Source organism: Euleptes europaea, chromosome 1 (assembly GCF_029931775.1).
Source record: "Euleptes europaea isolate rEulEur1 chromosome 1, rEulEur1.hap1, whole genome shotgun sequence".
NCBI classification, from domain to species: Eukaryota; Metazoa; Chordata; class Lepidosauria; order Squamata; family Sphaerodactylidae; genus Euleptes; species Euleptes europaea.
In genome coordinates this window covers 162,372,189-162,442,688 of record NC_079312.1, presented here as the reverse complement: position 1 = coordinate 162,442,688, position 70,500 = coordinate 162,372,189, and the positions used below count along the sequence as shown (strand labels likewise).

Genomic DNA, 70,500 nt, shown 5'->3' with positions numbered 1-70,500 from the left:
TGGTATGTAGAGTTGCTTACCCAAAAAGCAATAATGTTTGTGAAAATTTCCGATTATGGAGTTTCCCAACAGCATCCACCAATCATGCCTTGCTTTCCTTATAAAAACAGTCTTGTTTCAGCAATGCTGAGATCTTGCATATTCAGAACAACAGATACATGTTAAAGTGGTGCGCAAGGTTCTACGATGTGTAGATGGTAGATAATGTGCAGTGACACATGAGCTAGATTGGTCTTAGGGTTGCCAACCGGCCTGGCGAACAATGCCATCCCCTTTTAATTGAGGCTTAATGTGTGGAAACGGGCGGTTGAAGCTTTTCATGGCATGAAGGTAAATCGCATCACTTAGTAAATAATAGCCTGTTGAGCCACTATTAAAAGGGCAGGACATTTTTTTGCCAGGCCTGTTGGCAAGCCTGAGTGGTCAAGTGTTTAGGGCAGGGATCAACAACGTGGTGCCCATGGACCCCATGGTACCCACTGACACCTTTCCTGGCGCCTGCCAATTTTTTTAAAAAAGTGGACAGGACAAGGCGGGGCTTTTATCCAACAAGGCTTCTGATTGGTTGTTGGAGATTTGATTGGCTGTGCAAATTTTTAAATACATAGTTTTGGCATCAGCTGCCAATCGCAGCACAAGGATTTTCACTGCCTATCTGAAAATAAGCTGTGGCAGTCATTGTGTGCCTGGTTCCACCTCCTGTGGCAGCCATGTTGTAGCTTTTGCCTACCCCACTGTGTCAGAATTCCAAAGGTGCCCACAGGCTCAAAAAAAAGCTGGAGACCCCTGATTTAGGAGACAGAGCTATAAAACAGGAAGACGCATGTTCAGATCTCACCTCTGCCTTATATTCACTAAATGGCCTTAGGCAAGCTGCTTCCTTAACCTCAGCTCCACATTTGCAATATAGGGCTCTTACTGGCCTACCTTACAAGGTTGTTGTAAAGGTAATGTGCATAAGAGTACTTTGAGCATTTAGAAGTATTATAGAAATGCTAAATTATTATAATGCTTGGCACCATTCTTGGGGAAAATCCTAGGCAGATAGTTATTGAAGACTAAAATTTGATGCTGACACCTGAATTTCCAGACAGTTTGAGTAGAATCTGATGCCTGAGGCAAAATACTGCATTCCTTGGAGTACCAGGTTGGTTGGGGTTTCTCTGCTTTTATAGAAAGTAAATTTCTGTGCTCTTGTGGACTTGGCGTTGCAGGAGTCACGAGACAAAGAAAGCCAGGCGCACCTCTGCCCCATTAAAATCACTGGGATTTAAGTACAATGTTAAAAATTAAAGTCCCATTCCATTTCCATTTATTGTTATGGCCATTGACCAGCATATTAAATTTCCATTTACTTCAGTGGAAAAAAGGAGTGCCTAACTTTGAGACTGTACAAGTTGAAGCCGTAACCCTCTTATGTCACTGTATGGTCTCATGTATTTTTGTTTTACTTATTTATTGTAAGCTTGAATATTTTTTGTTTATTGCTTTGACGTTTTTTAGGAAAAGCAGTATTTAATTAGCAATAACATGTTTTGCATAACCATAGGTTTAAGTATTCAGATGAAAGGGTACGCAACCATGGTTTGAAGTGGATTTGTAGGCCATGGTTAAGCGCTACATCTGCAATGAGCAAACAATGATTGGCTGTTTCTTTGCTTCTCTGCTTGCAAGGTGACAAGTAGGTCTTCTCCCTGAACATGATCTTTGGGGGCAGGCCTGGGCAAGCTAACATAACATTTCACTGTGCATTTGGGATCCTTACCTGGTTTGGCTAACTGTGGTTAAGCATTGTCTGCACTGGGTCACTGTTTGCAAAGGCTGTTGTGATTGGAGGTTGGAATTTATGCCCCTTAGGTATTTTTCCCCTTGGCCTTCAGGCACATTCCTAACCTGATCATGTACGCCCTTGTCTAACTTTGAAGAAATTTCCAACTCTGTAAGAACTCAATAACTGCTTCCTAACAAAGCATTATAAAATGTCCGTGCTAATGTATAACACATTGGTATGTTTACTGTAGGGTATGGAATGGATCTGGGGGCATTAAAGTGTAGAGGGGGCATTAAAGTGTAGAGCATACATCTCTTTTGCTATTTATTTACTGCAGTCATGTATTGTCTTTCTGCCGTGGTATATGAGGTGGCTTGCAATTGAAAATGCTCAAAGAAATAAGGTGTAAAAAAAATAATACAGACAATAAGATCCTAATGGGCTGCTGGTTTGGGCTGCTTCTTATAGTTCCCAGAGCATTAAGCAGCCCAGGAGAAAATTGTTAACAAAAATCATAGCAGCTGTGATTTTTGTTAACCTTCATTAGTATAACACAAGTCTTTCTTTGCATAACCTTGGTACATCATGGCTCAGGAGAAAATTGTAGCTGGTCAAAAGAACATTTCATAAAGTCAGAGGCCCAGAATATCTAATAAAATGTGGTTGCTCATGGGTAATGCGTATGCGAGAATAGAGTTCAGCAGCTGAATCTCTGGTTTCTCTCTTCTCCAGGAGGAGATGTGACCATCACCGATCTTCCCGTGGCCTTGAAGCAGATAGAGGAGAATGTCCACCGAAATTTGCCTGTGGAGTGCCTGGCTCGAACGAAAGTGTGTGCGCTCTCATGGGGCCTGGACCATTTGGAGTTTCCCAGTAACTTTGACTTCATTTTGGGTGCGGATATTGTCTACCTCAAGGACACTTACCCTTCGCTGATCAGGACTCTGCAGCACCTGTGTGGTCCTCGGTCTACTATCTACCTGTCTTCCAAAATGCGTCAGGAGCATAGCACGGTGTTGTTCTTTGAGACGCTGCTCCCCATGCACTTCACCTCAAAGCTGGCCTTTAGGGATGAGAATGAGAATATTAACATTTACAAAGTGACCCAGAAGAGTAACATCTGACAACAAGTATGTCACTTGGGGAACAATGATAACAGCCCTTTTATTTAGGGCTGTTAATCCACAAAGCTGTAGGTGGCTGAATTCTTAGCCCATGCCCTTTCTCTTTCATGTGGTGAAAACATTCCTAATAGCTTCATTTGAATATTGCAGAACTACAAATCTGCGGGTTCCTTAAGAGATTTCAGGTCCCAGAGAAGCTCACAGATCTGCATTTTCGCTGTGTTCCCTGGACACAATAGGTGATTTCCATTCCAGCCATCTTGATTCTCCCTTGGCCATGCTTTCAATTTTCGGGTCAAGGTGGAGTAATTCTGTGGTTATACAGTTCTGCCTACTAGGGAGTAATTTTCCTGTGTGGGATTTGGCTGGCAAGAATTGCTCATCTTTTTTCTCCTGTGGAAATGTCTTGTAAGAGGAAGGCAGAAAACTCCAGGGGCTGCTTCTACATGGAGATGATTCTCCATGTTGACACTGTTGCAGATACAAAGTCATTTGCAGTAGCAATGGAACAGCTGCACAGCAGTCCATTGCCACAATGTACTAGTTTCCAGCTTTCATTTTTTTAAAAGTCTGTAGCCCTTATTGTTGTGGAGTTATAAGATGAAAGTTACAGCCGATACCTTTCTCCTTATAACTCTGTAATGAAAAGGCTAGATTTTTTAAAACAAAAATTAAAGCTGGGCAGTGTTTCAATAGATTGTTACTGTGGTTTAACAACTTCTGATTTTTGTGGGAGTGGTGGCCACAGGGGATGAGTCCCACTTTAGGTTGCAATTCCCCCCAAAAGCAGACATTTGAATCCGAATGATGTGAAAAGGTGCTTTGATTTCCCCAAAAAAAGTTCATACAAAACCAGGTTTGGAAAGATTGCAAAGGTGGTGGGATGAGGTGGCCTTGTGTAGATGCTCCCCAAAAATGTGGTGCTGTAAGGAAGCCATGGTGGAACAAAGTATGCATGTGGAAACCATCCAGGCAGGTGGAGCAGATTCTTAACATCCTTGGGCGCGTTCACACATGCCAAATAATGCACTTTGAATCCACTTTCAGTACACTTTAATGATCGTTTGCAAGTGGATTTTGCCAGTTCACACAGTAAAATCCAGCTTCAAAGTACATTATTCGGCATGTGTGAAAGTGCCCACTTGTAAGGGGAGAGGTTGATTGCTATTTAATCTTCCAATGTTTGGAAGCGTACATCATGCTTATCCAGGAGAACAGACTTTAGCACTTGTTCCCAGTTCTATATTGTATACAGATGAAAAATCAAAGTTATCTTATACTGGTCCTTCTTTATTTAAAAAAAAAATTCAGTTAGACTGAAGCAGCTGAACTGAAGCAATGCCCAAGTGCATGAAGACACCAATGATGCCTTATTTGCCATTTTAGAGATACTTTTTAAATAAGGATTTTGTATTTTCATTAAAATGTTTCTGCAAGGAAAATGTCTTTTTTAAGGAGTACTTAAGACTAATTTGTACACGCCTATGAATTATGTTTCTTCATTTTCACAAATACTGCGCTGTCTTTAACTTCTAAAGAGCCAGGCTTCTGTTTAATGCGTACCATATCATCAGTGGTTGAAATTTCATTTGGGATGTTTTCCACATTTTAGTGTGACTGCTATTCTGGTTTCTCCTCTCGTTACTGTATTGCAACTCCAGATAATATCTAAGGATTTTTGAGAATTTAAAAATCACTGTCAGCTGACGAAAGGTCTCTGTATCGTACAGGATAAAATTAACTTTTTGTACAGAATGAAAACTAACACTTTTAATAAAGGGTCGTCTGATGCCATTTTGCTGCTGCTGAGGCTACACAGTAGTCAAAGAGTGTTTCCCCACCCCAAAGACCTTAGCACATAAGTAGCCCTGAAGGTTGGTGAGTGTCGTCTTGCATTCCTATGGAAAGGAATGCAGCTGCAGAAGCATGGCTTACTTAAGACAATCAAGTTAGTTCCTGGTTAAGCCTTTGTTTGAAGCCTTTTCAGCTTGTGGCTTAATCACTTCAACATCAGCTCTAACTGAGGCTGTTACCGCACTAGGTATTCCCAGCTATGTATCAAGAGTTTGGAAAAGTTTTAAAAAATACTGTTCGCACTTTTTTGGCCCCTTTAGCTGTGATGATGTCTACCAACCATTTTTTAGCCGTGGCATCCAAAACCCCTTTTAAAGCGATGTTTTTTATAGCATTTTCAAACTCTTAATACATTGCTGGGAATACCTAGTGCGGTAACAGCCAGAGTTATACTTGTCAAGAAAGGCTGAACGCTACCACTGAAATCCAATAGCTGTGCTGGAAGGGTAAAAGCAGATGTATAACCTTGCTTTCTTTCCATCACTCTGGTCATGCTGACCTTAAAGAACTGCAGGAGGTGAATGCACATGGATCAGGGCACTTGTGGAATGAGAATCACTTTTAACATTCTCATTCTCTAAAAAGCATTCTTAATCATTATAGCTCTTTGTCTACTTTAAAAAAGGTAAAGGCAGCACCAGGTTATTACTGACCCATGGGGTGATGTCAGATCATGATGTTTTCTAGGCAGATGACATTTATGGGGTGGTTTGCCATTGCCACCCCCAGTCTCCTACACTTGCCCCCCAGCAAGCTGGGTACTCATTTTACCAACCTTGGAAGGATGGAAGGCTGAGTCAACCTTGAGCCGGCTACCTGAAACCCATTTCTGTTGGGATCGAACTCAGGTCATGAGCAGAGCTTGGACTGCAGTATTGCAACTTACCACTCTGCACCACGGGGCTCCTCAACATCTACTTTAATGTACTGTAGATTGCTTTGCACCTGGCTCACTCAGTCATGAACAACTCTGCCTTAAGAAGGAACTGGTGTGTTGTCTACATAAGAGATGGTGAACTGTTAAACATAAGAAAAGCCCTGCTGGATCAGACCAAGGCCCATCAGGTCCAGCAGTCTGTTCACACAGTGGCCAACCAGCTGCCTCTAGGAAGCCCCCCAAAAAGATGACTGCAGCAGCACCCTGCCTGTGTTCCACAGCACCTAATATAATGAGCCTGTTCCCCTGATCCTGGAGAGAATAGGTATGCATCATGACTAGTATCCATTTTAACTAGTAGCCATAAATACCCTTTTCCTCCATGAACATGTCCACTCCCCTCTTAAAGCTTTCCAAGTTGGAAGCCATCACCACATCCTGGGGCAGGGAGTTCCACAATTTAACTATGTGTTGTGTGAAAAAATATTTCCTTTTATCTGTTTTGAATCTCTCACCCACCCACCCCCAGTTTCAGCAGATGAACTGTTGGCAGTGACAACTTGTAAATGACGTCTTGAAGCCTCCTGCAGTTTTCTTCTTTCCCCGTCTTCCACCACCACTGGGCCCCTCCAAATTCTAATCTAGGTATATGTTCAGGATGCGAACAGCAGAACTTCCATACTTTAACATTGCAGCTCCTGTAGATTTTATAAAAGAATATCTATGCAAAGTGTAAACAAGCATTTCTTTGTAATGCTGTAGTAGAAAAGAGCAAGAGTCCAGACTAACAGAAGTCTTTAAGGTGCTACTGGACTCTTGCTCCTTTCTACTGCAGACAGACTAACGCGGCTACACTGTGAATTATCTTGGTAATGCTGTGGCAGAGCATGTACTTCATAACGGAGATGTGGTGACTTTTGTTGTGATCCAAAATTGTCTATAGAGTCCAATGAAAGACAATTGAGAGGAGGTTGGATGAATTACAGCTGGTTTATTTGGCCAAAGAACAGAACTGGATGCCCAGACTCCCGGTAAAACACATGCAGGAGACTGGCACACACCCCCAGAGGCAAGCCGTTAGCTTTATAGACTTTAGGCAACTACGTATAACATTAAAGGTTACTTTACAAACATGTGAGAGTCCATTCTTCATTGCCTGAACATTAACCATACATATTTTAGCAGTCAGCGGTTCCCAAGCAATAGCGCATATATCCTGTCAGTTTCACTAGCCAGTTACAGACTTTCCTTCAGATAAGATTCATTTGCAAACAGGAAAGGAGGGAGGGAGAACTCCAGCCCGGGAGAAGGGCATCTGATCGGAGGTGCCTGCATGAGTGTGTGTGTGTATGCTTGCGTGCTTGGTGCTACTGTTGCAATGTGGAAAGGGGAGAGTGGGCTGTGTGTGCACTAGGATCTTCGTGCAAGAAAGGAAGGGGGCGAGGGGGAAGCGGCTTGCTTTGCGTGTTAGCTTTTGCGTGCATCTGAACGGTGCAGGTATGATTTCTCAGGCACAACACTTTTAAGGGTGGTGGTGGTGGTTTCTGCGGCAAAATATACTGTTTGGAGAATGGAAAATCCAGCAAGCTGGCCATTCCAGGTGAAACTGAAATTGCAGGTGTTTGCATCATTAGGAGTTTTGACTCTTGGAAACCTAAAACACTGGTCAGCACTGAGCAGTCTAAAAGGCTGCCCAGAAAAAAAGAAAAGAAAAAAGGAAGGCTGAAATACAAAGTGGGACTCCTGCAAGTTTTGAGAGCACTGTAGTTTTTTAGATCTATGGTCTGTGTGCATGTACATGGTTGATCCAGTAATGAAAAATCTGTGGAAAAGGTAGGCTTGAATTGATACACAATGCAGGCTTTAACAGAACTGTACATCATGTCCCGAGGCATTCTCCCTTCCCAAAACGCATTTTATAATATTTTGTTTGCATCTCCAGCCTGAAAAAGAGTTCTGGTCAACTAGACAGCTCGGTACAATGTCATCTTCTTGTTGGGCTGGTCCTAATAAAAGGTACGGTGTTGGTGGCTCTCTTTGAGTTTCCTACGTAACAGGAGGGAAGGGTAGCCGTGTTAGTCTGTCTGCAGTAGTAGAAAAGAGCAAGAGTCCAGTAGCACCTTAAAGACTAACAAAAATATTTTCTGGCGGGGTATGAGCTTTCGTGAGCCACAGCTCACTCCTTCAGATACAAATATTTTCTGGCAGGGTATGAGCTTTCGTGAGCCACAGCTCACTTCTTCAGATACATGTATCTGAAGAAGTGAGCTGTGGCTCACGAAAGCTCATACCCTGCCAGAAAATATTTTTGTTAGTCTTTAAGGTGCTACTGGACTCTTGCTCTTTTCTACTAGGAGGGAAGGGGTTAAGCTAGTCTCAATAAAACGCTGTACGTGGGTGGGTATCTATTTTGTTTCTCTTCGTTTACTTATAAAAATAATAGGACAGTGAAGGTTTTATTCGTACCTGCGTTCGGCCCACCGAGACCCACTGCACGTTCATTTCAGAAACAAAGATGATGCACTTTCACGCCTAACTATGGGCGAAAACGCACAGGAGGTTTTGCCTTGGATTTGCCGCTCTCTAAATGCACATTTCCCCCAGCCAAATTCTCAAAACTCAAAAACAAGCCCCCATGCAGAGTTTTGAGAATTCAGATGGGGAAACGTTGCATCTAGAGAGCGGCAAAACCTCCCATGCGTTTTCGCCCTATATGATTTTTAAAAAGCTTTAAAGCGGGCTTTGAACACTAATGCCAATGCAGTCCCGTATTTGAAAGGAAAAAAAGCTATGCAAATACAGTCCCTGGTGGGGCGCGGCAGAGCCTTATGACAACCCTGCAGTGTAGTCCGTTATTATAGAACACGTCGGAGATGGGACCGAGGCACAATGGGGAAGGTTGCGACAACTTTGCCATGTAGGCCATTGTTCTTAGCCTCTATTGGGGGGAGGGGGGATTGAGAGTGTGTGCGGCTAACCACAACGTTGCAGTGTGGTCCATCAGCAAGGCTCGGTGGCCCAGTGGTAGAGCATCTGCTAGGCAGACAGAAAGTCCCAGCATCTCCCGTTATGAAAGATCAGGGCAGTGGGTGATGTGAAAGACCCCTGCCCAAGAGCTGCTGCCACTCAAGCTAGACAAACACTGACTTTGATGGACTGTCATTCCACTCTGGGACCTTTCACTCCAGTCCGAGAACACTTCTACAATTCCCAGGGGCCCTCATTCCCCTCTGGGACCTGTCATCCGGTCCGAGAACATTTCTCCTACTCCCACTGCACATCATTCCTCTCTGGGAGCTGTCATTCCAGTCTCAAAACACTTCTGCTACTCCCGGGGCCGTCATTCCAGTCTCAGAGAAGTCTCTCTAGCCCCAGAGACCTTCATTTAAAATCCACCCCACGTTTTCATTGCAGCTTTATTTGTGCTGTAATGCATTTCGACGGACCCCATACAAGTCAATCGCCATTCCCAGCTCCCATTATATTCAATGGGCCTTCAAGTTTCTCCCATTGCTCCCGATGGGCAATCCTGTCCTTCCTTTTTAACACCCCACCACCACCACCACCCCTTTTTAGCTTCTAAGGAGAATTCAGGCTTGATTAGACTTGGAACCCACTAGTTTGTCTTTTTGGCAATCCGCGGTATCCGTTAAGACTCTCCTCCAACAGCACATTTCAAATGAATCAACTTTCTCTTAATACACTTTTTGTGTACATTCCACATTTTTCTTTGCTACTCTTTTTGTGCTGTAATGTATTTCAATGGAGCCAATGCAAGTCTATGGACAATCCAGGCTCCTATTATCTTAAATGGGCTGTGTAGCTTCTCCCATTGTGTCTAATGGGCGCTAGCCTGTCATCCGTTTTAGTACATCCCCACTTTTTGTTAATAAGAATTGGGACTGTTGTGTGTGTTAAGTGCTGTCAAGTCGCTTTCGACTCATGGCGACCCTATGAATGAAAGTCCTCCAAAATGTCCTATCTTTGACAGCCTTGCTCAGATCTTGCAAATTGAAGGCTGTGGCTTCCTTTATTGAGTCAATCCCATCTCTTGTTGGGTCTTCCTCTTGTCCTGCTGCCCTCAGCTTTTCCTAGCATGACTGTCTTTTCCAGTGACTCCTGTCGTCTCATGGCGTGACCAAAATACGACAGCCTCAGTTTAATCGTTTTAGCTTTTAGGGTCAGTTCAGGCTTGATTTGATCTATAACCCACTGATTTGTTTTTTTGGCAGTCCACAGTACCCATAACACTGTCCTCCAACACCACATTTCAAAGGAATCTACTTTCTTCTGATGTGGTAAACGGGGGTTCGAAGGGGGAGAGAGAGGCCTGAGATCGTTATTTCAAGAAAACAGTTTATTTGCAGCTGCTGACTCAGAGGCCCTAATGGGCAGAAATCTCTGAGTCCCGATCATACTGAGGAAGGGCTATTTATCCAAATTCAAGATATGACAATCCATCAGCATTCAGGGTAAAGCTGATAGCACTACAGACATAGAGGCGGCGCAGTACAGTTCAGTTCTACCCAGTTTCTCCTATCATTGTTTATAGTTCACTCTGACTCTCCATGACTCTTAACCCACTTCCTTAGCACACAGACATACACGCACAGAGATATCCCGCCCAGCAACAAGCTATTCCCTTGCTGTCCTAATACATTTCAATACATTTACAGAAAGGAAAAGAGATTATTACCAATTGCTAAATCAGTGGATCTTCCATAGTCAGGGGAAGTCTACCTTGCTGTCTCACTTCCTATCAGCTTTCTTCACTGTTTAGCTTTCACACCCATACATAGTAACAGGGAACACGATGGCATGAATTAACTTGATCTTGGTTGCCAGTGACACATCCTTACACTTTTCTAGCTCCTTCATAGCTGCCCTTCCCAGTCTCAGCCTCCTTCTGATTTCTCGGCTGCAGCCTCCCTTTTGGTGGATGGTGGAGCCCAGGGATACAAAGCCGTGAACCGTTCCAGCGTCCTCATCGCCAACCCCTCTTGATCCGAACGCAAAACCAAGCGTCCAATAGGAAACGAGGCGCGTGTATGACGCCAGGGCGTGCGCCTCGCCGCGTGCGCGGGCTCGGCCAAAGAGCGCCGGGCTCCCTGGGTGGGCTCGCCTAAGAGCTGCTGACGACGAAACCGAGCGCCTTGAAGATGCAGCGGCTGGCCGGGCTGGGCCGGGCCGGGCTTTTTCCTCCGGAGGGGAGTGTTCCAGTGGCGCAGGTGATGCAGTTTCTGCCCGCAGAGCCTTGGATGTGTGGCCCTTCTGGGGCTTCCCCGGAGGCCGCGTGGGATTCCCTCTGCCGGGGGTTCTTTCTTAGCCCCCTTGCGTCCCACACGTGCGATCCGCGCCCTTTGCTTCCTTATTTGTAACCCACAGTGGGTAGCCGGGTTGGTCTGTCTGCAGTAGTGGAAAAGAGCAAGAGTCCAGGAGCACCTTAAAGGCTAACAAGAATATTTTCTGGTAGGAGCTTTCGGGAGCCACAGCTCACTTCTTCAGATACCGAAGGTATCTGAAGAAGTGAGCTGTGGCTCACGAAAGCTCCTACCCTACCAGAAAATATTCTGGTTAGTCTTGAAGGTGCTCCTGGACTCTTGCACTTTTCGGGATCTGAAGAAGTGAGCTGTGACTCACGAAAGCCCCTACCCTACCAGAAAATATTCTTGTTAGTCTTTAAGGTGCAACTGGACTCTTGCCCTTTTCGGGATCTGAAGAAGTGAGCTGTGGCTCACGAAAGCTCCTACCCTGCCAGAAAATACTCTTGTTAGTCTTTAAGGTGCTACTGGACTCTTGCCCTTTTCGGGATCTGAAGAAGTGAGCTGTGGCTCACGAAAGCTCCTACCCTACCAGAAAATATTCTTGTTAGTCTTTAAGGTGCTCTTGGACTCTTGCCCTTTTCGGGATCTGAAGAAGTGAGCTGTGGCTCACGAAAGCTCCTACCCTACCAGAAAATATTCTTGTTAGTCTTTAAGGTGCTCCTGGACTCTTGCCCTTTTCGGGATCTGAAGAAGTGAGCTGTGGTTCACGAAAGCTCCTACCCTGCCAGAAAATATTTTTGTTGGTCTTTAAGGTGCTACTGGACTCTGGCCCTTTTCGGGATCTGAAGAAGTGAGCTGTGGCTCACGAAAGCTCCTACCCTACCAGAAAATATTCTTGTTAGTCTTTAAGGTGCTCCTGGACTCTTGCCCTTTTCGGGATCTGAAGAAGTGAGCTGTGGCTCACGAAAGCTCCTACCCTGCCAGAAAATATTCTTGTTAGTCTTTAAGGTGCTACTGGACTCTTGCCCTTTTTGGGATCTGAAGAAGTGAGCTGTGGCTCACGAAAGCTCCTACCCTGCCCGAAAATATTTTTGTTGGTCTTTAAGGTGCTACTGGACTCTGGCCCTTTTTGGGATCTGAAGAAGTGAGCTGTGGTTCACGAAAGCTCCTACCCTGCCCGAAAATATTTTTGTTGGTCTTTAAGGTGCTACTGGACTCTGGCCCTTTTCGGGATCTGAAGAAGTGAGCTGTGGCTCACGAAAGCTCCTACCCTACCAGAAAATATTCTTGTTAGTCTTTAAGGTGCTCCTGGACTCTTGCCCTTTTCGGGATCTGAAGAAGTGAGCTGTGGCTCACGAAAGCTCCTACCCTGCCAGAAAATATTCTTGTTAGTCTTTAAGGTGCTCCTGGACTCTTGCCCTTTTCGGGATCTGAAGAAGTGAGCTGTGGCTCACGAAAGCTCCTACCCTGCCAGAAAATATTCTTGTTAGTCTTTAAGGTGCTACTGGACTCTTGTCCTTTTTGGGATCTGAAGAAGTGAGCTGTGGTTCACGAAAGCTCCTACCCTGCCCGAAAATATTTTTGTTGGTCTTTAAGGTGCTACTGGACTCTGGCCCTTTTCGGGATCTGAAGAAGTGAGCTGTGGCTCACGAAAGCTCCTACCCTACCAGAAAATATTCTTGTTAGTCTTTAAGGTGCTCCTGGACTCTTGCCCTTTTCGGGATCTGAAGAAGTGAGCTGTGGTTCACGAAAGCTCCTACCCTGCCCGAAAATATTTTTGTTGGTCTTTAAGGTGCTACTGGACTCTGGCCCTTTTCGGGATCTGAAGAAGTGAGCTGTGGCTCACGAAAGCTCCTACCCTACCAGAAAATATTCTTGTTAGTCTTTAAGGTGCTCCTGGACTCTTGCCCTTTTCGGGATCTGAAGAAGTGAGCTGTGGTTCACGAAAGCTCCTACCCTGCCCGAAAATATTTTTGTTGGTCTTTAAGGTGCTACTGGACTCTGGCCCTTTTCGGGATCTGAAGAAGTGAGCTGTGGCTCACGAAAGCTCCTACCCTACCAGAAAATATTCTTGTTAGTCTTTAAGGTGCTCCTGGACTCTTGCCCTTTTCGGGATCTGAAGAAGTGAGCTGTGGCTCACGAAAGCTCCTACCCTGCCAGAAAATATTCTTGTTAGTCTTTAAGGTGCTACTGGACTCTTGCCCTTTTTGGGATCTGAAGAAGTGAGCTGTGGCTCACGAAAGCTCCTACCCTGCCCGAAAATATTTTTGTTGGTCTTTAAGGTGCTACTGGACTCTGGCCCTTTTTGGGATCTGAAGAAGTGAGCTGTGGTTCACGAAAGCTCCTACCCTGCCCGAAAATATTTTTGTTGGTCTTTAAGGTGCTACTGGACTCTGGCCCTTTTCGGGATCTGAAGAAGTGAGCTGTGGCTCACGAAAGCTCCTACCCTACCAGAAAATATTCTTGTTAGTCTTTAAGGTGCTCCTGGACTCTTGCCCTTTTCGGGATCTGAAGAAGTGAGCTGTGGCTCACGAAAGCTCCTACCCTGCCAGAAAATATTCTTGTTAGTCTTTAAGGTGCTCCTGGACTCTTGCCCTTTTCGGGATCTGAAGAAGTGAGCTGTGGCTCACGAAAGCTCCTACCCTGCCAGAAAATATTCTTGTTAGTCTTTAAGGTGCTACTGGACTCTTGCCCTTTTTGGGATCTGAAGAAGTGAGCTGTGGTTCACGAAAGCTCCTACCCTGCCCGAAAATATTTTTGTTGGTCTTTAAGGTGCTACTGGACTCTGGCCCTTTTCGGGATCTGAAGAAGTGAGCTGTGGCTCACGAAAGCTCCTACCCTACCAGAAAATATTCTTGTTAGTCTTTAAGGTGCTCCTGGACTCTTGCCCTTTTCGGGATCTGAAGAAGTGAGCTGTGGCTCACGAAAGCTCATACCCTGCCAGAAAATATTTTTGTTAGTCTTTAAGGTGCTACTGGACTCTTGCCCTTTTCTATTATTTGTAACCCTTTTGGGTTTTATGGCCCGTGCCTTTTAACAGTCAGATCGTGAGCAAGCAGAAGCCAAACAGGTGAAGCTTTCTGCGTGGGGTGAGGGGAAAGCGTTACCTGTTTGGCTTACGCCTGTCATTCAGCTATGAAGAACAATAAAAACAAACAAGTGGGCAACCCATTATAAAAGGAAGCCTTAAGTACAATACCTTGTAAATGTCTAAACCATCTCATTTATAACTTGCCCTTCCGTAGAGTAATTCAAGGTGAGGTTCGTAGTTTTCCTCCCTCCACCCCGTTACATTTTATTCGCACAACAAACCTGTTAGGTAGGCTAGGCTGAGAGTGAGTGAGCTTGTGAACTGTGTGGTTGAACAGGGTCTCCTACATGCAACCCACAAAACAGGGTTTGCAGTGCTCCATAGCTCCCTGGTGGCTCTTGGAAGTTTGTCAAGGTTTCCTTGGTTAAAAGGTCACTCATGGCCAATTATTATGCCGTCCTGGATAGCCCAGGTTATCTATAGCTTGCTGGTGTCGCTTGGAAATTTATTAAGGATTTCTCAGTTAAAGGGTCACACATGGCCAATTATTATGGACAAAGACTTAAAACCTTTCTCTGTCTTTGTAGTTTTTCCCTTGTATGTCCGTTCTGTTCTTATGCGTTTCCTTTTAAAATGTTATACTAGCCAGCTGGAGTTTTGTTTTAATCTTTTATTTTCTGTTAGAATTTTGTCTGACCCATTTATTTGCAAGTGCCATTTTTCATTTCTGTTTCTGTGGCCTGTGTTGGGGGTTCTGAAATCTCTGCTATTGAAAAGTCTTTAACATTGACAAACGCGTACCTACCTGTGTGTATGCGATTGAGCTTGTGGTACCTTCTACTCCTGTTCCTTGTAGCCTGGGGCCACAATATGAAGTAGGAATACTATGTCACTTCCTCTCTCAGATATCTGTCAGAAGATATTTAGATAAGAATTATCAGTCTGTATTTAGTCAAGCATGCAAGTATAATTGTATTTTAGTAGCAATTTTGGTATGTTGGAATAATTGTATGTATGGAAGCATCTTCTGTTTGGTTTATTATATCCAATTGTTAAAAAAAAAGAAAAGAATTATCAGTCTGATCCCTGTGCATGAGTTTGTAGGTGATTGTAAAGCAAAATCCAAAAAGAAATGCCATGTAATTGCTTTTATTGGGATTAACCAAAATAACACAAACCAGTGTGCAAGCTTTTGATTTCTCTCTTAGTTGAGTTGTCAGGCTGGATTTTGTTTTTAATTGGTGGGGGTGGGGGAGAAGAAAAAGTCACATGCCATGATTTTGAGGCCTTGTCTTGTAAGCATCCTGTGTGAAATGGCAGGCAGATATGTGGATTTGAAATTGTGCTGGTGTCACATGGGACAATGTAGTTGAGCTTAACTCCTAGGGCACTTTCACACATGTCGAATAATGCACTTTCCATCTACTTTTGGTGCACTTTGCAGCTGGATTTTGCTGTGTGAAACGGCAACACCCACTTGCAAACATCCATTAAAGTGGATTGAAAGTGCATTATTCAGCATGTGTGAAAGCACCTCTAGTCAGAGTGCCTAGGATCACTTCGTAAATCGGCGTCTTCTTGTGGATATGAGCAGCAGCAGCATCTCTTACAATTTTACACTTCATGTTTCTTGTTTTTTCCTTGTAGTTACTTGGCTGCCAGCTAGCTCGTTTTCTTCATACTGGCCTTGCAGTATTGGCAGCGAAAGAACTTCTGGTGAAGCTAAGGAAGAAAACCGGCTACTCATTTGTAAATTGCAAGAAAGCCTTGGAGAAGTTCGATGGAAACCTCAAAGAGGTGAGTGTCAGTGTTGATGCCTGGCAAGATGCAGGGATGCTGTTTGGGTGTTTGTTTTTAAAAAAACAACTTAGAATGCAAAGGGTAGTGGGGCTTCCAGCAGTTTTTAAAAATTAACTGTTCAGAATGCAGTCCTTTGCAGAGAATAATGAAGCTTGGTCCAGTCCTGGGGATAGTACCCTTTGCTGAATGGCTGGCCTGGTCCTTTGCATTGTCTCTGAGCCATGTGGTCTCACTTCTGGGGGTTGGCTTTGTTTTCTAAGGCGGAGGGCTGGCTTCATGACCAAGCTCAAAAGGAAGGATGGAGCAAAGTTTCCAAACTGGAGGGGCGGAAGACGAAAGAAGGGCTGATTGGGCTGCTGAAGGAAGGAAACTCAGCCGTGATGGTAGAGGTGAGCACCTTCCCCCTTGCAAGAGAACTCCTTGCTATTAAAACTCTTTGCTATTTCTGCCTTTAGCGCAAGAAATGTGTAAAATCAATGGGTTTAGACCGGAGTGACTGCATAGGATTGCATGCATTGCCACCACTCATATTTGGGTTTTAAGACAGAGGTTGCATACATTCCTAAATCCAGATGTGCCAGTTCTTGACCTGGCTCTGGTCGCCCTGCAGGTGTCTGCTCTTGAGGAAAGGTGCATTTACTGGACCTCCCTTGCTGCGTTGGTGTAGACCGTAAGATGCAGTTGTGTGCCTCTGGGTCTTGTAAAGTGATGCTGCTCCCTAGAAGGAAGGGAAATGTGGGTGGTCATGGTGGTCCATGGTGGATATTGTCATCAAGTTGCGGCGACTTATGGTGACCCTGTAGAGATTTCAAGGCCAGAGACGTTCAGAGGGGATTTGTCATTGCCTGCCTCTGTGGAGCAACCCGGAACTTCCTCGGTGATCTCCCATCCAAGTATTAACCAGGGTCAACCCTGCTTAGCATCTGATGAGATTGGGCTAGCCTGGGCCATGCAAATCAGGGCATGTTGGTCCATAGGTAAAAAGTAAAGATAGTTCCCTGTGCAAGCACCAGGTCATTACTGACCCATGGGGTGATGTCACATCCTGACATTTACTAGGCAGACTATATTTATGGGGTGGTTTGCCATTGCCTTCCCCAGTCCTCTACACTTTACCCCCAACAAGCCGGGTACTATGTTGGTCCATAAAGATAAAGGTAAAGGTCCCCTGTGCAAGCACCGGGTCAGTGATGTCACATCCCGATGTTTATTAGGCAGACTTTGTTTATAAGGTGGTTTGCCAGTGCCTCCCCCAGTCATCTTCCCTTTACCCGCAGCAAGCTGGGTACTCATTTTACCGACCTCGGAAGGATGGGAGGCTGAGTCAACCTTGAGCCGGCTACCTGAAATCAACTTCCATTGGGATCAAACTCAGGTCGTGAGCAGAGCTTGGACGGCAGTACTGCAGCTTACCACTCTGCACCACGGGGCTCCTTATGTTGGTCCATAGCAACATCCAAATCCATGTAATACCTTTTTATTAAGACCCACCATAATATAACACAGTGGGCAAGCTTTTGAGTTCTCCAGAACTGCGGATGCAGTCTTCACTAGTAGCACAGATTTGGATGCATCACACCTCTCCATTCAGCTAAGTATGGAGGCTTCCGCTGGTGGAAAGCCCCTTGCACTGGTGGAAGTAGGGTTGCCAGGTTCCCACTTACCTCTGGTGGGAGCTTCCTTGTAGTGGTGGTGGGGAAATGATTTGTGCGCACACAGCACATGCACCCAATAATGTCACTTCCGGGGTAAACCCCGGGTCGCTCTAGCAAATTCCTCCTGAGGGCTGACGGGCAGGCCCATTAATTGGCAGGCAGTTGCCCGTCAATAACTGGCAAATGGGAACCCTAGGTGAAAGGCTCCATATTTAGCTCAGTGGAATAACTGTATCCAACCTTCTAGTGGGTAGAGTATCTAGGGGATCAGATCCAGTCGCTCCCTGCTCCAGCACTCTCTTTCATTTTCTCTTTCAAGTCATTGCCAGGGAAGCTGGCAGTCAGAGTCCAGCTGAAAGGCTAAGGTGCTAGGTGATGGGAAAGATGTCTGCCTGAGACCCTGGAGAGCTGCTGCCGGTCAGAGTTGTCCTTGATAGACCAGTGGTCTGACTCAGTAGAAGGCAGCTTCATAACAGCGGCTGTCTGGGATTCCTCAAAGTTAGCGATTCTTCTCTGCCAGGTGAATTGTGAGACCGACTTTGTGGCCCGAAATGCTAAATTTCAGCATCTGGTTCAACAAGTCGCGGTTGGGACGATGCAGCATTATCAAGAGACTGTGGAGCAGCTAAGTACATATGCCAAGGTAAGAGTGGCATTAAAAAAATGGCCATCTAATAGCATCTGTCATCATGGGACTTTTTTACTGTCTTTAACATTGCTAAGTAGTGGGTTAAAGTCTAGCACGGAGTGGTTCTTACGAGGCATTGGCTTTAATGCAGTGGAACGTTTCCACAGTTTTAATTACTTCCACCTTTCGAGTGTGAATTTCTTGCCTCCCTTCCTACTGCAGCCCAAGTTGCCCCCTCTTGAGGGGAGCTGAGACAGTCATTTTCCTCAAGGAGAGTCATTTCCATCCATGGAAACACACCACTGGATCCAATCCATGTTATTGAATCCAAGTTGAATGTTATTGAATTGCAAAGGGACTGCAAGGGCATCTCCATGTTGGACAACCGGTGGCCCACAAGCAGGACCTGACTCTTGTCCCTGTTTTATGTTGCTCCTGCCACAATATACAGCCAGACTGGGAGATTTCTATGCTACTCTGGCTCAATAATGTGATTCTCACACTTGCACTTGGAGGCAATGCAGCCTATTCTACTAACCCAAAGATTATACTACTTAATTCTTCTCTCATTTGTTTCACAAATGTGGGCCAGGCCTCACTCCCCCCTCCCCCCCAACTTTGGTAGATTCCTAAGAAAATTACAACAGTATAAACTCCTGCTGTGTGTATAAGAGGATGTGGCTGCTCTATGGATGTTGTGACTTTGACTCCTTTTGTAGTGTTTCCTGGAAACCAGAGAGCTTTCTCAGCTCAGATTGGGACCTGATGGATCCTTGCTTAGTGACCAGTTGGCTTTGACTATTGGTGAGTGTTGTGCCAGATATGCCCAGGAAAACAGGGAGAGGCAAGCAGCAGCCATTTTGTTTTGTATTAAACCCCTACAGAAGATGAGAATGTGACAGGTCTTTTCTGGAACACTGAAGAGTAGTGTTGTTCTTTTACCTTTGACCAGTTGCTCTAGCAGTAAAATATTGGATTCAAAGAACTTGTAACCTAGGTACTCCTAAGCCTTTTATGCATGGCTGTTTTTATCCCGGTCCCCCCTCCGACGACTTTGGCTCTTTGTTTGGGTTATGCATGCTGTTTCTGACCGTCAGAGGTCGCCTTGCTCTCCCCCTGCATTTCCTCGCGTTTTGCCCACATTTTCAAATTCGAGATTAAACAGGTCCCTGAAGTGTGTGTGAAGTACTGTCAAATTGCAGCCGACTTATGATGGCCCCAGCAAGGGGTTTTCAAGGCAGGTGAGAAGAAGAGGCGGTTTGTCACTGCCTTCCTCTGCAGAGTCTTCCCTTCCAAGTACCGACCCTGCTTAGCTTCTGAGATCTGATGAGATTGGGCTATGCCATGCTGCCTTACCTCCTACTTGAGGATTACTCTCTAGGTTTCCCAGGCAGAAGTAAGTCCCTGTTTGTTCCCAGGAAAGTGTCCTTAGGATTCAGCCCTTGGCTGCAGTAGCCGTCAGTGGTCTATATAGAAGCAGAGTGGAGTGGCTTGCTATCTGAGCAAGGCATCATTGCTTAGCCCTGAAAAACAACTTGTATGTCTAACAGCTCATTCTTTTTTCTTCTCCTTCCCCCTCCTTTTTATGGATCTTTTTAAAAAATATATAGGCAAACTGGGGGAGAACATGATTATGAAAAGGGCAGCGTGGGTGTCTGTACCGGAGAACTTCTTCATTGGCTCTTACGTGCATGGAGCGCCCCCGACGGGAAACCCGTTGCTTTCTAACATGATGTTCGGCAAGTATGGTGCCCTGGTTATCTGCAGTCCCCCCGAGCCATATCAGAAGTCGAACTTTGTCGAACTCGGCTGGAGGCTGGGCCAGCACGTGGTGGGGATGGCTCCCCTCTCCGTAGGCTCTCCGGAAGATGAGCCCAGAGGAGACTCTGAGACAAAGATGCTCGCGCAGCCCTTCCTCTTGGATCCTGCGATCACTCTGGGACAGTACATTCAGCCCTCTGGGGTGTCTGTGCTAGATTTTGTGCGCTTTGAATGTGGGGAGGTTACGGAGACGGCAGAAGCGGAGTAAACAATATGTTTTTTGTTAGAATGATAAACTCTTCCAGGATCTACATACAGGCCCTGGAGAGGTTAGAGATCTGGCTGGTATGGAATGAATCCCATATTTGAGGACCAAAGAAGCGAAATGTACATGGAATTTTTCTCCAAAGCCTGGAAAAGGTTCTGTGGTGTGTAACTGACAAAAGGGGGCAAGTGGACATTGATCAAAAGTGGGAAAGATACCTGGATTCATCCTGGGATGATTTTGCCAGTCAGAATGAGACCTGGAGCCAGTGATCCCAACAGCTTGCCTCTGTTACTGTAGTGTCTTTTTAAAATGATACCCTGACATATTGCAAATAAAAGAAACAGCTTCACCTGTGCAAACTGGGAAGCCAGGTTCTGCAGATTTCCTGAGTAGAAAGCATGTGTAAATGACACTAGTGAAACATTTAACCACAGTTGCATAAGATCCTCCCTAGGGTTTGTTCATAACTGTTTCACATTAATGAAACTGAAACTCCTGGTTAGAAGTATGAAGTTTTTATTTTAGTTGATGCTACCTCTGCAAGTTTTGCATCCTTCTAAGCAGACTGGGAAAGTAGTGAGTGTATTGGAGTGGGCATGTGTGTGTAAAGTGCCCTCAAGTCACAGCTGACTTACGGCGACCCCGTAGGGTTTTCAAGGAGAGAGATGTTCGGAGGTGGTTTGCCATTGTCTAGCTCTGCGTGGATTGAGAGAGGTCTGAGAGAACTGTGACTAGCCAAGCAGGCTTCCTGTGGAGCAGTGAGGAGTCGAACTGGGTTCTCCAGATCAGAGTCCACTGCTCTTAACCCCTACACCATGCTGGCTCCAAAATGTACATGAATCTTGCTAAATGGAGTTTGCAAACGGAGAGCCAGGGTGGTGCAGTGGTTAAGAGAGGTAGTTTGGAGTGGTGGACTCTGATCTGGAGAACCGGGCTTGATTCCCCACTCCTCCACATGAGCAGCGGAGGCTAATCTGGTGAACCAGGTTGGTTTCCCCACTCCTCCACATGAAGCCAGCTGGGTGACCTTGGGCTAGTCACACTCTCTCAGCCCCACCTACCTCACAGGGTGTCTGTTGTGGGGTGGGGAAGAGACGGTAAGGTGATTGTAAGCCGGTTTGATTCTTCCTTAAGTGGTGGAGAAAGTCAGCATATAAAAACCAACCCTACTTCTGTAAGGGGCAGTAAAGTTGCCACCACTGTTCTAACGCAAACTGAATGGGTCTCAGTATCTTTTGCAACACACCTTGAGAACTGGTTCCTGAAGCCACAGTCACAGACGACATTCAGCTTCCTGTTAGGTTCTTCATAATGTTTCTGTATTTTAAACCTTATGGTGTGATTTGGCACTTTCCATACATGTTCTTGCACCACATGTTCTTGCTTTCAATCTTCCCTTCCTGAAGCTGGACGAAAGGTTTAAAACAAGAAGGAACGCTCATTTGCTATTGTTGTAGGGCCAAAATACACAATACACCTGGTATGAGTTGGGTCACAGGTGAGCTGCCTGGCTCACACATGAAGCTGCCTTATACTGAATCAGACCCCTTGGTCCATCAAAGTCAGTATTGTCTACTCAGACTGACAGCGGTTCTCCAGAGTCTCAGGCAGAGGTCTTTCACATCACCTACTTGCCCAGCTCTTTTAACTGGAGATGCTGGGGATTGAACCTGGGACCTTCTGCATGCCAAGCAGATGCTCTACCACTGAGCCACAGTCCCTCACAGTCGGAGGTTCATCGGGGGAACTCACCTTAAGCAACGGTTGTTCACTCAGTGCTGTGAATGGGGAGAAGAAGCTTCCTGTCTCCCACCCCTCTCGCCAGCAGAAGGAGCGGCAAGGAGGTGGGCATTTTGCCCTTTTTCTCTGGCTTTGTGTGTCCTTCCTACTTCCATGTGCAACTGCCCTAACCTGAATCAGTTTCCTTCATCTATTTTTAACATTAAAGAAAATTGATTATTGATCCCTTGCAGTCTTACCTAGTTTGGGGATTGTAGTCTGATCTTGGGGGGGTGGGGGTGTCGCTAGTGCATGGCATGTTGAAGCAAGGCCTCCTACTCTGGAGGAAGAGAGGAAGGTGTTCTTTTAAGAAGCATTAAGGTATGCTCTCACCCCACTTAGACCCCTCTATCTCTTTTGTTAAAGGTATCACACACTCTCAACAAGAGGCAAACACAGACAACCAGCTGCGATTTTTACTCTTTATTCTGGTTAGAGATGTCCAAATGATTACCCTTCCATGGGCACAGGAGCAGCAGTAATTTTTTTTTCTTTAGGAAATGTGTAAGCCACCTCGCTCCATTTAAAAAAAAATTAGCCAAGGTAGCTCGAACACTTCTTCCAGTTATCCTTGCTCACAGTAGAAGTCAGACTGTGGAGTGTACGTAGTAAGCTCTTTGGTGACCGTTGGGGTTTAGCCATTGGGTAGGAGGCAGTATGCGCTCTCTGACATTGATGCCAGTTTTAATGCTTGTAATACATAAACTTAGGCCTGATTTGCACAAAACAAAAAGTCATATGTGGCCTCCGTGCGGTTTGGATTTCTAGCAGCCTCTGACTGGCTATTTATTTGCATGGAAGAGGCCTCAGCCCAGAGCAGAATGTTGCCAATATATCTTGCGAGTAGACTTGCCAACTCTGTGTTGGGAAATTGCTGAAGATTTGGGGGGGGGGGTGGAGCCTAGGGAGGGACCTTAGTGGGGTACAATGCCATAGAGCCTGCCCTCCAAAGCAGCCGTTTTCTCCAGGGGAACTGATCTCTGTAGTCTGGAAATCAGTTGTAATTCCAGGAGATCTCCAGGCTCCACCTGGAGGTTGGCTACCCTACTTCAAAGCTTCTTCCTGGTTGGTTTTCCCAGCAAGGTTGACCTCGGGAGGTAATGTATTCCTCCTTCCCCCTTTATTTTTGGCAGCCCCCGCCTCAAAACAGAAGACTGGGTGACTTTCAAAGTATACTTAGGCACAACTGTGATATATTATTGAAAGCAAAAAATGTAGCTCCCGTCTTGGGCTAAGCTGCGTCTGGACATGGGGCCTGTTTCAAGCTGAATGTATCTATGTCTGGATGGCTCTCCTTCGTTAGAAACCGTTAACGCCCATGCCCACCCCTCAGAAAAGCCCTCTTTCTTTCTTCAGGTTGAGCTGTTTCCAGGTTGGGAGAGCAGCAAAATCATCCCTGTTCATTCCAAAGGCTCTCACGAAGTCGTCTTCTGAGAGGAAATTCTGGTGGAAGAGAGAGGCAGGGATGAGTAAGGGAAAGGTTGGCCCTGAGCAGAGATTAGACCAGTGATGGCGAACCTTTTAGAGACCGAGTGCCCAAACTGCAACCCCAAACCCACCTATTTATCGCAAAGTGCCAACACAGCTAGAAGTCCACATGGGGCTAGGGGTTGCCACATCCCTCTTTGCCACCTGCGGGAGGTTTTTGGGGCGGAGCCTGAGGAGGGTGGGGTTTGGGGAGGACTTCAATGCCATAGAGTCCAATTGCCAAAGCGGCCATTTTCTCCAGGTGAACTTAAATAGCAGATCTCCTACTACCTGGAGGTTGGCAATCCTGCATGGGCGGCCGAGCGGGGGAAGGAAAGCAGCTGGAGCATAGCCCCCACCCCTTCAGTTTGGTTCTTTTTCCAACTCTTATCTTCATACGAATTTAAAAAGACTGTTATGCGGGGGCTGATGGTGGGGACAGCCCTTTGCACACGCTCAGAGGCACCTTCGGTTGCATGAACGAGCAGAGTGGAAACCCGAGCTAAGCAAAGGGCTCGGCTGCAGCACAAACGCCAGGAGGGCCCCCGTTCGGCCCTCACTGCCAATCCCCCGCGCTGCAGTCACCAACCAGCCTGCCGCAGACGGCTGCCCAGGCGTCCCACTCCCGATCCAGCCCCGTCCCGGCTCCACCTCTTCCAGTCCTCGGCAGAAGGCTCATCGTTGTCTTCACATCCGGAGCGCGCAGCCAGCAACTGCGGAGAAGGCGCTGGGAAGGAGCCCGGTGCTTCCCGGAGAAGCTGGGAAGGCACCGCTGGTCCCCAGCCTCCTCAGCTGGGGGAACGAACTCAGGTGAACTCTGTGCTGGGGCAATGGCGTGCGTGCCCACAGAGAGGGCTCTGAGTGCCACCTCTGGCACCCGTGCCATAGGTTCGCCACCACTGGATTAGACTATGGATCCTTGATCCAGCAATCATTATTCATAGAAAAAACCCAATGGAACAAGGCAGGCAACCTCACACCAGTCACCTGCAGCCCCTGCTTGCCACTCCATAAGGAAGCAGGAGAAAAATGGGAGGACAGCCAGAGTGGCGTAGCGGTTAAGAGCAGCCGATTCTATTCTGGTGAACCAGGTTGGTTTCCTCACTCCTCCACATGAAGCCAGCTGGGTGACCTTGGGCTAGTCACAGTTCTCTCAGAACTTTCTCAGCCCTGCCTACCCCAAGGTGCCTGTTGGGGGGGGTGAAGGTAGTTGTAAGCCACTTTGAGGCTCCTTACGGTAGAGAAAAACGGTATTAAAACCAACTCTTCCTCTTCTCTTCCTCCATCACCACTGCAATTTCATTTCCAGCTACCATAACTGGGATACTAGCACGTCACAGGATGGTCTAGAATTTCTAGAGCATTTGGCAATGTGCTGATGTGGGGTCAACAATTCTCAGTTAGGAATAGTGTTGCCAGGTTCCTCTTCGCCACTGGCAGGAGGTTTTTTGGGTGGAGCCTGAGGGAGGGCAGGGTTTGGGGAGGGACTTCAATGCCATAGTCTCCAATTGCCAAAGTGGCCATTTTCTCCAGGGGAACTGATCTCTATCGGCTGGAGATCAGGTGTAATAGCAGGAGAGTACCTGGAGGTTGGCAACCTTAGGAAACTCCTGTAGATTTGTGGGGGACCTAGGGGGGTGGTTGGAGAGGGGCGGGAACTCAGTGGGGTATAGTACCATAACCCATTCTCCAATGCAGCCATTTTCGCCAGGGGAACTGATCTCTATACTCTGGAGATCTGTTCTAATTCTGGGAGATCTCCAGGCCGTACCTGGAGGTTGGCAACCCTTTGCTGATGTCACTTTCACAGCTAGAAGCAACATCGTAGTGGCAATGGATGCCATTCAGGTAAGTCCTGCCTTTCCCAGTCTCCCCTGGGTTGCCAGCCCTAATGGTAAAACCATAGAGGGTTTTTTTGTGAGGGGGGGGAGAATCCTAGAGCATTGTACCAATATGGTGGCATCATTTTCGGGTTCACAATGGAAGTGGCATTGTGGCATTGGTGCAATGCTGTTTCCTGATGCCCTCCCATTTCCCAGGGGATGCCAGTGCTGGGCTGGCAACCCTATCTAGCCACCAGTTAAGATCTACCTCAGGCCCTGTTTTCTGTGCCCTTACCTTCAGGGAACGAGTCAGGGCATTTATATGTTATAATGTATAACCCCATCCTGAGAACAAGACTTAACTTTTGCTGGCTAGATTGTAATGTAGGATTATCACACACCTATTTAGTTTTCATTAGGTATTGCCCACATGCCCTGGAGCTCATTCTGGTAGCCCTAAGGACTAGAAACTAGATGAAACTCTTAGCTACTGAACTCTGTGCCCAATTCCGAAATGCATGTTTGTGTGGCCCCTCAGTCCTACACAGCCCTGATAATAAGATATGCTACGCTTTCAAGCAATGCGTCATAGTGCTCACTTCTTTCTTTGCAGGGTCCACATCTTCAGGCAGTTCATCGGGGCAGTTCAAAAGAACCTCCAGAGGGTAGGTTAGGCAGGTGCTGTTTTTTGAATGTTGGGGACCAAAGGATGCATCATTCAGATCCTAAGCAGAAACAGCAGGCAAAAAAATACTACACAATGCCAGAGGGATGTTCTATTAACTTAATGAATACATGCAACGGTCTTAGCAACTACTGCTTTTGCCGCCATAACCTTACATAAGAACATAGGGAACGCCCTGCTGGATCAGACCAAGGCCCATCAAGCCCAGCAGTCTGTTCACACAGTGGCCAACCAGGTGCCTCTAGGAAGCCCACAAACAAGACAACTGCAGCAACAGCAGAATCCTGCCTGTGTTCCATAGCACCTAATATAATAGGCATGCTTCTCTGATCCTGGGGAGAATAGGTATGCATCATGACTAATATTCATTTTGACTAGTAGCCGTGGATAACCCTATCCTCCATGAACATGTCCACTCCCCTCTTAAAGCTTTCCAAGTTGGCAACTTTAAGACTTGATTACTTGTAACGGTCTCTCTTGGGCTGCCATCTTATTTTATTATTTTTCTGCCTGACAGGATTGTTGTGGCTTTTGCAATTGCTTAGCATGATTTTGGACAGGCATGGCTGCCCACAACTTTTGTGTGCTTTGGCAATACCTTAAATTCTGCCAAGAAGGGCATGTCAACTGCAGCAGAATGGAACTAGCAAGTGACTACGCATATGGGAACTTACCCACAACTTGAGATAAAAACGGCCCCAAATTGGCTTCAACTGACTTTACACCTCACGCATCATCTCAAAGTTGCCTCCAAAATTGTTAATACAATGACAGCCGAGCAATTCCTTCGCTCTAGCCCTACAAGAGTTCTGTGAATCTTGCTTGGTGTCAGAAAGCTACACGATAAATTGCTAGCCTTTGTCATTTCAGTGGAAACATACCATTTATTTTATGTTCCTCACAGAAACCAGGCCACAACCTGGTCATCAGATACTGATGACACTGCTTTATAGCTACATGCCTGGCAGCATTAAGCACAGGAATGCTGGCCCTAAAATCATGGCCTGAATCATCTTTTTCCTCCTCCTCCACCAACCTCTTTTTTTTTATTTTGTAACATCCTGCCTGATGAAGAGTTCTGACAAACTTGAAAGCCTTTTGTGTAATTTTGGTTGGTCCTAATAAAAAGTCTTACACAGACTATGATTTGTTTTTAGAACTTCCCTAGGGGCAGCTTCCCTCAAAATAGAGAGGCAGCAATGGGGGAACATTGTACTGACTGAATATTTGGCTGCCACATGGCTGATCAGGGCACAGCTGCCCTCTCAGGTGACAATCTGAATACTTGTTAGCTTTCACACTCTGAAGATCTCAGAAAGGTCTGTCAGAAGTGGAATGGAGGGAAGGTTTGTTTTAATAGCCTGCAGGGAGAGCTGAGGGGATTCTGCTTAGATGACACCTTGAATATGTAATCTTTCTCTTCAAAAATAAAGCAGATTGCAAGTCCTTATGACTGCCTGCATAAGGACCAGCAATCTGCTTAATTTGCCATACATCAGCTGTGATTTGATGGCACCCAGAAACACATGACTTCCTAGACCTGGGTGACCCAGGCTGATCTTGTCTAGTCTTGGAAGTTAAGGTCAGCCTTGGTCAGTATTTGGATGGGAGACCATATAGGGGTGCCATAAATCGGCTGTGACTTGACGGCACTTTTCACCACCAGTCCATATGGCTATTGAAAGAAGATTGAGAACCTTATGAGTAACTCCAGCTGAATTCTTAAGATGTCAGAGAGCAGGAAATCCAATAGTCAAGGAGGGGAATTTTGATGGAGAGAAGGCCAGACCAGTCAATCATGCAGAGATGCAGCATGTAGACTCCTTTGGAAGTGGGTACTTGACAGCATGCCATTTGGGAATCATGATTCAGTGCAGCCAGTCAACTGTCAGGCGGCAAGGAGTATTCCAGAAACAGTGGTTATAAAGGGCATTGCAGGAGGCAGCTGCATTGATGGATGCCCTGGCTTTGCTTGCCTCACACAGGATTCTGTTGTAGTTACCTCCCTGCAAGGCAGAATTACAACTGCATTTATTTACTATGGGAGGATCCCCAACAGAAAGCTGCCTGGAGAGCTAGCGTGGTGTAGTGGTTAAGTGCGGTGGTTTGGAGCAGTGGACTCTAATCTGGAGAACCAGGATAATTTCCCCGCTCCTAAACATGAAGCGGCCCTGACCTGGATGGCCCAGGCTAGCCTGATCTCATCAGATCTCAGAAGCTAAGCAGGGTCAGCCCTGGTTAGTATTTGGATGGGGGACCACCAAGGAATACCAGGGTTGCTGTGCAGAGGAAGGCACTGGCAAACCACCTTTGTTAGTCTCTTGCCATGAAACCCCCCCAAAAAAGGGGTCGCCATAAGTCGGCTGCGACTTGACGGCACTTTACACACACACACACACAGCCAGCCGGGTGATGTTGGGCTAGTCACAGCTCTCTTAGAGCTCTCTCAGCCCCACCTACCTCACAGTGTGTCTGTTGTGGGGAGGGGGAAGGAAGGTGATTGTCAGCCAGTTTGATTCTTCCTTAAGTGGTAGATAAAGTTGGCATATAAAAAAACAACTCCTCTTCTATACCCAGCTGCCTAGGCAGACAAAATCCCAGAGTGCCTGGTCCCCTGAGGGTAGAGGCTATGAAGCCAGGCAAATCATGTGACTTTTTTCTTATAATGTTTGGGCCCAGGTGGTCTCTGTGGCGTGAAGGGCAACTTCAGTTTGATGGTCCACTGAGGTTCTCGGCCTTAGACAACATTTCTGGCCAGGGAAGCAAACCTTTAGCTCACCTCTGTGATTCTGATGATATTGGCAGCATCTCCCAGTTCCTTCTTCAGCTGTTCATATGTCTTTCCTTCCTGCAGAAGTCAGAACAAGTCAGTTGTCGATGGGAATATGATGGTAATTGAGCATTGGAGTGCTGAAGGCAGGATTTTATTTTGAGCTCACAAGTTATAGCCTGGAACACGAGACCCAGCATGGTGTAGTGGTTAAAACATTGGACTAGGAGACCCAAGTTCGAATCCCAAAGGAAACTCACCAGCTGACCTTAAGCCAGGCTCTGAGACTAACCTATCTTGTAGAGGTGTTGTTGTGAGGATTAAATGGAGCAGGGAGAACGATGCTGTAAGTTTTTCCGGGTCCCCATTGGGGAGAAAAGTGGGGTATAAACTCTCAAACAATAAGTTTTAAAATATTGAGGCTAATGCTGGAAAAAATGTGACACGTGAGAGCAATATGGTGGTATTATGCCTTCAATTAGGTGAGACACATAGGCTTTTATGCAGGGACAGTTCCCCACGGTCACCCCCGCCGACTGCTTCGGGGCTTCCTTTTGATTATGCATGCAGTTTCCACCCATCAGAGATTGCCTCGCTCTCCCCGCACGTTTCACCCGTGTTTTCCAGATACAGTTTTAGCCAGAATCTGGAAAATGTGGGCAAAATGCGCAGTGAGAGCAATGCAACCCCTGACAGGTGGGAAAGGCATGCGTAATCAAAAGGAAGCACCAAAGCAGTCGGCAATGGTGCCGCGGGGAAACCTCCCTACACAAAAGGCCATAGTGCTTGCTGAAACCTTTACTAGATCCTGTTGTGCTGTTTATAGGCTGATACTTTGAGCATAAACTAGCACTCTTCCCACTTACACTCCATCGGTGTGGGTCCCAAGCCAAGAACCAGCCTGTGAAGTTGGGGGGCTCAAAACCTTGCTTGACTATCAGGATGGGGGTATCAACATCCCTCCCGCTGGGGTGGGTTTCCAGATATTCCTGAGCTGTTGGCAATGCCTCCTTCCTCTCAGTCTGATTGGATTCTTTGCCAATCCATAAGAAGATCTGAAAAGAGAAAAATATTTTTTTCAAGTTACCCATTTTTGCAGTAGGGCTCATTTCCTGCTATGCATAAACATGGTAATGCAGAGAGCCAGTGTGGTGTAGTGGTTAAGAGCGGTAGTTTGGAGCAGTGGAGTCTTATCTGGAGAACCGGGTTTGATTCCACGCTCCTCCACATGAGCACCGGAGGCTAATCAGGTGAACTGGATTTGTTTCCCCACTCCTGCACACGAAGCCAGCTGGGTGACCTTGGGCGAGTCACACTCTCTCAGCCCCACCTACCTCACAGGGTGTCTGTTGTGAGGAGGGGAAGGGAAGGTGATTGTAAGCTGGTTTGATTCTCCCTTAAGTGGCAGAGAAAGTCGGCATATAAGAACCAACTCTTACTCTTCTTCTGAAATCAGACAGTAAGGGCTAGTTCACAGTGGGTAGCCGTGTTAGTCTGTTTGCAGTAGTCAAAAAGGGCAAGAGTCCAGTAGCACCTTAAAGACTAACAAAAATATTTTCTGGTAGGGTATGAGCTTTTCTGGTAGGGTAAGGGCTAGTTGACATTCAGATAGTACGCCTGTCTCTAGGCGGTAGGGAACGGCTGTAGGGAACGGCTGTAGGGTTAAAAGAACAAGATGATACATACACCGACATGCTAATTTTCTGTGCTCAAGCTATGGTTGCGAACCTCCGGGTGACACCTGGAGGTCTCCCGGAATAGCAACTGATCTCCAAGACAACAAAGTTCATTTCCGCTGGAGACTATGGCCGCTTTGGAGGGTGGAGACTATGGTATCACGTCACTGCTGAGGTCCCTCCCCTCCCCAAACCCTGCTCTCCCCAGGTTCCACCCCCAAATCTCCATGAATTTCCCAAGCCAGAGCTGGCAACCCTAGAAGTCTGAGTTGTCACAGCTTGGACGCTGGTGCTGCTTTCCCCTTGAAGGAGGGTGACACCCAGTGGTCAATGAGGAAAATGCAGCTCTTTGTAGCTCACCAGAGGAGCCATTTAAATCTGTCTTGCCATCCGCATAAAATACCACCTAGCTGTGTCCAGACATAAGATACTGATAGATTCATCTTCCAGAAAATGCTTTTCTAAAGCCACTCATACTAGTCCTAACACACACACACACCCTTCCTTGGCTCACCTGGTCCCATGTGTCCAGCAACATAACATCACTTTCACTGAGATCATCTTGGATAAAGTCAGTAATCTCGGTAACTGTAAAACGTCCTGTTTTGTTGGAGCATTCGAAAAGCCGAGGAGGATGATCAGGGACCACCTGAAGCAACCTGCAAAAGAGTGGCGGTTTTTGGAGGCAGTCCATTTGAGTTCTCCCCCTCTACACAAACACACACCGCAGGACACACAAGGATGTGAGAATGACTCTTTGTGATCCTTCTCCTGGTTTTGGAGCAAAACTGGTGCAAAAATGTTTCCCAGTGGGGTGTACCTTTTTTCACTTGCATACAGGGCTTTGCCTCCAAGCAGCTCCCAAAACCCTGTGGGCTCCTGTCCTTCCGCTACAGTTTCTTGAATCCCATCACAGAGAGTTGTAGCAAGCAGCTTGGCCATTTCCCGTTCATCGCCACTGGAGCCCTAGCAGGAAAAGCACAGGGTTAAAAAGAGGGGAACGTAACCACAGATTGAGAGCCACCCCTGTGTGGGAGCACTGCTGAATTGGGATTCCAGTTTCATCAAGATTTTACAAATAGAAGACTGTCCAGATGTAGAAGAATGGAAGGATAAATTAGCCGACTATGCAGTGATGGCAAGGCTGACAAATCAAGTGAATTAAAGACCCAGTGAGTCATGGGAGTTTGAAAGGAAAGGAGAAAAATTTACAGTTTTTGATTCGCTATCTGTACTGTATATGTTGTTAACCAGCCTGAGCCTGACTTTGTAGGGAAAGGGCAGGATAGAAGTAATCGTCTTCTTCTTCATCATCATCATCATAACAACAACAGTAACAATAACAACTGACTTTAAGGTACAATTTGGACTTCCTGGGGGGGAGTGACATTTCAAAATATCAAAGAAAAGTGACGAGAGCCAGCCCAATGTCGCGGTTAGAGTGTCAGACTAGAATCTGGGAGACCCAGGTTCAAATCACCTCTCTGGAAGCTTGCTAAATAACCTTTGGCCAATCACACAGTCTCAGCCCATCCTACCTCATAGGTTGTTGTGAGGATAAAATGGAGGAGAGAATGATGTAGGCTGCTTTGGGTCCCCATTGGGGAGAAAGGCTGGGTATAAATGAAGCAAATAAATAAGATAGCAGACTTCATAGAAAGCCTGTTGAAATCCAGTGGAAGAAGGTGACTTGCAGACTCCTCCCACTGTCCGAGTTTACCCCTACTTCTGTGCCAGATTTCCTAGGCTCACCTTGCCATACCACAAGTAGTGATCTGTCTGCATCTTCAGCAAGAAGACGTCGTTGGAATTGAGGGACGCGGCGAAAGCCGGAACTTCCACCGCTTTTGTGTTGGAGCTGTCGGTTCCGTGGATCTGGAAGAGCCTCACTGGGGGTTCTGGTTCACTGCTGCCTCTCCTGGATGTCCCACCCTACAGGGGGAAAAATTCAGGAGAGTCCATCGAGATCGCAGCAAACTGACTGACGCAGCTGGAGAAAAGTCGAAATGATGCCTGCCATTTCACAGAATGCATCTGTGCTGGGAAAGAAGCATGCGAGGGAAAGGTCACACTGTCTGGACTCTCAAACACATATTTTCAAATAATACTTAGCACTTGGTGCTTCCAAACATTCCACATACCTGGGGATGGATCCTGCTGACCTCCCCTCCAGAAGGCAAACTTCTGACTTCCCTCTCCCACTGTTCCCTTTGGGGAGGGGCCATGGCTTAGTGGTAGCGCATGTGCTCGGCATGCAGAAGGTCCCAGGTTCAGTCCCTGGCATCTCCAGTTAAAGGGACTAGGCAAGTAGGTGATGTGAAAGACCTCTGCCTGAGACCCTGGAGAGCTGCTGCCAGTCAGAGTAGACAATACTGACTTTGATGGACAGAAGGTTTGATTCAGTATAAGGCAGCTTCATGTGTTCCCCCAGGAGAAGAATTTCAGGGTGCATTTGGGACTGCATCAGGAGGGGGAGGGAGAGAAGAAATCCTTCCATCAGCAGAGGTTTTTGGCAGCATCCAAGCCATTATCTTGTAACCCTTACAACAGCCCTGTCAGGTAGACCGATATGATATGGTGGCGAGGGAGGCAGTTAGGCTGGCTTAGCTAAGGAAACCTTTTCAGTTTGTAGTAGAGATAGGATGTGAACCAAGGGCTTTCTGGATCATAGCTTGCTAGACTGATTCAAGGAGGAGAGGTCCATCATGGCTACTAGGCATTAGGGCTGTTGATTCGGTTTGGCCCGAACAGAAAAACAGCAGAAGTTCCCCTGATTTGGCTGTTTTTAGTTCAGGACGAACCAAACTCAAAATGGCAGGAAAACGGGGGAGCCGAATTCAGCGAGTTCGGGAGTTCATGAATAAATTCGGCAAATTCGGGGCGCAGCAGCATAACCGTCAGTAAGCAGCATTCTCCCCCGGGCAATCGGTGGCCAAGCTGAGTCTTCTTCTGGCCAATCAGTCAGGACTGAGTACTGGAGGAATCAGCTGCTGCACCAGGGAGAGAAAGAGAGAGAAATCCTCGTGGGGGGGTGCGTGTGCACATTTGCTCCTTTCCGTGGCTGCAGGGGGCACATTTTCGGGGGTAGAGACCCTAAACTTTCAGCGAAGCTTCAGACAAGCCTTCTTAAGAGACCCCCCCAAGTTTTGTAAACATTGGATCAGGGGATCCCGAGATATGGGCTCCACCCCTTTTCCCTCCCCCCTTTTCCATTTCCGTGGCTGCAGGGGGCACTTTTTTGGGGGTGCAGCCCCCAAACTTTCAGCATAGCTTCAGACGAGCCTTCTTAAGAGACCCCCCAAGTTTTGTAAATATGGGTTCAGTGGAGGCAAAAATATGGGCTCCCCCTTTTCTCTTTCCGTGGCTTCAGGGGGCACATTTTTTGGGGTGCAGCCCCCAAACATTCAGCATAGCTTCAGACGAGCCTTCTTAAGAGACCCCCCCAAGTTTTGTAAACATTGGGTCATGGGGTCCCGAGATATGGGTTTTCCCCTTTTCCCTATTGGGATGAATGGATCACCCAATCCTGTATGCATCTCCAGAGCGGCAATCCAAGGCAAAACCTCCCGTGCTTAAATAGAATCGTATTGGATTACCCAGTCCTCCCAGCCCCTCCTGATGGAACAGAAGACAGCCACAGTAAGACCCCTTTGGGGGCTTTAATCTATAATTTTTCTCCTGTGTGTGTGTGAGGGGGAAGCAGAGTGTGTGTGTGTGGGGAGGGAGCAGTTTCTGTGGGTGGGGGGGGAAGCCAAAGAGGGCTTTTGCCCGTTCTGCCTGAGGTGTGTGTGCCCCCTCGAGTCTCTCTCTCCCTGGTTTGAGGGGGGGCTTCAGTTGTGTGTCCTCAGGTTTTCCCTCATTCATAAGATCGGTTAGGTCTATTTTGATGCTTGCTCAAAACTGGTTTTCAAATGGTGACTTAAAGAATGCATTTGCCTGGTCCCGAGTCCGATGCAAAAGGGGAAATTCCACCCCCTCCTGCTCATTATGCATAGCTAGCTGCCTCTGTCCCTTTCCATGGTTTGCAAACTCCCAGGTGTCAGGTGTTGCTTTGCATGGTTGCAAATGCAGTTGTGTTGCTTTGCAAACTTCTTCGCACCTGCCCCGCCCTTGCTCCCCACAGCTCAGCTGTTTGTCGGGGCTGGGAGCTTTGTGCGTGGGCGGCAAGCTCTGCTCAGAGATGCACTTTAAGGGTGGGGGACCCCTTTCGGGGCCCATATCTCAGCCCCCCCTGACCCAATCTTTACAAAACTTGGGGGGGTCTTGCAAGAAGGGTCCTTTGAAGCTCTGCTGAAAATTTGGGACCTCTACCCCCAAAAATGCCCCCCCGGAGCAGCGGAAAGGAGCGGTTATGTTTTTAATGGCTTTATTCAGCCGAATTTTTTTCCCGAACTTTGAATTCGCGCTGAATTGCACGGACCCAAAGCGGGGAAGTTCGGACTTCGGCATATCCCGAATCCAGATAGGCCGAATTCGGCCAAATCCGAACTATACCGAATTGTGTTTTTTTTCAACAGCCCTACTAGGCATGGTGAATGAAGGGAGCCTCCATATTCAGAAGCAGCGTACCTCAGAATGTCAGTGCTGGGAGGCAGCAGCCAGGGAGGGCCTTGGCCTCTATGACCTGTTGGTTTGGCCCTCCAGGGCGGCTGGTTGGACACTGTGTGAAACAGTATACTAGACTAGATGGACCACTGGTCTGATCCAGCAGGGCTCTTGTGTTCATATTTTCTTAACCACAACACTATAACAGCTCCCTACAAGCTTGGAGCTTCAGGTTACGTTGTGCCGCGAGATTTAGTGGAACCTGGTTTCTGGTCTGGGGCTCTGCTACTGTCTTTCTGTGGCCTTGCCCAAATCACTCTCTTTGAGATACTTTTATATTCCAGATGACTGAAGTCGTTTATGCATGGGGGTTTTACCTGAGGTTCGTTGCTTGCTGGACCCACACTTTCCTGTTGGGAATCTATGCACCAGCAGTCTCCAAGCTCAAACCAAGTCCCTTCCCCTTTAAATGCTGCTTTGTAATTGGCTTACTCTGTAGAGCTTACTGTGAGAGAAACACCCCCCACCAAACCAACTGCCAAATAAAAAAGCATTTTAAGAAAAAGAAAAACAACAAAATGGAGCAATCTGAAAGGGGGGGAGGAAATCCAAGTCTCGGTTTTAAAAAGCCTTTCTTCGGCTCAGAAAGAGCTCCGTGGAAGCAGGAAGTATCTGAATCCCCGCCTCTTTACACCCTGCTTTGTAATTGGCTGTGAGCGAAACTAAGCTTCTGTGTCCTGCGCTTTGCCTTATGCATGGGGATTTCAAGTGGGCTGAACTCTGGGGAGAGGGAAGGATCAGGTTAACAGAGGAACGGGAAGACCCGGACATTGTGAGGGCTGGCAGTGCAGTCATCTCTAATGGAGGGAAAACTCATGCATAACTCCAAGGAACAACCGAGACAGACTGGGGATGAACATGAGTGAAAGTACCCATGCATAAATGACCAGAGAGGCCTTTTATGCAGGGACGTTTCCCCGTGGTCACCACCACTAACTGCTTCAGGGCTTCCTTTTGATTATGCATGCCTTTTCCGCCCGTCAGAGGTTGCTTTGCTCTCCCTGCATGTTTTGCTCGTGTTTTCCAGAAGCTGTTTTAGCCAGAATCTGGAAAATGCAGGCAAAACGTGCGGGGAGAGCGAGGCGACCTCTGATGGGTGGAAAAGTCGTGCATAATCAAAAGGAAGCCCCGAAGTGTCGGCGGGGGTGACTGCAGGGAAACGTCCCTGTATAAAAGGCCACACTATCTGGATATGTCCTAGGAATCTGAGAAGTTCCACTAATGCACACCCCATGTCGAGAAACAGTTTTAGATTCTCCATTGCGTCGCTGACTCCTGCTTCGTACCTCGAAGATGACAAGCTTGCCTTTGAAGATGGCCAAGAAGTGGCGTGGTTCCTTGCCCATGCTCACATGGACCTGCACGGGCTCCCCGTGTAGCTGCTGATCCATCTCCACCGCCTGGTAGGCAGAGGCTGCAAGTTCATCCACAGTCGCATGACGACCCTGAGACACAGAAAAGGTATCGAGAGATCCAGCTGGTTAATGGCTTTGGACCAGAGAGACCCAGGTTCAAACCACTTCCTCTGCCATGATGCCCCTGGTTGCCCTTGGGGCAAGCCCTCTCTCAGCCTAACCTACCTCACAAGGTTGTTGTGAGGCTTATGTCGGTAGAAGCCATGTAAGTCCTTCTGAGTTTCTAGGAGAAAGGGCTAAGTAGATATATTTACAGAATCTGTATTTGGCCCTTCGTTCAAAGAGCTCAGAATAGATTCAGCTGCATTATCCTCACAACAACCTTGTGTTGTAATTTAGGCTGAAAAACAGAGTGACTTGTCCAAGATCCCACTGTAACCTGGGTGGTAGACAGGGGACTTGAATCCAGGCCTCCCCAACCCTAGTCACAACATTCGAACCACTAATAATTATTAACATTTTGCACAAATCCCAACTGTAGATCCAGCCTCAATATTAATCCCTGACTGATTTGAGCATGTGTGCAAGCTGCTATTACTGATTACAGGTCCTCCTCTTATTTAAGCATCTCCTGAGTCCCACAGAAGAAGCTTGCTATGTGAAATGGGAGGGGGAGATACTCCTTGGCGAAGAACTACAGACTGAACCAGGAAGCTTGTGAAAAAACGTAATAACAGAATGAATACTTAAGGGTCACATGTGATGAATTAACAAAACTTTAATACAGTACACATAGTAAAAAATATTCATTAAAACTAAAGGTGTTTTGGCTGATAGTCCTTCCTCAGTGGTACATTAAAAAAAATACACACCATAAAGTAAAATTATTCAAATTTTTAAAATTTTTAAAATACAACATTACTTCCAGATATTCCGAGAGATCAACAGATAGTTGCCTTACATATGATAACTGCAGCTAGAATGGTCTTTGCTAGGCAGTGGAATCAGAAAGCCTCCCCTAAGATACATGACTGGATATCAAAAATAAAAGAGGTCTATATTTTAGTGAAGTTAACTGCTTACCAAAAAAATAATAATATTAACAGTGTAGTCCTCTTATGGACGAGAACAATTCAAAGAACAGAAATGTCCATTTTGTAATAAGATACAGTTTTGGTTAAGTGAGAAGGAGATACTTATGTAGAGCTGTAAAGTATTTAACGTGATTTTATATGTTTATGCGACTATCTGTTTTGAGTTTATGTGTATATCTATTGTTGTTTGTCCATTAGATTAAAATATATATATTTAGCTTTACTGACCAAACTTTAAAACACACATAAGAAGTAGGGCCAGTTCATTAACTAGATAGTTCACTTTCATTACTGGAATAGATTAGGACCATCAAGAATCACTTTTCAGATAGTTGTTATATCTGGTCTAAATATCTCTGTAAGCAAGGTCAGAGTGAATTGTGGCTCTATGGTATGTATATCCACATTCAAGAAGCAAGATATGTGAGTGACACGATCTTTCCCCCCCTCAATCAGTTTGACATACAACTGTCTGGGAGGCTTATTCACAAGTCTTTCCTGTGTTGCTTTTTGCACATCTGGGCTGCACATGTACAAAGAATAGCACAACCATGGGCTTTACAAAAAAACAAAAATTTGGCACTGCACAGTGGTAATTTGTGTGTGTCATATGTGCCCCTAAATGCACCTTATGTGCACATATGGAAGCCATCATAGAGTGGGAGAAAAACTTCAGAACTGGGAATCTGAAAGCAATTGTGCAAGAGAGTGTTATAGTTAAGCTAACCTACTAAATCATTTGCATGACTTGAATTTAAAAAAAATATATTTTTTATTTATTAACAACAGGAACAATACCTACAAAACATACATACAACCCATACATAGAGCATATCAAGCCTTCTAAGAAGTGCCATATGTTAACTACTTTCTATAACAGCTAGGTTATTGAAAATATCCAGTTTAGAAGACACTATTATATAAAACTCCGATGTCCCTTCGTTGGAATATTGTTTACTACCTAATAGTTTTTGAGATTATTCCTACTTATTTTGCTACTCCTTAACATCTGGTCTACAATTTTCCAGGATTACAAAGTTAGGAAAAAATGACCCCACTGTACTTTTATTAGCTGAGCAAGGGTAAGGGAGACAAGGACTCTCTCTTTGCTCATCTTTGTTTTTTTCCAAGGCTAATAACAGCTTAAGAGGGAACTTGGTTTCGATAGGCAAAACTACAAGGGGGAGGAGAGTTAAGTCCCTTCTTCCCCAGTTCTGGGGTCCTGATCCAAATTGGGTCCCAGGGTGGCTGTTATTTAACACTGAGCAGACCTCCCAGCAGTTGGTCTAATTCGACAATATGGAATGGAACTACAGCATATTCTGGCATTACAAAAAAGGTGTTTTAAGCAAACAAGACCTACTGCGCTTATAATGACTTTGATGCTAAAGATGGAGTGAGGTATATTGGAATGGACTTGACACTTGACACCAACCATGATTAGGGTTGCCAGCTCCGGGATGGGAAATACCTGGAGATTTTTGTTGGAAGAGTTGCAATGTCTAGCGTGCAAATTAACTAAGAAGACCCAGCAGGGGGTGGGCAAGGGGTCAGCTAGTTAGGGCTGTAAGGTTAGAGACCTTTCCACCCTTTTTCATACCTCTTGTCTGTCCTTAGACTGATATTCTTAGGGGACAATTTCCTCCTTCTTCTCAGAAGTCATTCTACCTTCTCTCTCCCACCTTAGCTAGTCAGACAGCTAGAGGCTCTGTGTCTCTCAGCTTTTCTATCCTAAAATGTAGTTCCCTCAATAAAGGCAGCTTTATCTTTAATCGCGATGGGTAGCCATGTTAGTCTGTCATTAGCAGTAGAAAAGAGCAAGAGTCCAGTAGCACCTTAAAGACTAACAAACTTTCTGGCAGGGTATGAGCTTTCATGAGCCACAGCTCACTTCTTCAGATACTCCTTATCTTTAATCAGTGAGTCTGACGCTTCTCTGCGTACTCTGCCAGCAATTTTGGTGGTGGAGTCTGAGGAGAGTGGGGTTTGGGGAGGGGAGGGACTTCAATGCCATGGAGTCCAATTGCCAAAGCAGCCATTTTTTCCAAGGGAACTGGTTTTTATCAGCGATCAGTTGTAATAGTGAGAGATCTCCAGCTACCACCTGGAGGTTGACAACCCTAACCATGATGGTCATTTGAGAGGAACTGCTGGTTGGCACATTTTGAAGGGCATCAACAGAAACTGTAGGTAGCGCCACCCCACACAAAAGACTCTCTACCTACCTGCCAGATGTACAGGATATAACGGGGCTTCCTGTTGACCTCGTAGGTATACAGGACTAAATAACAGTCTCCACCGTAGAAGAATCCATGCCATTTATGTTCCACTGGAGCCAGCTCCAGGTTCTCGATCCTCCAGACCTAGGGATAATAAATGAGGTGGAACTGGTTGTTATCCTGGCAAAGGCACAGACTTCAGGCTCCCCAAAATGTGAACTATCTCTCTCACACACAAACCCCCATGTAAGAAAGGCTACATTCCAAAAGCCAAATGCTCAGGTTCTTTAGTCAGACTCCAATTAAGAAAATATTTCTGGCTGCAGCAATGGTCTTTCCCTGCCCTGAATTTGGATTTTTCCACAAGCATTACTAGTAAATGTCAATCACTATCAGAAATTGTAACCACCCTCTTCCTTTCTGTTATGAATGTTTTCTAAGGTCTCATCAGTACTCCCCCTTAGTTGTTGAGCTCTAAACTGCCTAACCCTCTCTGTGACATCACAGTAGCTAAGCCAATAGTGGCCAGAGGGGCTATGACTCCTCCACTTGCTCTGCTCACTGTGACATCAGAACGCTGTAGCCATTCAAGGCTGGATGACAATCACCGCTCTTGTAGGGTGAAGATATTCTGGAAACATTACAGTGAAAAGGAATGTCATATGCCACTCCAGTCACTAGACAAGTCAACAAGGGATCCAGATTCTGTGCTGGGATTGGGACTTATAGCTCTTACCTCAACTTTTCCTTCCCCATTATCCACCATCCTCTCCTGGGCTGCCAGCTGTGGTCTAGTGTGCAAGAGGCTGGTATCAAATTTCTCCTGGCTGACCGTAGCTGGAAAGGAAAAATCAGTCAAAGGGAGGAAAAACTAGCATCAATTAGATCAGAGATCCCCAACCTTCTTCAGACTGTGGACACATTTGGAAATCTGATATGGCATGGTGGACGCAGCAACAAAATGGCTGTCACAGGAGGTGGAGCCAGCCACAACAGGATTGCCACAGCTTAACTTCAGTAACACAGTGCAGATCCTTGTGATGTGGTGGCAGCTGCTGTCAAAGCAATATTAAAAATAATATGCACAGCCAATTAAATCTCTTATCGTTAATCAGAAGCCTTGCTGGGCAAAAGCCCAACCTGACTCCGCCCACTTCCTAAAAACACTGGTGGGTGGCATAAAAGATGTCGGTGGGCACCATGGCACCCACCGGCACCATGTTGGTGACCCATGAATTAGATAAAGCTTTTGCAGTCATGACCGCGTGGGGGGAGGTGACAGGTGCAAGGGCCACAAGAGAAAGACTGGAGGAAACTGCAGCATACTGGCCTGTCTGCATCACCACATAATTAACTGAAAGTGTCCAGATGCTATACATACCAACAACATAGTGATAGTCGGCTGGTCAGTTGGCCTTAGCCAGGTAAGTGAAATGCATCGCAGGATGTGCTAGTAAGTGGAGTTCATTTTCAATATGAAGCTAAGGGAGACCAGGGCTAGGGCCAGTCATTTTTGCACCCCAGGCAAGGCTAACTACTTGTGCCCCCCAATTGCTAACCGCAGCTAACCGTGAGGGGCCGTGGCTCAGCGATAGAGCATCTGCTTGGCATGTAGAAGGTCCCAGGTTCAATCCCTGGCATCTCCAATTAAAGGGACTAGGCGAGTAGGTAGGGTTGCCAGGTCCCTCTTCACTATTGGCAGGAAATTTTGGGCGTGGAGCCTGAGGAGGGTGGGGTTTGGGAGGGGAGGGATTTACATGCCCTAGAGTCCAATGGCCAAAGTGGCCATTTTCTCCAGGTGAACTATCGGCTGGAGACCAGTTGTAATAGCAGGAGATCTTCTGCTATTACCTGGAGGTTGGCAACCTTACGAGTAGGTGATGTGAAAGATCCCTGCCTGAGACCCTGGAGAGCCGCTGCCGGTCTGAGTAGACAATACTGACTTTGATGGACCAAGGGTCTGGTTCAGTATAAGGCAGCTTCATGTGTTCATGTGTTCAATTTTGAAAAACAGGTGTCTTGTAGAAAAAATAAAAGCACAAAACTTTTTATAAGATGTTATAATTAATTATATTCCATAGTACTGTTGTGGTACTTATCTTAAAATAAATAAATATAGATAAATTGTCAGTTGCATTTCCCCCCCCCCCCCAAGAAACTAATCTGTTTAAAACTGTGCCCCTCAGGCCAGTTCTGCGCCCCTCTGAGGTCTGCGCCCTAGGCGACCGCCTAGTTCGCCTAATGGAAGCACCGGCCCTGAGGGAGATTCACAGGGAGCTGGAAGGAACATTCTAAGGAAGTCTTGGGGGAAAAAGAAGTCTGGTAACCCCCAAGTTAAGTAATATCAAAGCTGGCCATCCTTTTGAATATTTCATTAACAGAAGTTAATGACAGGAGGCCCTGACCTGGATAACCCCAGGCTAACCTGATCTCATCAGATCTCAGAAGCTAAGCAGGGCCGGCCCTGGCTAGTGTTTGGATGGGAGGCCTCCAAGCAATATCACAGGTGTGACATGGAGGTAGGCAATGGCAAACCACCTCTGAATGTCTCCTGCCTTGAAAACCCCACTGGGGGTTGCCATAAGCTCTGGCTTGATGGCAAAAAAAAAAAAAATGGCAGGAAATGTTAGAGGAGAAGCTCTCTCCAGTTTTTGGAATGTAATAACCATCAGAGTTTATGCAGGTGACGCCCTCCAGCTAGTAGGAGGGTCAGAGAAACTGTGAGAAGCATTTTAATCAGGAGAAAGTATGAGAGAGCCAGGGAGAGATATTGGATGCTGTTTGGGGAGCAGTGACTCTCTTTGGGGACTTGATGCAGGATTAGCAGGTCTGCTGTAGGCAGGAGTATTTGCTTCCACTATGCTTACCTTCTTTACTTGTACATAAAGCATCGTTTGCAAAGAGAACATAAAATTACAGTATTCACTCATCCAGAGGACATTAAACCCTATAGTGTTTCCTCTGGACCTTTCGCTGCTTGGGAAATGAGGCAAGCAACTATGGATTGTGGTCTTGGGCAATCCACGCCTGTATCCTCCTAACTGAACACAATTGACACACAGTTCCCCAACCAGGAAAGCCAAATTCTCTGGGAAAGATTGCAGAAAGGATGGGGGAAACTCAGGAGGTGCACAGAAGCACCACAGTGCTGTGGAGAAGTGAGGAAAATAAACCTGCTTCCCAACACCGTCCACGTTTTGGTGGCCCTGATGAGAGCGGAAAGGCGAGATACAGGTTTTGTAAATAAATAGAAGTATGTAAGTGACCCAAGTGTAGGAGTTCCCAGATCATATCCCATACTCTGGATCCAGGCGACAGGATCTTCCTTACCAATCTGGCCAACAGTAAAGGTTTTTCCTAGCCCCGCTGTCTGGTCCCGGACGGTCCACTTCTGGAACAGCTGCTTGAACATGGCTGACTCTGCTCCGTCATGCACAGTCTCTATGTTGGTGCTGTAAGGGTACCCTTGCATCGTCATGAATTCCTGTAGGGAACGAGCAACTATCAGCAACGCTCTTGTTCCCCCGCCCCCGGTTACATGTTCAGTGTGTTCAGATGCCGTCTCAAATCAGTAAGAAAGTACCATGGTGGGATAGGGTTGCCAGGTCCCTCTTCACCACCGGTGGGTGGTTTTTTTGGCAGAGGCATAACAGGGCGTTATTTAGCTCCATGCGCTGAAAAGCTTCACCTGCCCATTTCGAAATATTAACCATCTGTGAAAGGGGTGGGACATTTTTTTTCCTTCCAAGATGTTGGCAACCCTACTGTGTGGTCAAAGAAGTCCTGTTTTAGAGGAACATTTCTGGCTTAGGGTTGTCATGTGCCTCTTCACCACCGGTGGGAGGTTTTTGGGGTGGAGCTTGAGGAGGGCGGGGTTTGGGGAGGAACTTCAATGCCATAGAGTCCAATTGCCAAAGCAGCCATTTTCTCCAGGTGAACTGAAGGTTGGCAACCCTCTGGTGGGTAGACCCTACTAACCTATTCATACTTGTGTGTTAGCTTATTAGGTTAAAAAAATGCTAAATTTCTCAAGTGTGCTGCATCTAGGGGCATTCCCAAAATGGTCAAGATAGGGCTCATGATTCAACATAGAGCAATGCTAAGCCAGGGGGAGGGGAGGTAAACTTCACCATGGCCTGAGGGTCTAGAGTGGTATCAGCCAGGCCACAAATCCATTTCCAAGATGTGGCCCATTTATGTCACTGCAGGGGGAAAAATTGTATTTTTTCCTTTCATTACTATGGTTGCCAGCCTCCAGGTCAGGCCTGGAGTACTGGCCAAGACCACAGAGATCAGTTCTCCTTATAGGGCTGCCAACTTCCAGGTAATAGCAGAAGATCTCCTGCTATTACAACTGATCTCCAGCCGATAGAGATCAGTTCGCCTGGAAAAAATGGCCACTTTGGCCATTGGACTCTATGGCATTGAAGCCCCTCCCCTCCCCAAACCCCACCCTCAGGCTCTGCCCCAAAAACCTCCCACCAATAGCCAAGAGGGACCTGGCAACCCTATCTCCTTAGGGTTGCCAGCCTCCAGGTAGTGACTGGGATTAGAACTTATCTTCAGGCAACAGAGATCAGTTCACCTGGAGAAAATGGCTGCTTTGGAAGGTGGATTTTATGGCATTATACCCTATTGAAGCCACTCCCCAAACCCTGCCTTTAGGCTATACCTGCAAAATCTCCAGGTATTTCCCAATCCAGAGCTGGCAACACTAGTTCTCCTAGAGGAAATGGCAGCCTCAGAGGGTGGACACTATAGCATCACATCCACACTGAGTTCCCTCCCCAAACTCTGCCCCCCCCACGAATCGTACCCCCAAATTTCCAGGAATTTCCCAACCAGAGCTGACAACCCACTTATGATACTGAATGTATAGAAGGGGATCAGCAGCTGTGGGACACGTTCCAGGGTTGTATCGAACCCAAACAAAATGTTCCTGTCAGGAACAGCTGGAGACAGAAACTACCTCTGGAAATCAGGAATAGTTGGACTGTATAAAACTGGAACAAACCCAACTAACAGTAAGTCTTATAAATAATATTTATAAAGAATTCCCACTCATTGGCATTCTGAGCATTTTATATACAAATACATTCAACCACCATTCAAAAACAAATTTCAAAGAGTGAAATAAGAAGACATGATTTAGCTGGATTTTCATGCCATACCAAGGCCTTAGACATGGCTGTTTGCTTCTCCACCTTAGTGGCACCTTTCCCCTTCCATACATAGATTTTCATGCCACCATGATCCAGAATGTAGCAGTCCTGAGGGGGGAAAAGAAAGAAATGACCGTATGAACAGCCTCTCATGGTCCCTAATTGGCTTCACAGTATGGTCCATTGGGGAACGGGTGGAAATGAGGAAATCCTTGATTTCTTCCTTCCCTTTTTAGGCTTCAGATTAGGTGTGATGAGAAGATATTTCAAACACAAGAATGATTGATGGGAGGGCTAATCTAATGCTGTCGTGACAATAATTAGCAACCAGTGGGAAACGCACTGCTGGGGGATCCCTCACTGGCGATGTAATGACATTTTTTACTGAATGCTAGAGCATAGTCAGTGATGTACTGACATCACCTCCAGTCACACTGGAAGTGACATCAGTGTGCCAGTACAATAGCCATTGCACATCTCCCTCTTATTTTTCTCCCCTAGCTGAGTGGTGGTGGAAAGGCCCCCCTAGGGGGTGGGAGCCCCCAAGATTCCAGGGAGAACCCGGCAACCCTCTGTGGACCAATGCCAGCCTACTACACATGGGATGGGATCCTATCAGCTTTTGTGCTTGATCTTGCCCAGTTCCCCTCCTCACTGCACAGGGAAGTCAGCTACTTTGGTGGAAGACCTTCTCACCCTCTGCTGGCTTTGCCAGCCAGTGCTCAGTTCGGTGGTGGTGGGGAAATTCTGGGGGAAATGGGGGGGGGGTCGGCAGTGTGCCAACTTCGTGATATCACTTCTGGCGTGACCCAGAAGTGATGTCATCTCATTGGGTGATGCTCTAGCATTTGCCCTGAACTCCATGGTTAAACCATAGCGTATTGGATGAATGCTAGATGACACTCCTATGTGATGATGTCGCTTCCTGCTCAAGCAGGAAGTGATGTCACCATGTTGCCACCAAGGGCCCCCCACCTTAATGTAAATCTGTCACCAGTTGTCAGGCTGGCAACTGTAGTCCCCATCCTGTGTGGCTTTTGTCCATGAGTCCCACAATTCTCAACATAGGCTTTGCCGTGGTGAAAGGGGGCCCTCTTCTCTCTTTCAGTAGGGGAAAAATAATAGGATCCAACCCATAGTTGCTGCAGCCCACCCACATTTGTTCTCTGTGATGGCCTATTCTGCTACCATTTCGAACCAGCATATGGGAGAACTAGAAGAAACACACAGCATCTTTCCGCAATGACAAATTTATACCTGTTTTTAGATTAATTGCTACAGCTCTCCCCACCTCCCAAATTCTGAAAATTGTAATTTGGTAAATCTCTTGAAAACACTGTGAGAGATCCTTAGTCCCCACACAAAATGATGGTTCCCCAGTTTTCCTGAGGAGAGACTGTTTAAATCTGTAACATAGACATTTCCAAAAGTGCTCTGTTCAAAATATGTGTCATGACATCCATTAATCAATTCCATGGATTGCAAAAGATATTCCCAGAAAAATACACTAGAAATCAGAGCTCAAAGCTGAAATTCACAAGGCAGTCATTCTGTGGCAATCCCACAGTTATGACAGTTAAAACTATCAAGGGGCCCCCTAAAATAGCTTCACCCTCATCTTGGGCTTACATCATTGTTCAGCATCTCCTGAACAAGGGGCCGTCTGGCTTCTTCTGTGACTTGCATTTTCCCTTCAGAGTCTGATACACTAGACAAAAAGGAGAGAGAAGTGGGTTCATTTCATGCCACTGTCCTTTTGGGTATTTGAAGAGCATTAATTTTTGGAGGCTTTTTAGGGTTGGTTAATATGGTAAGAAATAGGGTTGCCAACCTCCAGGTGGTGTCTGGAGATCTCCCGCTATTACAACTGATCTCCAGCCGATAGAGATCAATTCACCTAGAGAAAATGGCCGCTTTGGCAATTGGACTCTATGGCATTGAAGTCCCTCCCCTCTCCATCCCTGCCCCCCTCAGGCTCCGTTAGGGTTGCCAGGTCCCTCTTCACCACCGGCGGGAGGTTTTTGGGGCAGAGCCTGAGGAGGGCAAGGTTTGGGGAGGGAAGGGACTTCAATGGCATAGAGTCCAATTGCCAAAGAGGCCATTTTCTCCAGGTGAACTGATCTCTATCAGTTGGAGATCAGTTGTAATAGCAGGAGATCTCCAGCTATTACCTGGAGGTTGGCATGCCTAGGCTCCGCCCCCAAAATCTCCAGGTATTTTCCAACCCGGAGCTGGCAACCCTAGTAAGAAAGCTCTCCAGAAGTAGCTACTGATGGGGGGGGGGCATTTTGCTCTCCATAGCTCATACAAAGATTATTTTATATGCCTCAAGCTCTCTCAGCATCAGTTCCAATATAGTCACTTTTCATTATTTTCATCTTTTCAGAGTTTTTGTTTTTTTAGTTGAGCCATAGTGGGCTGAACAGGGGAAATCCCCTGAAGTTTCTTTAAAAAACAAAAACAAATCCTCATTATTGTTCGAATTCCAGTTCTTCCTCAGGACAAAAAAAATGAGTTCATCGCTTTAGTGACTGTAACAAGAAGTGATGGCTTGTATGTCTGGAGCAGACATCCTAAATTAAACACCGCACACACTTTCATGACCACCTCATACCGCGTCATACTCAGTGCAGTTGAACGCTCAGCTGCAAGTCATGAGGTAGTAAATCCACTGAATGACGGGCTCGAGTGTGTGAATCGGCCTTCGGGACTCGTCATTCGATTTCTTGTATTACCTAATCATACAGATGCACACTCTTGCTCCCCACTCCCTTCAGTGAGGAGTCACCTCTCCCAGTTCTCGTTTAAGAGCAGAACTGTTAGGAGACGACATGCAAACAGTTGGTGCCCATTAAGGAAACATCTACAGCCATTAAAGGACTTTAGCATTCTTTTGTCATAAACCCTGGTTCCAGGCCCCTGAAGCCGTAGAAAATGAAGAAGAGGAGGAGTCGGTTTTTATACCCTGCTTTTCTCGACCGAAGGAGCCCAGTGGCGCAAAGTGGTAAGCTGCAGTACTGCAGTCAAAAGCTCTGCTCACGACCTGAGTTCGATCCCGACGGAAGTCGGTTTCAGGTAGCCGGCTCAAGGTTGACTCAGCCTTCCATCCTCCCGAGGTCGGTCAAATGAGTCAACAGCTTGCTGGGGGTAAAGTGTAGATGACTGGGAAAGGCCTAGTAAACATAGTCTGCCTAGTAAACATTGGGATGTGATGTCACCCCATGGGTCAGGAATGACCTGGTGCTTGCACAGGGCACTACCTTTACCTTTACCTTTTTTCTCTCTACCAAACTGAGTCTCTAAGCATCTTACAATCACAATCCCTTCCCTTCCCCACAACAGGCACCTTGGGAGTAGGGTTGCCAGCTCTGGGTTGAGAAATACCTGGAGATTTTGGGGGTGTAGCCTGAGGAGGGTGGGGCTTGGAAAGGGGAGGGACTTCTATGCCATAGAGCCCAATTGCCATTTTCTCCAGGGAAACTGATCTCTGTCACCTGGAGATCAGTTGTGATAGCAGGAGATCTGCAACCACCACTTGAAGGTTGGCAACCCTATTTGTGAGGTAAGTGGGGCTGAGAGAGTTCTGAGAGAACTGTGACTAGCCCAAGGTCACCCAGCAGGCTGCATGTGGAGGAGCAGGATCAAACCTGGTTCTCCAGTTTAGAGTCCCCCGCTTAACTACTGCACCAAGCTGGCTAGCAATAGAGCCATTCTTTGTTTCCAGACAGCAGTTTCACAACAGGAGTTTTAGTGGCATGTTACAGTCCTGATTTCCTTGCATCAAGCTTGCTGATGATCCTTGCCACATTGAAATTAAATGAAATTCAAGTCAGATTTCACAGAATTTAGCATTCCAAGGGGAGCAGCTGAAGCCTTCCGGGAGTCCTCAGATGTGAATAAAGCCTAAAGCTATTTTCTCTCCTGACGATAATTCAGCAGTTCCTGATGGTAGAACAGTAGAATCTGGATTATGTGAGTTGAGTTTGTGAAGGGGCTTGGTGTGTATATCGTCCTACATTTTATCAAAAGGAGGGAACATGTTTGGATTGAGGTGTCCAACTGGCTTTTTCTGGTGGGTCTGATGGAAACGAATCCTGATAAGTTAAAACTGGAATCTGGGACTGAGAAACCAATATACGTCAGAGCTGTCCCAAGAAACGTTTGCCACTTATGCAGGGTCAATTTTGATGCTTGTTCAAAGCTCTTTTTTAAATGTGACCTTTAAAATGCCTATTCACGCCCCAATGCAAAAGGAGAAATTCCACACACACCCTCACTTGCCTGCTCCTTCGCGCCTTTGTTTGCATAGGCATAATTGGCAGTGGTCGTTTGCATTGCTAAGCCGCGTTTGTGATTTTTCATGGTTCTTTCAGTAAATGCTTCGGTGCAGGGGCGGAGCAAATACAAAAGGTCATGTTAAAGGGACTCTTAAGAAATGCGAAGCAGGTATGCGCCGGCTTCGCAGTCACTTCCTCAATGACGGTTCAGCGTGGAAAACTCAAAAAAATATGCAGGGCAATTCAGCCTGGAACATGCTGCTAATTAATAGCATAAATGGCCATTGCTTCCTTCCAATCCCGTCCACAGACCCACCAACTCTTCTGAGCTAGATTCTGCTAAGATCCACTCATGAATGAGGAGACTTTTGAACTTTCTGGCTCCACCCTTAACCAGCAAAATTCTCCCTGGTTCTGCTCCTGGCCCACCAAATTCTGTGTAAGAACTTCTGCACCTTGGTCCCAACCCAAAGCTCTGCCAGTGTGCGGTGGTGATTAGGATGAAAAAGTACACAAATATTTTTGAAAGCCAAACTTGTTAACCTTACCTTTGGTCCATCCCAGCACAAAATATTCAGTGAGCAAATACTACCTCCCACTCCCTCTGTGTGCTATCTGTATCATTATTGGATCACACAATGAAGTCTTTATCTAGGTTTGCCAACCTTCACGTGGAGCCTGGAGATATCCCAGAATTACAACTAGTCTCCAGACTTCAGAGATCAGGTCCAGTGAAGAAAATGGCTGCTTTGAATGGTGGATTCTAGGGCATTACCCCCCGCTAATGTTCCCCCCTTCCCCAAGCCCCTTCCTCCCCAGGCTCCACCCCCCAAATCTCCAGGAATTTCCAAACCCAGAATTGGCAACGCTATCTTGTGCACCCAGTAAAGTCTTATCTACAGACCGATAAAGAGAGATGCTGGTTCGCTGCTGCTGCTCTACTGCTTCGTCTGAAATGGCCTGTTTGAGTTCCTGCGGCCTCTCTCCAAGTTCACCCTCCAAAACCTTCATCAAGTCCGGACTGGCTTCTTCCTCATCACCTTCCACCACCCCGATCTCTGTCCGGCCCCCGCGTTCTCGATCCCGGATATCTTTAGCAAGCAGCATTGCCTAAGGAAGACATTGTGGGTTAGTATAAATATTTATAACCGGTTCAGAACTTTCTTCTTTACCTTCTCAGACCTGCATTTGGAGATATGCACTGTTGCTACAAATGGCTTAAATTTAGGGTTGCCAGCCTCCAGGTGTTGGCTGGAGATCTCCTGCTATTACAACTGATCTCCAGCCGATAGCAATCAGTTCCCCTGGAGAAAATGGCTGCTTTGGCAATTGGACTCTATGGCATTGAAGTCCCTCCCCAAACCCCACCCTCCTCAGGCTCCACCCCAAAAACCTCCTGCCGGTGGCAAAGAGGGACCTGGCAACCCTACTTAAATTCTCTCCCTTGTTCCCCAGCCCACTAGATTTCATGCACAACCTATCTGTTTATATCCTGCCTTATTTCATCTCTCAAGTCAGCTTGCAAGTTACAATTGAAACATTACAATTTACAACCAACAAAATAAAACCCTCAGATATTTTTTTTGTGTTGTCAAGTCATGGCTGACTTATGGCAAACCCCCCCCCCCCCGTAAGGTTTGTTTGTTTGTTTGTTTTCTATTTGTATCCAGCCCTCTTTCCCCGCCGCGAGGCATTTTCAAGGCAAGAGATGTTCAGAGGTCATTGCCTGCTTCCGCCTCACGACTCTGGTGTTCCTTGGAGGTTGCCCATTCAAATACTAACCAGGGCCAACCCTGCTTAGCTTCTGAGATCTGACGAGATCAGGCAAGCCTGGAGCTATCCAGGCCAGGGCTCAGATACCCTCCCCTCCCAAAGACGCCTGTAGTTTATACCAGTGGCGTAGCGTGGGTTGTCAGCACCCGGGGCAAGGCAAGTAATTTGCGCCCCCTAACCCGTGGATTTTAGCACTCGAGTCTCTTCCACTAGATTAGTTAAAGAAACCCTTACCCCCTAAGCACATGTATTGTTTGTTATGAAAATACTGATGTAATTAAAGTAAAATGCATCTAAATACAAGTTTATTTTCAAACACTTCTCAGAAGAGCATCCTGGTGTCCGCAGCCTCCGCCAGGGCTGTAATGTGTTTCCAAGGAGAGGGCCTGTGGGGGGGGGGGGCACTGGTCCCCTGCAGAGCATGTTGTGCTAACTGGGGCCTGGGAGGCCTGGGTTCAAATCTTGGCTTTGCTGGGGGGCGCAGAAGGGAGGGCAGCTTGATTTCTGGGGCTTGGGGAGGGGGTCTTGCTGCAGGTCCTGCTCCAGGGGCTGGCTTGGAAGGAAAGGCCGGCGGCAGAAGCCAAAGGGCCGGCCTTGCGCCGAAAGGGCGCGTTCCCGCGGGAGCGGGGCTGCTGTGCCGCGCAGGGGCCGGGCCGGCTCCGCTCTCTGTGCCGCGCAGGTGCTTGGCGAGGGGGCCGGGCAGGGCCGGGCCTCGCCTCCCTGCGCCACGTCTGCTGGCCCCGCAGCAAGAGCAAGAGCCGCCTGGACGCCGCGCAGGTGAGCGGGCCGGGGGGCTGGGGGGGTGCGCGTGCCCCCGGGCTGGCGCGGAGGCGCGGGGCCGGCCTGCCTGCCTGCCTGCCTCCCTGCCAGCAAGTGGCCAGGCCGGCTGCGGCGCCAGGAAGGGTGGCTTGGCGGACGCTTGGCTCGGCGGGGCAAGGGTTGAATCCCGGCTGCGTCGTGCACGTGTGTTGGTTGGTCTCGGCCAAGCGCGTGCATTCTCCGCCTGGCCCACCTCACCCGGTGGGGGTGAGGATAACATGCCGCAGAGGGGAACGACGTGAGCCGTCTTGGGTCCCCACTGGAGAGGAAAGGGGTGGCAGGTCGGGTGAAGCGCCCTTTTGCCGGAGGGGAGGCTTCCCCTTGAGACCCTGGCGGGCGAGGCGAGGCTGGAGCGGACTCTGGAGAAGAGCAGCTGCTGGGGACGGGGGGGGTCTGCCCCCCCTCCCCCAGCCATGGAGACCCGGCCCCTCGGGGCAGAGAGCTGCGAGTGCGAGCGCGCCCCCCCCAGATGTTGCACCCGGTGCGGCCGGGCCCCCCTGCACCCCCCACGCTACGCCACTGGTTTATACCCTACTAAAAGCTCTAGCAAACAAAATAGTTAAAGATGGCACTCCCCTCCCCTCCTCAGGGAGCTACAGGGGGGAAGGCAAGGCACTCTGGTTGATGCCAGGACAGCTCCCTTAAGTTGGGGAACAGCCAGCAGGGGGCAGCCTAAGGGCCATAGTTGGGGCACCAGGAAATAAGAGAAGAGATGGTCCCTTTATATTTAGAGCAAATCATGGAGTAACCTCCTGCTTCCCATATACCAATCACTGCGACGTGTGTTCCCCATTGACACCAATTGATACAGTCGGTCGTAAAGTCACCATGACCCCAGGGACATCTCCTGCCTTTGCTACTGAATTACTTTTTGCTCTGCTTGGGACATGAACAATCTCTGTCATCCAATTTGTACGTGTGTGTGTAAAGTGCCGTCAAGTCGCAGCCGACTTATGGCGACCCCTTCTTTGGGGTATTCATGGCAAGAGACTAACAGAGGTAGTTTGCCAGTGCCTTCCTCTGCACAGCAACCCTGGTATTCCTTGGTGCTCCCCCATCCAAATACTAACCAGGGCCAACCCTGCTTAGCTTCTGAGATCTGATGAGATCAGGCTAGCCTGAGCCATCCAGGCCAGGGCGTCATCCAATTTACTTTTCACAAATTACATTGGGCTAGCCTGTCACAGTGTTGTTGTAATGATCAGGCGGGAAGGAAAGAGCTATGCAGATTGCCATAATCTTTTGCAGAGTAAACAGGAGGAGCAGAATAAAAGCTGGACTGTTACTTCAGGTTAAGCCGAAAAGATTTTTCAATCTTTGCTCTCACTTTACCTTTCCTTCAATGAAAGAAGTTTATAGGAACCTCAGGAAAGCACAGAAGCCTAGAGATTACCCCTTTCAAACCTGGCAGATTTCCCACCTTCATGCGCTCCTGCTTGTTGCTCTGTGGTCCATTCCACTGTACAATGACTCTGCCAAGATCCAGCAAGAACACATCGCCGACGTTAAAGCTGCCCCAGCTCACTTGCACCTATATAATGATGGCAGAGGGTGTGAACACAGATGGGTAGAAAGTAGGGTTGCCAACTTGCATGTACTGGCTGGAGACCTCCAGCTATTACAATGGATCTCCAAGTGATAGAGATCAGTTCACCTGGAGAAAATGGCCACTTTGGCAATTGGACACTATGGCATTAAAGTCCCTCCCCTCCCCAAACCCCACCCTCCTCAGGTTCCACCCCAAAAACCTCCCGCTGGTGTCAAAGAGGGACTTGGCAACCCTAGCAGAAAGGGAAGCAAGGTTGGGTCCAGACTAACTTTTCCAGGGGTGGACTTCCATCCATAGAATGTGATTTTCTGACCTCCCCTCTCCTGTGGCAGCCTGAAATGTCCCTTGAAATCCCCAAATGCAGGATCAAGGAGGCATTTGGGGCTGCTGTGGGAAAGAGGGGACAGGAAAATCGCTCTCTGTGGGTAGTGGTCCTGGCACCTGTGGAAACATTAGTCTGGATCCAAGCCACAGTTAGCAACAAGGAATAGATTCAGGGCAATAGAAGAGTTGACCGCCCCCTTTAGATTCAGGGCAGAGAACACACGTTGGCTGAGGCTCACCTCTGTGGCTGTGACATTCCTCTTACCCTTCACGCGCAGCAGCCGCTTGACGTTGTAGACATTGGTCTCCACGTGGTTCATTCCAGATGCAACACCCCCTTTCTTGTAGCTGTTTAGGGGAGGGTAGATGGAAAAGGAGCATGAGAGCTGAATAGGGTTGCCTGGTCCCTCTTCGCAACTGGCGGGAGGTTTTTGGGGCGGAGCCAGAGGAGGGCGGGTTTGGGGAGGGGAAGGACTTCAATGCCATAGAGTCCAGTTGCTAAAGCGGCCATTTTCTCCAGGGGAACTGATCTCTATCAGCTGGAGATCAGTTGAAATAACGGGAGATCTCCAGCTACTACCTGGGGGTTGGCAACCCTAGAGCTGAACAATCTGCCACATCAAATGAATGATGTTTTCCTCGTAGAGAAATGACTGGCGGAGATTTATCCAACCAATGCTCGAGCACATTGAACTCAAGATTCCTTTATGGCAGGGTTCCCCAAAGTTGTGCCCTCCACTACTTCTGGGGGGTCCTGACAAGCTTTTCAGAAAGTGGGTGTGGTCAATATAAGTGGGCAGGGCCACTTTTATTGGCGGGCCTCATTCAAACCCTGGTTTGCCTAGAAAAATGCAGGCTTCAGGGCAAAATTACACATTACACTTTACACGAGTTGCGAACAGAGACAGGCAGCCATACTGCAGCTGTGAGTTCCCAGTGGCAACTCCACTGAAAAAACGTAGTAGGGGCTCGATTTGGATCAGAACCATAACTATACCCCCCCATCCTATAATTCTGTATTTTATAAGCAAATATTTATATTGTTGTCTGGCTTGTGCTGTATCAATAAACATTACATTACCCCCACACCATTTTTGACAGCCAAAATGACCTGGGAGCCATGGGGGGTATTTTTGTCCCTTCGAGGGCTGTCCTCCCAATGGGGCAAATAATGCTCGCACAGCTTCTAGTCTGTATTGGCTACAAAAAATGGCATGGAGGGGAAGTCAGGGGCCGCTCCTCTCTTTGTGCTGCAGTTCTGATCCAGATCACGCCCTTACTACACCTTTACACAGAAGTTGCCACTGGGGAGTTACAGTGCAGTACAGCTGCAAGCCCCTGTGGCAAACTTGGGTAAGCATTTCGTGTCGTTCAGTCCTCTTTACCTTTGCTTGGTATCCAGGGAGCCTGATACCAGGGAACAAGCCAGGATTAAGGCAGGATGTCTGAATTCACACATCACATGAAACCACAGTTAACTAACCAAGTTCAAGCCATGGTTTGATGGACGCTGAAATGCCAAGATGATAGAAATTGGGTTTCATTGAGGATACCATTGAGAGAGAAAAAGGAGCCTTAAAATAAGAGAAACCGGCAACGTATTTTTCAAGCGTCATAAAATTCAGCTCACGTTCCAAGTATCTTCTATCTCCATGCATTTGGGCGGCTGAAGAAAACACTGAAACAGGATTTCTTCACCGGGAGCCTGTCCTGCCCAATGAAATTTCTCAAAAGAGACTTTAACAGAATTGTTATGTTGAATATTGAGCTGTGACTTAAATTGTATTGCATGTAAAATTACGTGGCTGACCTGTATAAACATAAAGACATTTTGCAAGAAATGGTTCTAAATATATGAAGAAATATACTTTAATTTTCTTTTGTAAATACATAGAAGATTCAACTATACCTTGTCTAAATATGTGTGTTTTTGTACTTTATAATTTAATTGCCAAAAGCTGTTTTTCTTTGGATAACCTCCAGGTGGTGGCTGGGGATCTCCCGCTATTACAACTGATCTCCAGGTGATAGAGCTCAGTTCCCCTGGAGAAAATGGCTGTTTTGGCCATTGGACTCTATGATATTGAAGTCCCTCCCCTCTCCAAACCCCACCTTCCTCGGGCTCCATCCCCAAAAGCTCCAGTTAACTCCCAAACCCAGAGCTGGCAACTCTAACTTACCATTAGGGCTGTCAATTCGGTTCGGCCCGAACTGAATATCAGCCGAATTTCCCTTGATTCGGCGGTTTTTAGTTCGGGAGGAACCGAACTCAAAACTGGCGGGCAACGGGGGGGCCGAATTCAGCGAGTTCGGGAGTTCACGAATAAATTCGGCCAATTCGGGGCCGTCAGTAAGCAGCATAACCTTCAGTAAGCAGCATTCTCCTCCCCCGGCCAATCGGTGGCCAAGCTGGGTCTTCTTCTGGCCAATCAGTCAGGATTGAATACTGGAGGAATCAGCTGATGTGCGGCAGGCCGGGGAAAGAGAGAGAGGGAGGGAAATCCTCATGTGTGTGTGAGGGGGTGCTTGTGCACATTCGCTCCTTTCCGTGGCTGCAGGGGGCGCATTTTTTGGGGTACTGACCCCAAACTTTCAGGGGATATTCAGACAGGTTTTTTTAAGAGACCACCCAAGTTTTGTAAACATTGGGTCAGGGGGTCCCGAGATATGGGCTCCCCCCCTTTTTCTTTCCATGGCTGCAGAGGGCGCATTTTTGGGTGTGCCGACCCCAAACTTTCAGCGGAGCATCAGACTAGGCTTCTTAAGATACCCCCCAAGTTTTGTAAACATTGGGTCAGGGCCCCCCGAGATATGGGCTCCACCCCTTTTTCCTCTCCCCCCTTTTCCATTTTCGTGGCTGCAGGGGGCGCTTTTTTGGGGGTGCAGCCGCCAAACTTTTGTCATAGCTTCAGAGAATCCCTCTTAAGAGACCACCCAAGTTTTGTAAAGATGGGTTCAGTGGGGGCTGAAATATTGGCTCCCCCCCTTTTCTCTTTCCATGGCTGCAGGGGGCGCATTTTTGGGTGTGCCGACCCCAGACTTTCAGCGGAGCTTCAGTCAAGGCTTTTTAAGATACCAACCAAGTTTTGTAAACATTGGGTCAGGGCCCCCCGAGATATGGGCTTTCCCCTTTCCCCTATTGGGATGAATGGATCACCCTCGAGAGATGCATACATATGGATCTTATATTGGATACAAATGGAATCATATTGGATTACCCAGCCTCCCAGCCCCTCCTGCTGGAACAGAAGACAGCCACAGTAAGACCCCTTTGGGGGCTTTAATCTATATTTTTTCTTTTCTGTGTGTGTGTGGGGGGGAAAGCAGAGTCTGTGTGTGTGTGTGGGGAGGGAGCAGTTTCTGTGGGTGGGGGGGGGAAGCCAAAGGGGGCTTTTGCCGGTTCTGCCTGGGGTGTGTGTTCCCCCTTCAGTCTCTCTCTCCCTGGTTTGAGGGGGGGCTTCATTTTTATTCTTCAGGTTTTTCCTCATTCATAAGATCAGTTAGGTTATTTTGATGCTTGCTCAAAACTGGTTTTCAAATGGTGACTTAAAGAATGCATCTGCCTGGTCCCAAGTCCAATGCAAAAGGAGAAATTCCACCCCCTCCTGCTCATTATGCATAGCTAGCTGCCTCTGTCCCTTTCCATGGTATGCAAACTCCCAGGCATCAGGTGTTGCTATGCACTGTTGCAAAGGTGTTGCATTGCGTGCTTGTGTTGCTTTGCAGTTGTATTGTTTTGCAAAATTCTTCACACCTGCCCCGCCCTTTGCATGTTTGCAAAGGGGTTGCTCTGCAGTTGTGTTGCTTTGCAAAGTTCTTAGCACCTGCCCCGCCCTTGCTCTCATCAGCTGTTTGTCGGCCGGGAGCTTTGTGCGTGGGCGGCAAGCTCTGCTGAGAGATACACATTAAGGGTGGGGGGGACCCCTTTCAGGGCCCATATCTCAGCCCCCCCTGACCCAATCTTTACAAAACTTGGGGAGTCTTTCAATATACGTCCTTTGAAGCTCTGCTGAAAGTTTGGGACCTCTAAGCCCAAAAATGCCCCCCCCAGAGCCGCGGAAAGGCGCGGTTGTGTTTTTAATGGCTTTATTCGGCCGAATTTTTTTCCCGAACTTTGAATTCCCGCCGAATTGAACGGATCCGAAGTGGGGGAGTTCGGACTTCGGCACGTACCGAACCCACAAGGGCCAAATTCGGCCGAATCCGAACTGTACCGAATTTTTTTTTTTTTGACAGCCCTACTTACCATAGTTATTGGCAAAGAATTCAAATAATCACACTAACCATCATTTAATTAAACCATTTTTTGTATGTCTGAACTGAGTGATTGTTCTGAACTGGTAACTGACAAACTTTCTACCTTGAGGGAACCATTTTCAGGTTACCTTGTCTGCTTAAAGAAGGAAAAAAGAGTGGCTGACCCCATGTTGATAATGTTTTGACATTTATCATAAGATCTTAAAGTGTAACAACCACAAACGTTCCTGAAGTTCACTGTTCCCCCCAGCCACACACAATTCATTTTGATGAACCCAAAAGTGGGCCTTTCAACTTGGTGAGGACCTTAACTCCACCTCCCCTATCCAAAAAGGCACCCCTGCTTGTTACCCCAAGAAAGGTCTGCAGGCCGAGAAGCGGCAATCCCATCTACTTACATGACGCCTTGCTTGAAGTAGCCCTTGAAAAGCTCAGACTCGTAGCTCTGTACCTCACGGTGCTGCACAGGGACCCCTCCAAGGTAATCATCCAGTTGGGTGGTGTAGATGGCAGCGCAGCCCTGCTCATCTTTCGAGGAACTTTTCCCGATCCAGTAGTGGATGTCATAAGACAGGGCGCTGCCTGATTGGCGAGTCTGCATGATGGAAAGACAAAGGTCACAGAGAGAAATAAGGATATACATGGATTAAGCTGTGGTGGGGCAAGGGCACAGATGGGGCAGATGCCCCAAATTGGGTAGCCAGCTCCTGGTTGGGAAATACCTGGAGATTTTGGGGGCAGAACCTGAGGAGGGCGGGGTCTGGGGAGGGGAGGGACCTCAGCAGGGTATAATGCCATAAAGTCCACTGTCCAAAATGACCATTTTCTCCAGGTGAACTGATCTTTGTGGCCTGGAGATTAGTTGTAATAGAGGGAGATCTCCAGCTACCACCTGTAGGCTGGCAACTAGGGTTGCCAACCCCCAGGTGGTGGCAGGAGATCTCCTGCTATTACAACTGATCTCCAGCTGGTAGAGTTCACCTGGATAAAATGGCCACTTTGGCAATTGGACTCTATGGCATTGAGGTACCTCCCCTCCCCAAACCCTCCCATCCTCAGGCTCCACCCCAAAAACCTCCCGCCGGTGGTGAAGAGGGACCTGGCAACCCTACTGGCAACCCTAGCCCCAGGGTCTGTAGGTTCATCCCAGGGGACAGCTATCGCAGGTTTATGCTGTCTGCTACTGCTGTTCTACTAACTTCATGAGTGCAACCTTCTCCCTGGTTGGACCAGCAGCCTGGTAGCATGCCCTGCAATGACTCTTCTTCACCACTGATATGCCTTGCCCAGAGCCCCAGATTCCTAGGGGAATCAAACCCGGTTCTCCAGATCAGAGTCCACTGCTCCAAACCATCGCTCTTAACCACAACACCACGCTGGCTATGTCACTAAGGCCTATGTTACTAAGGGACACCAAATGCCTTGATACAAAAGAAGGGCAGAGATTAGCAGCATCCTTGGCAATGGGCTTTTTGAGGAAGAATGTCCCATCTGCACCCGTTCCCTTCTCAGAATGCCCCTACAGCTAAACTAGAGCTCATCAAGGTAACCTATAAACACTATTCCTTTCCTTATTCTTAGGCCTATGTTTGTGGCTTCCTAATTGTGGAACTCCCTGCCCCAGGATCTGGTGATGGCTGCCAGCTTGGAGGGCTTTAAGAGGGGGGTGGACATATTCATGGAGGAAAGGGGTATTCATGGCTATTAGTTAGAATGGATACTAGTCATGATGCATACCTATTATCTCCACTTTCAGAGGAGCATGCCTATTATCTTAGGTGCTGTGGAACACAGGCAGGACAATGCTGCTGCAGTCGTCTTGTTTGTGGGCTTCCTAGAGGCACCTGGTTGGCCACTGTGTGAACAGACTGCTGGGCTTGATGGGCCTTGGTCTGATCCAGCAGGGCCTTTCTTATGTACTTATCATATTACCCCATGAGCTGGGGTCTCCTTCACTCCAACCTAATCTGCTTCGAGAGGCATCTTATTTCTCCTTCTATCATTACACTTTTGGGGGTATAAAGTTAGCCCCAAGAATCTCAGACATTCTTCCGGCTGTTGGGTCCCCAACTCTGCAGAGGGTTCCTACTACTGGCTCCAAAGTCCTGAGTGACAGAGTGTCTTGGGGGGTGGGGGGTGTCTTTGCATTAGCGCTTTTCACCTATCTGGCTTCCCTCCTCTTCTTTTTCATAGATGGAAATCTCACCAAACTTCAACCGCACTGGATCAGGCTTGTATGCCTCTCTTACCTGTTCTTCTCCTTTCCCCCCTTCTTTATATTAATAATGTGTGCTGAGGTTAGGACTTAGTAGAATTTAGAGTCTGAAGAATATTTTTCTTTTAGCGTTTCCTGTGCGCACACAATCTTTCAAACTCTGTATTCAATTTTCTAATTCCCTTTGCTATTATCCTTTTATTTCCTTAATAAATCCTTAACTGGAAACCATTGCTCTGTTTATTCTAAGAATCTGCACACTCTTATGAGATCTTACATCAAAAGTATACTCTGGTATACATCAAGCAATATGATCCCAATAATATTTACCCTAAGCACAGGTGTGTATAGGCTTCTGACCCCTTATAGGGCGGACACTCCTTTAGTTAAGGTATATGCATATCTAGGCCATTTGGCTAACAATCACCACCAATAATATTGAATATAACTACACTGACTAGGATAGCCTGGTTTTGTAAGTTCTTGGAAGCTAAGCAGAGTTGGCCCTGGTCAATATTTGGATGGGAGACCACCAAGGAATACCAGGATCGCTACACAGAGGCAAGCAATGGCAAATCACCTCTGAACATTCTCTTGCCTTGGAAATCCTACAGGGTTGCCATAAGTCAACTGCAAGTCGATAGCACTTTCCACCACCACACTGAATATATTCAATGTAGAACTACAAATGTATTGTAACAAAACTGAATTCCAACTCGCTAATTTGTTGCATGAAAAGCGTACCTCCAGAGACTGAAATTAGAAGAGCTAGAGGCAGCATGTGAATGAGCGACAAGTAGCTCTCGAGCCACAGAGTGGGTACCACTGATTTAGTGAAGAAGAGATCTCCCAGGCCACCCATGACCCAACCCTCAGTGCACTTACTGAGAGGAGAACGTAACAGTCACCCTCATAGAAGCTGCCGTAGGCATTCGGAGGCAACGGCACTAGATCCATTTTCTGGGAAGAAGAAACAAACATGTTGCTAAAAACAGAGGACAAAGTATACTTAGCGGTTGGAGTAATTTCATCATCCTTCTCTCAAGTTTCTATCAGTGAAGCAGAACAGAAGACAATATAATTGGGATATTATGCACAGAAAATGGATTATATGGTTGCATTTTCTTGCCTGCGAAATATTATCTACATTGCGGAAGTCAACACTCTTAGCCAAGCCATGAGGTGCTGAAACGGTTATGTGAACACATTTCTCATTTTTTCTGAAAACTCTGATTTGTCCCATTTAAATAACTCCAAGAACCTATTGGTAGAATTGCTATGCCTATATGTGTGCACGCATGCGCACGCTTCACTTCCCCACTTACGTCAGTTCCCACAAACGAAACAGTCAACAACAATTTTTAGAATACAATGTACATGAAATCATAAAAACAGCACCTATATTAATTTACAGCTGCTAACAGCCCCATAAAAAAGTGTTTATATTTTCCTTTTAAAAGAGTAAGTTGAACAGATCTAGTGGGTGGGGCATTCAGGAGTAAATTCAGGAAACGGGGGGGGGGGGGTGACACCAAAAGAGCTCTATTGCTAATGAGAATTAGCATTAGACAAAATTCCCAAGTGCCACTTAAAGCACTTTTCTGCTCCTCTCCCACCATTGTTTGAGAGGCAGTAATGCAGTTTAAAAATTTCTTGCATTTAGTTTGTGAGAGCGTAGGTGATGTGGTATGTCCCAATCTCATTAAACCCTGAAAGCTAAGCAGGGTTGGTACTTGGATGGGAGACCACCAAGGAAGACTGTGTAGAGGAAGGCTAACTCTGCTAGATGACCTCTGCTTCTCACTTGCCTTGAAAGCTCCTTGCTGGGGTTGCCCTGAGTGGGCTGAGGCTTGATGGCACTTGTGAACATATTTTATTTCTGAAGTGATGGGTGAAGGATGATTTACAACTGCTATTTATGTGGTGTGTTGTATGCGTGTATGGAAATAACAGGTGTATGGCTTTAAGAATGTTGCTCTGCAGAGAGTGACTATCAGCCCATTCCTGAAATTTGGGCCGAAAGGCCTTAGGAGGCCTCCGCCGGCCTCCGCCAGCGCAGGGGCCCACACCACCGGCGCCCGGAAGGCGCACGCCAGCATGAATGGCCCCAGCGCCGGCATGCAGGCCCGGGTGCCGATCCCCAGCTGCCACCGTGGCAGCGCTGGGGCCTGACACTGCCGCAGCCTCCCGCTGGCCTCCAGCCGCTGGCACAGGTTGCTGCGGTGAGCCGAGAGGCGTGATGGCACCCCGGGAGGCATTCCCGGGGCATAATGGCACCCCAGGAGGCGTTTCTGGGGTGTTGTGGTGCCGGCTGGGGGGCGCGGCCGACATTAGTCAGCCTCCCGAGCCGTTTTGGCTCGGGAATGCCCCTTTTTTATTTTCTTGAGATACACCAGCTTTTTGTGCTGGGTTGCCTCCTAAGCCTGGCACAGGCATTCCTTTCAGGAATGCGCTGTTTGCGTTCGACCTTGATCGTTGGGGGAGGTTTTTTTAGGGTATTAGCCTCGTCCTGGAGTCAGTGGTTTTTCCTTCTTCTGACGGCCTTTACTGCTTAGTAGGATTGTTCTGTTTTGTTTTTGCTTGTTACGAATTGAGAGTGTGTGTGTTTTTTTAACAAACTCTCTCCAAACCATGCATAATTTTATAGACCTCTATCATGTCTCCCCTCAGCCGCCTTCTTTCCAAGCTAAACAGCCCTAAGTGTTTTAACCGCTCCCCATAGGACAGTTGCTCTAGTCCCCTAATCATTTTGGTTGCTCTTTTCTGCACCTTCTCAAGCTCTGTCATATCCTTTTTTAGGTGTGGTGACCAGAACGGTACACAGTATTCCAAGTGTGGTCTCACCATAGATTTGTACAAGGGCAGTATGATAGCAGCAGTTTTATTCTCTATTCCTCGTCTAATTATGGCCAGCATGGAATTTGCCTTTTTTACAGCAGCCGCACACTGGGTTGACATCTTCATTGAGCTATCCACTACCACCCCAAGATCCCTTTCTTGGTCTGTCGCTGACAGCACAGATCCCATCAGTGTATATGTGAAGTTGGGATTTTTTGTCCCAATATGCATCACTTTACACTTACATTTAATCTCATTTGCCATTTTAATGCCCATTCTTCCAGTATGCAGAGATCCTTCTGGAGCTCTTCACAGTCCGATTTTGTTTTAACCACCCTAAATAATTTGGTGACATCTGCAAACTTAACTACTTCACTGTTTAACCACAACTCCAGGTCATTGATGGAACAGGTTGAAAAGCACCGGTCCCAACACAGATCCCTGAGGCACCCCACTGCTCACATCCCGCCATTGGGAGAACTGACCATTGATTCCTACTCTCTGCTTCCTATTTTTCAGCCAGCTCTCAATCCATAAGAGGACTTGTCCTCTTATCCCGTGACTATGAAGTTTGCTTAGCAGTCTTTGGTGGGGGACTTTGTTAAAAGCTTTTTGGAAATCCAAATACACAATATCCACAGGCTCATTCCTGTCCACATGCTTATTGACACTTTCAAAAAACTCTAATAGGTTAGTGAGACAGGACCTACCCTTACAGAAGCCATGTTGGGTTTTGCCCAGCAGACCTTGCCCTTCTATATGCTTGACAATTCTATCTTTAATAATGCTTTCCACTAATTTACCCAAAACAGACGTTAAGCTAACTGGCCTGTAATTTCCTTGGTCCCCCCTGGAACCTTTTTTATAAATGGTGTTACATTGGCCATTCTCCAGTCCTCTGGTACAGAGGCTGATCGAAGGGACATATTACATATCTTTGTTAGAAGTTCAACAATTCCCCATTTGAGTTCTTGAAGAACTCTAGGATGAATACCGTCTGGTCCCTGTGACTTGTTAGTTTGCAGTTTGTCTAGACGTTCTAGGACTTCCTGCCTTGTTACCACTATTTGCCTCAGTTCCTCATTTTCCCCTCTCCAAAATATCTGTTCAAGAGAAGGAATCTGCCCTGTATCTTCAACAGTGAAGACAGATGAGAAGAATTCATTTAGTTTTTCAGCAATCGCTTTATCCTCCCTTACAGTTCTTTTACTCCCATTGTCATCCAATGGTCCAACCGCTTCCCTAGCTGGTTTCCTACTCCTAATATACTTAAAGAATTTCTTATTGTTTGTTTTGATGTGTTTAGCAATATGCCCCTCAAAATCTTTTTTTGCATCTCTTATTATCTGTTTGCATTTCCTTTGTGCAAGTTTGTGTTTGCTTCTGTTCGCCTCGTTTGGGCAAACCTTCCAGTCTCTGAAGGAAGACTTTTTTTCTCTAATTGCTTCCTTCACCTTACCTGATAGCCATGGTGGTGACCTCTTGGACTTATTACTACCTTTCCTGACCTGCGGTATACAAGCTAGCTGAGCCTCTAGTAATGTGGACTTGAGTAACCCCCAAGCCTTTTCAAGAGATTTAACCCTCCTAACTGTTCCTTTCAACTTCCTCTTTACCAGTTTTCTCATTTTAGAGAAGTTCCCTCTTTTAAAGTCAAAGGTAATTGTGTGAGATTTCCTAGTCACTTTCCCACTTACATATAAATTAAATTTGATGCCATTGTGATCACTATTGCCAACTGGCTCAACTACATCCACATCCCGCACTAAATCACTGGCAGCACCACAGAGTATTAAATCCAAGATCGCCTCCCCTCTGGTTGGGTCTATGACCAACTGTTCGAGGGCACAGTCATTTAGGACGTCTAAAATTTTTATCTCTTTGGCTTGACTGGAGCATACATTTATCCAATCAATATGAGGGAAGTTGAAGTCTCCCATTATTACTACTTCATTACCTTTACATGCTTCCCTAATTTCATTCTCCATCTCAAGATCACCCTGAGCCAGGTCAGGGAGCCAATAGAACGTCCCCAGTACTAAATCTCCTTTGGGGCCCGGAATTGTCACCCATAAGGATTCTGTGGACGAGTCTGCCCTTTTTATGGTCTCTAGCTTATTAGACACTATGCCTTCCTTGATATACATAGCAACACCCCCTCCAATACGCCCTTCCCTGTCATTTCTATACAGTTTGTAACCAGGGATGACTGTATCCCACAGGTTCTCTCCCCTCCACCAGGTTTCTGTAATGCTCACTATATCTATGTTTTCCCTTAAAACCATGCACTCTAATCCCCCCATTTTTGCTTGGAGGCTTCTAACATTAGCATAGAAACACCTCCACACTGTTTCTCTCTTTCGACTTGCCTGGCATGTGCCTTTGGGCATCTTTAAGTGGCTATACATCATTTTCCCCCCATTCCCTTTCATGTCCAAGTAATTCCCATGTGGGCAATCTGAAGCAATTTTCCCTTTGTCCATTTTGCTGGTCTTTAAGGTGCTACGGGGCTCCAGTTTTGTTCTGCTACTATAAACTAACACAGCTACCCACCCAAAAACTAACTGGAATATCTTCAAAAGAAATATCTTCAAAACTGGGTTATCTGCAAATGGAAGGTGGTCCTTTCACAGGATAGATGGCCAATTCCCACCTCACATGGAGAAACTTGCATTGCCTCACCTCGATTCTCCAGATGATCAATCCAGGCTTGTTGGTAACAGCCCTGAAAGCATTCATCAGAGCCATGGTGGTTTCTGGTTTTCAGAATACTCTGTTATACCTGCAAAACAAGAAAAAACAGTCCTGCCGATTATCAGAATGAAAATATGGAATGCAGTTCAGGGAGCAGTGAAATTTGGATTTGTTGAAACCATGCCCTGGGTGGCTGGCGATCTCCCCCATTTCGGTCTGTGACAATTAGATTCAAGGTGGCGTGAGGCGAGCACATTCTTGTAGGTTTTCTATAGTGACTCTTTTATTGATCATTCTTTAAAAGCGGCATTCACAAATGCAAACAACCAGCAGGGGACTCAACAGATCAAGTTCCTTCTGAACAACTATTGTCTATAATCATGACACAATCTCTCTGAAATGGATCAGCTGACTGGGAGTCCCGCTGAGCAATACAATCAGCAATAGCTGTGGTTCCTTTAGAATACTTATTAATTGCTTGGGGCAGGGGTCCCCAACATTGTGCCTGTGGGTGCCATGTAGGGTTGCCAACCTCCAGGTAAGAGATGGAGATCTCCTGCTATTACAACTGATCTCCAGCCGATAGAGACAAGTTCACCTGGAGAAAATGGCCGCTTTGACAATTGGAGTCTATGGCATTGAAGTCCCTCCCCTCCCCAAACTCGGGTGTATTCCATCAAGACATGGAAACTTATTGTTTTTTTAATTTCCCCAATAGGTCACCTCAGTTTGCCTCAGTTCTACAGACTCCCTCCCTGAAAATAGTAGCTTTGGCTCTAATACAGGGGTGGGGAACATCAGGCCCGGGGGCCGTTTAAGGCTGGCGAAATCATTTGGTCTGGCCTTTCATGGGTCCTGGCAGATCTCTAGCTTAGAAGGATCTAAGACTGGTGATGCACCCCTCCTGCGGACAGGAATAGCCTCTATTCAAGGCGGAAAAAGCTCAGTTACTGAACTGCATTGCAAATCTTCAAATGGGGTATAATGCAATTTATTGATGCTGCTTCATTGATTTTTCTTTTTTATTCCTTTTAGCTCTTGGACAGTGCTAGCAACGGGAACTAACGTGAAGTCATGCTGCCTCACTTTTTAGGGAAGTCATGGCTTCATGTCTTTTCTTCATCAGACATGGTGGAGGCTCTTTGTCCACAATGGCAGGCAGTTCTATGTAGCAAGAAGAAGCCCTTGAAGCCTCTTTGTTCCTCCAGAAACGTGCCTGCATTGCAGAAAACTTCCCTGGAAATCCTGCACAGTCAAAGGCAACCCTCCCATTAGGCAAAGTGGAGCAGCCCATTCCTAGCAGCAAAATCAGGATGTACCATGAAAGCTGGGTTGCCAATCTCCACTATTACAACTGCTCTCCAGGCAACAGAGATCAGTTCATCGGGAGAAAATGGCCGCATTGGAAGGCGGACTCTATGGCATTAAAATCCATTGAAGTCCCTCCCCTCTCTCAAACCCCGCCCTCTTCAGACTCCACCCCAAAGTCTCCAGGCAGTTCCCTACCCAGAGCTGGCAACTCTACATGAAAGGGAATCCAATTGCCATTTATTTCATTTCCTTGACAAAAGCCGGCCAAGTTGGGGAGGGGCTGAGTGGTAGAGCACCTGCGCTGTATGCAGAAAGTCCCAGGTTCAAGCCCCGGGATTTCCAGTTCAAAGGGATCAGACGTTGGGAGTGACTTTTCTCTGCTTTCGATCTTGGAAGCCACTGCCAGGGAATGCAGACAACATTAAGCCAGAAAGACCAATGGCCTGTTTCATCACAAGGCAGCTTCAGGTGTTCATATGCGGGTAGGTGAAGGTGGGGGGTAAAGGTTGACCCCTTTCACATAACCCTGGAGCTTGCCTTCAGAAGAGAGACATTGCTCCCCCCTATGGTACCCCTTTGGGTGGATGCTGGGCCACACATTGAGATGGGTGATAGACCCTCCTTTTGGGGGCTACCACTATAAAACCCTTGTCTGAGCAGTCTCTGTGGTTTTCAAAAGCCGCATGATATTTCATGGGGCAATCACATTTGCTGCAGCTACACCATTGTTCACCATGACCTGGACAGCCCAGACTAACCCGATCTCTTCAGATCTTGCAAGCTGAGCAGGGTCAGCCCTGGCTAGTATTTGGATGGGAGAGTGTCAAGGAAGTCCAGGGTCGTGACACAGAGGCAGGCAATGGCTAACCACCTCTATTAGTCTCTTGCCTTGAAAACCCAACAGGGTCACCAGAAGTCAGCTGTGACTTGACGGCACTTTCCGCCACCACATCTTTGTTCTTCACAACAAATATGGTAGAGGACAGATGCACTTGCCCAATCCTGGGCACAAACACCTGGGTCTCTTCAACACAGAGCTTTTCCTCCAGTTTGTTGACCAAACTGGATCGAATCTCTTGGAGCATCCATATGTCTTCTGCCTCATGGGTTTCCCACCTGTTTTGATGCAATCTTTCCTAAACCTACTTTGCTACAACCTGTCCTGAAAATCAAAGCCTGTTTGCACAAAAAGCTGAGCATTTTTGCACCTCCCATCTAAATTGGCACCATTTTGTTTCCTGCCGCCCGGCAGCTGCCACATCTCCTCTCCCCGCCTTCTGCTACTGGAGAGAATTTGGGGGCTTTTTCAAAAAAATTGTTAATTGACCTAGGTCTATAGCATTAGGCTATAAGGATATGTCAACAGCAATATGTTAGCTACCAATTGTTATTGACATATTATGCTAGTTTAAAATTGGTAATTGACGTATCGCTGTAAGCTTAATGCTACACTAGTATGTCAATTACTAATTTAAAGAAGTAAATGCCCTTAAAAGCCCCCCAGTGAGGAAATGAAGGAAATAGAAGCTACAGGATTCTGGGGCAAGGAAAGTGCAGGGGAAATTATCACGTAGATGCTCCATTGCCCCTGCAATCACCTCAGTATTCTCACTAGTGATAGAAGGAACACAGGAAACCTTTACTGTATGGATGCAACCCCCGATCAGGACTCCCTGGGGCATAACCACAAGCATTTAGGAAGGCACATCTACCTTTGCAAGAATTGCTGGAGGGGACACTGACATACCCACAGTTGTCACATGAATCAGAAAAGGGAGGTTTGACTTGCGGTGCAGATTAGATTGGAGGAGGGTGCTTTGGCTGATGTTATTAGAGGGGTTCCGACAACATTAACCCATACATTTGTGCAGCCTGAACTCTTGTAACAAAACAGATTTTTACAGAAAACACTCTGGTCTTTTATGCATGGCTACTTTACTCGCTGTCATCTCTGCAGCAACTTTGAGTCTTTGTTTGAATTATGCAAGCCGTTTCCGACTGGCAGAGGTCGCCTCGCTCTCCCCCTGCGTTTCCTCATGTTTCGCCCACGTTTTCAAATTCTAGATAGAACAGGTCTCTTAAAATGCAGGCAAACCGCAGGGAAATTCAGGGGAAAGTGAGGAGACCTCTGGCAGATGGAAATGGCATGCATAATCCAAAGACCCGAAGTCGTCAGAGGGATGATGGCGAGGGAAACAGCCATGCATAAAAGACCTCTGAGTTTCAGGTGTTCTCATCTACAATGGATCCTGACCCTTAAGTTGCTGTATTGAATGTCCCACCATTTGGGAAACTTTGGCTAGGTGTGTCCTCAGCCATAGCCAGCAAAATGGTTCGGGGAAGGCTACCCTTCAGTTTTCAAGAACTGTTTAGGCTATGGTTACAATCCAATTAACATGTGGACCTTCACACACCCACATTGGGGCTTCCTCGATTGTCCCTATGAGGCTCAGACTGTTTGGCACACGTAGTTCACAAGGAGCACGAACGTTTATAAAACAGAGAGGAAAATTTAATCATGCACGCTGGGGCTCTGCATCATGCTGTAGCTGATCGGGACCAGTTGGATAGTCAGTTTCACATGCATTTTACTGTTATGTGCAACTATGAAGAAGAAGAAGAGTTGGTTTTTATATGCCAACTTTCCTTACCACTTAAGGAAGAATCAAACCGGCTTACAATTGCCCTCCCTTCCCCTCCCCACAACAGACACCCTTTGAGGTAGGTGGGGTTGAGAGAGTGTGACTAGCCCAAGGTCACCCAGCTGGCTTTGTGTGTAGGAGTGGGGAAACCAACCCAGTTCACCGGATTAGTGCCCACCGCTCACGTGGAGGAATGGGGAATCAAACCCTGTTCTCCAGATCAGAGTCCACCACTCCAAACCACCACTCTTAACCACTACACCATGCTGGCACCAAGCTACAAGAGCCACTGCATATTAGGTTGCTAGCACATTTGTGAATCTGGTAGTCTCAATCTACAAATCACTATAGACTTATTAAAAGTTGAAGTTATAAAGGATCAGTTAGCAGATAATGTGAAAGACCTCTGACTAAGTCCCTGGAGAGCCACTGGCAGGCAGAGTAGACATGCCTGCCCTTGATAGACCAATGGCATGACTCAGTATAAGGCAGCTTCATGTGTCCATGGGAATCCAGGGTCCTTGCCACAGGAATGCAGACCGCCGTGTGTCATAATTTACCTTTATAATTTGTATTCTTCCTCACATCCATTTTTTACTGCAGCCAGATTCAGTCTCAGAACCTGCCTAACCTGTGCCCTGGAAAACATGGAACTATAACAAAGTGTCTCTGAGCATGTCTGGACTGTTTTTCTCTCACTACTGAGCATTCACAGCCAGCTCAGATACATCTGAAGGGGTTCTGCTTCCAAACGGGACTTGTCCCATTCATTTTTAGTAGTCAGCCACTGGGTAGAAGAAGAAGAATAGTTGGTTTTTATATGTCAACTTTCTCTACCACTTAAGGCAGAATCAAACAATCACCTTCCCTCCCGCAACAGACACCCTGTGAGGTAGGTGGGGCTGAGAGAGCTGTGACTTGCCCAAGGTCACCCAGCTGGCTTCATGTGTAGAAGTGGGGAAACAAATCTAGTTCACCAGATTAGCCTCTGCCACTCATATGGAGGAGTGGGGAATCAAACCCAGTTCTCCAGATCAGAGTCCACTGCTCTGGGTGCATCGTGGTTCTGAACGGGGCCACACATCAGCCTCACAGAGAGACAGAGCAGAGCCTCCTAACTTGTTCTGACAACG

General features: G+C 46.9%; 3 protein-coding genes across 3 annotated transcripts in view; 2 read left to right on the top strand and 1 right to left on the bottom strand.

Annotated features, from left to right (window-relative positions):
* The window catches only part of EEF1AKMT3 (EEF1A lysine methyltransferase 3), a 4,779-nt gene extending 1,804 nt beyond the window's left edge, over positions 1-2,975 (top strand). Inside the window, exons 2-3 of the mRNA XM_056864752.1 lie at positions 1-2; positions 2,504-2,975. The exon at positions 1-2 is cut by the window's left edge and continues 110 nt beyond it. Coding sequence (XP_056720730.1) covers positions 1-2; positions 2,504-2,895 — 394 coding nt within the window. The 3' untranslated portion in view covers positions 2,896-2,975. The remainder of the gene's footprint in view (positions 3-2,503) is intronic.
* A 7,810-nt stretch (positions 2,976-10,785) lies between these two features.
* On the top strand, positions 10,786-20,035 carry TSFM (Ts translation elongation factor, mitochondrial). Its single transcript, XM_056849258.1, has 6 exons — positions 10,786-10,854; positions 15,569-15,718; positions 15,982-16,110; positions 17,897-18,019; positions 18,724-18,808; positions 19,615-20,035. Exons 1-6 carry the CDS (start codon positions 10,786-10,788, stop codon positions 20,031-20,033), a joined length of 975 nt encoding a protein of 324 aa, XP_056705236.1. The 3' UTR covers positions 20,034-20,035.
* A 3,106-nt stretch (positions 20,036-23,141) lies between these two features.
* On the bottom strand, positions 23,142-65,468 carry AVIL (advillin). The gene is made up of 19 exons (XM_056853446.1): positions 65,403-65,468; positions 60,768-60,842; positions 58,066-58,262; positions 53,650-53,758; positions 52,958-53,068; positions 49,850-50,055; positions 46,298-46,376; positions 44,678-44,776; positions 42,837-42,990; positions 40,243-40,343; positions 39,513-39,650; positions 36,125-36,283; positions 31,986-32,165; positions 31,054-31,199; positions 30,748-30,892; positions 29,424-29,612; positions 28,567-28,635; positions 25,702-25,827; positions 23,142-23,255 (listed from the first exon to the last, which is right to left on the bottom strand). The coding sequence occupies exons 1-19, from the start codon at positions 65,466-65,468 to the stop codon at positions 23,142-23,144; spliced, it is 2,463 nt and encodes an 820-aa protein (XP_056709424.1).
* Positions 65,469-70,500: the final 5,032 nt, after the last annotated feature.

What these genes read in the sequence shown, in the direction of transcription:
- TSFM (XM_056849258.1), top strand. Translation starts at nt 10,786, where the DNA reads ATGCAGCGGCTGGCCGGGCTGGGCCGGGCCGGGCTTTTTCCTCCGGAG. An exon ending in AGCTAAGTACATATGCCAAG is followed by an intron (nt 18,020 to 18,723) that starts GTAAGAGTGGCA and finishes CTCCTTTTGTAG; the next exon opens with TGTTTCCTGGAAACCAGAGA. An exon ending in CCAGTTGGCTTTGACTATTG is followed by an intron (nt 18,809 to 19,614) that starts GTGAGTGTTGTG and finishes AAAAATATATAG; the next exon opens with GCAAACTGGGGGAGAACATG.
- AVIL (XM_056853446.1), bottom strand. Translation starts at nt 65,468, where the DNA reads ATGGCTCTGATGAATGCTTTCAGGGCTGTTACCAACAAGCCTGGATTG. An exon ending in GGAATGTCACAGCCACAGAG is followed by an intron (nt 53,069 to 53,649) that starts GTGAGCCTCAGC and finishes ATCATTATATAG; the next exon opens with GTGCAAGTGAGCTGGGGCAG. An exon ending in CTTTACTGTTGGCCAGATTG is followed by an intron (nt 40,344 to 42,836) that starts GTAAGGAAGATC and finishes TTTCCTTTCCAG; the next exon opens with CTACGGTCAGCCAGGAGAAA.